Source organism: Quercus suber, unplaced genomic scaffold, assembly GCF_002906115.3.
Source record: "Quercus suber isolate HL8 unplaced genomic scaffold, Cork oak 2.0 scaffold_730, whole genome shotgun sequence".
Classification (NCBI taxonomy): Eukaryota; Viridiplantae; Streptophyta; class Magnoliopsida; order Fagales; family Fagaceae; genus Quercus; species Quercus suber.
The window spans coordinates 216,321-282,959 of NW_027070170.1; the positions used below are offsets into that span (position 1 = coordinate 216,321).

General features: G+C 34.2%; 4 protein-coding genes and 1 long non-coding RNA gene across 8 annotated transcripts; 1 reads left to right on the plus strand and 4 right to left on the minus strand.

Moving 5' to 3' along the window:
- Positions 1-7,741: 7,741 nt before the first annotated feature.
- LOC111987014 (extra-large guanine nucleotide-binding protein 1) lies at positions 7,742-14,198 on the minus strand. 2 transcript variants are annotated; one of them, XM_065766663.1, is made up of 9 exons: positions 14,140-14,169; positions 13,200-13,845; positions 12,972-13,109; positions 12,772-12,876; positions 12,517-12,690; positions 11,921-12,098; positions 10,472-10,713; positions 9,370-9,533; positions 7,742-8,592 (listed from the first exon to the last, which is right to left on the minus strand). In XM_065766663.1, exons 2-9 carry the CDS (start codon positions 13,614-13,616, stop codon positions 7,992-7,994), a joined length of 2,019 nt encoding a protein of 672 aa, XP_065622735.1. In that variant the 5' UTR covers positions 13,617-13,845; positions 14,140-14,169; the 3' UTR covers positions 7,742-7,991. The 2 variants fall into 2 exon arrangements, with proteins under 2 accessions (XP_065622735.1, XP_023874492.1); XM_024018724.2 differs by having other exon boundaries at positions 8,495-8,608; positions 13,200-14,198.
- A 16,275-nt stretch (positions 14,199-30,473) lies between these two features.
- On the minus strand, positions 30,474-34,778 carry LOC111987006 (putative late blight resistance protein homolog R1B-8). Its single transcript, XM_024018698.2, has one exon. The coding sequence runs from the start codon at positions 33,608-33,610 to the stop codon at positions 30,749-30,751; it is 2,862 nt and encodes a 953-aa protein (XP_023874466.1). The 5' UTR covers positions 33,611-34,778; the 3' UTR covers positions 30,474-30,748.
- A 4,536-nt stretch (positions 34,779-39,314) lies between these two features.
- LOC111986995 (extra-large guanine nucleotide-binding protein 1) lies at positions 39,315-42,528 on the minus strand. Of its 2 annotated transcripts, XM_065766664.1 has the most exons (6): positions 42,029-42,528; positions 41,780-41,917; positions 41,580-41,684; positions 41,315-41,488; positions 40,632-40,809; positions 39,315-39,863 (listed from the first exon to the last, which is right to left on the minus strand). In XM_065766664.1, exons 1-6 carry the CDS (start codon positions 42,443-42,445, stop codon positions 39,784-39,786), a joined length of 1,092 nt encoding a protein of 363 aa, XP_065622736.1. In that variant the 5' UTR covers positions 42,446-42,528; the 3' UTR covers positions 39,315-39,783. The 2 variants fall into 2 exon arrangements, with proteins under 2 accessions (XP_065622736.1, XP_065622738.1); XM_065766666.1 differs by lacking the exon at positions 41,315-41,488.
- A 3,363-nt stretch (positions 42,529-45,891) lies between these two features.
- LOC111986595 (UPF0481 protein At3g47200) lies at positions 45,892-48,123 on the minus strand. Its single transcript, XM_024018261.2, is given in 2 exon segments — positions 45,892-47,006; positions 47,009-48,123. Coding segments are annotated over 2 exon segments (1,761 nt in total). The 5' UTR covers positions 47,768-48,123; the 3' UTR covers positions 45,892-46,004.
- A 4,865-nt stretch (positions 48,124-52,988) lies between these two features.
- Positions 52,989-55,939, plus strand: LOC111986592 (uncharacterized). Of its 2 annotated transcripts, XR_010626252.1 has the most exons (4): positions 52,989-53,302; positions 53,814-53,913; positions 54,427-54,488; positions 55,740-55,939. It is a non-coding gene; the product is annotated as an uncharacterized LOC111986592 (long non-coding RNA). The 2 variants fall into 2 exon arrangements; XR_002880198.2 differs by lacking the exon at positions 53,814-53,913 and having other exon boundaries at positions 52,996-53,302.
- The last annotated feature ends 10,700 nt before the right edge of the window (positions 55,940-66,639 follow it).

The following is a 66,639-nucleotide window of genomic DNA, read 5'->3' on the forward strand; positions in this document are numbered from 1 at the left end:
AAAAAAGGCAAGATTTATGGTCATAAGTGCTAATGATCTTAGGTCAAATGATAGTATTTGTTAATTGTTACTTGTTAGTGTTAGTCCTTCCAACAAAGATGTTTAGGGATTTAATCTTTTATCTCTCACTTAAATTGCATTAAAAAAAAAGGCTTCACTACTTGGGATTAGTTTAAGGAAAAAAGTTTTGATTCCAAGTTTGGATCTATAAAAAAATCTGTCTCATACTTGACATGCTTAGGCCTAATCAAAGGCTACTGATACGGCTAGGCTTAATTAAAATGTGTTCTTTAACCGTTCTAATTTTTAAAATCATAGTTCTCCAAATGTAAGTATCGGAGCTTTGATGAGAGTTTTGGAAGATAGTGCCAAATTGTTGCCCAATTTTTCTCGATGACACATTGGGCCAGCCCTTCACCCAGTTTACTTTGCAAGTATGAAGTGTCACATTTTTAGTGGTGGCATCCACGTGATTGCACGAGAATGTTATCTTGATGGACAAATGGGAGAGGAAGAGAATATCCTTACCAAATAGCAAAAACCATTGGACAAAAAAAACAAGGATCTTATTGAAGGCTTAAAATGTTTGATATGGTTTGTGGACCAAATAGCATTCTTGTCTTTTTGAACTTTTTTGGGATGAATCTACACCGGGCAAGTTGAAAGAGAAAATAATAGCACCACGCGGTTTACAAGTACACCTCAAACTTTGGCAGTCTCCTTTGTGCGCTCAAAGACTGGGCTTCTATTATACCACGATGGCAATTAGGAAGACACACAACAAAAACACAAAAATAAAACATGAGAGAGAGAGAGAGAGAGAGAGAGAGAGAGGGAGAGTAATAACCTTTTTCATGTGAGAAAATATGTATAGAATGGGAGAGAGAATGTCATATTTATAGTAATAGAATGGAGATAAGAATAGTCAAAATAAAAGGAAGAGGAAGAGATAGATAAAAAGTGACATTAAGGTTGAGAGTAGTAGATAAATGAAAAGGTAAAAGGAAAGTTATGGTTGGAAGTAGCGGAGAGAAATGAGAAATAGATAGATGATACGGCCGTTGATGTGGCTCAACAGGAGTGTAGCAATAATAAGTGCTACGCTTCAACTTTTAGATATATATATAGATATAGATTATTAATACCTTACCAATCCAATAGCACATGTGACTGTCCATTTTAGAGATCAGTATCAGGAGTTGTAAAACTCCAGATATGCTAAATTTTAGCATCAAGCCACTAAAAAGATGTGTTATCTAGACTTCTAATTATAAAAAAATTTACAACTTAGTTATAGTACCATCCTAAATTTATGATGATACTATAGCAAGATTGTAAACTTATTTAATAGTTTTTTATTCTCTTTTTCTCTCTCTTTCTATCACTTTTTCATATCTCTTTTTCAGTTTCTGATTCTCTATCTCATTCAACCCCTCTCTCTCATCCCTCTATGTGTTTCACTCCCTCTCCATTGCCCCTTAGATCATACTATGGTTGCATGGATTAGGTGGTGCGGCAGCATAGGTCTAGTGGTTGGGCGGCGTGGGCAGGTGGTTGAGCGGCATGGGTCTGGTGGTTGCATAACGTGGGCAAGTGGTTACACGGCTTGGGCAAGCTCTCTTCCCTCTTCGTCTCCCTCTGATCTCTTTTCCCTTTCTTTCTCTCCCTCTCTACCTTTGAATTAAGCCTTCGTGGGTCTTATGGGTCAGTGGAGCTCATGGTTTTGATGTGGTAGATGTGGCAGATCAAGGTGGTGTCGTGGTGGTGGATCGGTGGATAGTGGTTGTGCTGTTATTGGTGGATTAGGATGGTGTCATGGAGGTGGATCGGTGGGTGATGATTGGAAAGTTTTGGGTTTGGGTGGTGGTTGTGTTGTTGATGGTGGATTAGTGACTGGTGATTGGAAAGTTTTGGGTGGATTGGTAGGTGGTTGTGTTGTTGATGGTTGGGTTGAGTTTCTGTGTTGGGGTTTTGGGTCTTCATGGTAGTGATGAAGGTGATGAGAGAGAGAGAGAGAGAGAGAGACATAAATATAATTTATTGTGTAGATATATTATTTTAAAAGGAACAATCTCACATTCTTCAGATATTTCTTTACCCTTCTTTTCCCTCTTCCTCTTCTTTATGGCTGATCGGAGGGGAAAGTACGGGTAAGGAGGGGAGTTGGGGGCCAAGGTTGGACGGCTACTTCAGGAGTGGACCCTCTAGCGTGTGACTCTAGTAGCTCAAGGAGACTGGTATTCTTCTTACGCTGGAACACCATAGCTTCTGGTATGTCCGCAGGTTCTTGGTTGCTACTGATTTCAGCGGAGGGTAGAGGCTTGGAAGTAGTGCCTAAAGATTCTGTAGGGTATGGTTAGTCGAATACTTCAAAATCTTCTTTTACCAAATCTACCACTTCAAATACCCTGACAACTTCTTCTTCTTGAATTGAGTCCGAGGAGATCACCTCTTCCTCAGTGGCATGCTGGTTGGGGAACTTAACTTGGTGTGTTCCTTCAAGAGGTGGACTAGTGAAGAATCCTGACACTGCAACGTTTATCTGGTGTAGCCAAGGATCTTTAGCTTTTATGACGTTCTTGGGAGATTTAAAGCTAGATGAAATGGGCTTGTACCTGAGGATAACGTGGGCAGCACGCAGTTGGCCATCCGTGTGAAGGAAGATCTTAGACCTAAGAATCCTATTGAGATCCTCCTTGTTAACTAAACTGAAGTTGGGAGCTTATGCTTATCTACAGAAACCAAAAGCAAAAGGATGATTAGACAAAGAGTAGAAAAATGTGTTCAATTCCTAGAAAGAAAAAGGATTACGAAATTGAGATTGTTGCTTTGGAAAGGGAAAATAATGGGGTACTTAATCCTAGAACACCCCACCTGGCTGACCATCCTGCATCAGATAGTGTAAGCCATCGTGCCATTCACTCGAGGTGATCAAGAAATCCTGGTCTAAGCCCTTGTTGGATTCAGGAAGGCACGAATTTAGTCTGACTGAGGAAACCCTAGTTTTGAGGTAATACCTGGCAAAGTTTATGGACAATTAAAAAATCCCTAGTTACTCTCCCCATAGGGATTCGCATTCCTCCTTCTATAAAGGCGATCATATGGATCACCACGACCCCTTCAGGCCTAAGAGCATGCCATTCCCCTAAAAGGCAATGTTGTATGCTAACCCTAGATGGTATATTGTACCTAGCTTTAAAGGATTCTCTATCTTCGAGCGTATCTACCAAACTAGCAAACCTACCTATCTAAGAAGTAAAAGAAACTATAAAAGAGTTGTAGGCCGAGGAAGGAACGGATCCTAAAGTTAGAATATGAACTAAATGGTACTTACAGAGAAGTATGTAAGGAGCACCTCAGATCGCTTCTTTGAGAGATTGAAGATTTGGGAAATGGAGGAAAGGAACCCCTCACATCCTTTATATAGGGAGAAGAGATAAGCGGGAAAGTTCCCGCTTGAAATCCCATGAGAAATCCATGTTGTAGGATCTTTATTGCGCCATAGAACGTGGGGTACAAAGCGTTGTGCGAAGCAATTAATGGTGCATCGCGAATGCCGAAACGTCAGGAGTATGTGTAGAGTAGGTGAAAAGATGTTACCGTGTGGGAATGTTCTTTAAGTGTGCAAGGCTTTGGGGAGGAAATCAAAACCCCACTTTCATCAGAAAAGCAAGAGTTGGTGTTTTGAGGGGCAATTGTAGGGATGGGAAGTTCAAGCAGGCATATTGGGCTATGGGCCATGCCTGAGGACGATAATATGCCCGAGGATGGTTAATAGGATTACTAGGCTTGGGTTAATGGGCCAAGGATAAAGGAGAAGAATGATAGGTCAGCTCTAATTTCCAAGGATCTAGGCCACCTCAGGAGAACTCCAAGGAAGGTAGCAAAAAAACTTAGTCAATTATGAAAGGTGAAATATCTAGGAAGAAGGCTGCCACCACCACATTAAATACACTGCACCTAATGAACTAGCCGCATTTATGGAGAAATGACACCTGAACAGTGGCAACTCAGCTCATAGCTACCACTAAACCTTCCCGGAGGTTTTGGTAGGACAAGCATCCAAAGGATTTTTTGCAAAATCAATAGGTGGAAGGCTAGGATGAAGGGCTAAAGGACTATATAAGGAAAGGATCACCATGAAAATTGGGTAGGTAATCTGTGGAGGAAAAAAGAAAGAAAAAGACATTGTATTCATACAAGCTTGAGTTAATATAAGAACATCCTATCCTCGGACTTGATTGAAGAGTGTAAATTCTCTTAATTTGTGTTTTCAACCTTGTTGGCAAGAATCTTATTAGCTATGGTCCATACTTAATTTGCTGAGACGTTTTCTTGTTAAACCCATTTTCTAACAAATATATTATTTTGACCTTGTTGGGCTTACATCCACCGTTCTTGGTAGGCCGAGGTTCAGTTCTAGTCCTTACAATTATAAACAAATGAATCCTACATAAATTATGTTTCATAACAAGCTTAATTAAAGATTTAATAACATACAATTTCAAAGTTTTTTTTTTTTAACCCAATGAATTCCATCTAAATTTAAACAAACACAATCTAAGAAAGATAAAATGAAATGAGTTTTTTTTTTTTTTTTTTTGGNCACATAATATTGGAGTCCCTTTCTCTTTCATTAAATAAGTGAACCAAAGGGATAAGTCATAAGTGGATTGATTTGATCCCACTAATTCTACTCTTATATATTTATTTACATAAAGGGGGGATTTTATCCCAACGGATTTTGAATGTGAACTCACATATAAAGAAGAATTGACGTGAATGCAAATCGGCCTAGAAGTCAATGGTTATCCTTTTTAGAAGTTTGTTTTTTCCCATAAAAATTAGTATTATTTTAGATTTTAAAATCCTATTAATATATTTTTAAAAAATACATTAAATTTTATCACTTCATCAATATTTAAATAATTTTTAAAATCCTATAACCATTGTAACTATCAATGATGCCATCAAAAATCTTGCAACTAAACTAACATTTTTTAATATTCCCAACATAAGGATTCACATCTCTCTCTTTTATTTTTTTTAAAAAAAATTCAATTATTTAATATAAAATAAGTAAAAAGTTTGGCTATAACCTTGCTTGTAGTCTAATGCTACAATTCCCACTAATAAAATTAACATGACTACATAATTTTAAAACTAATTGTTGAATTGCACGTTTTTTATGTTCTTAATGCACATTTCAAATTTCTTACCAATCGGATGTTATTTACTATACACTCTATAAACTTATTTTTTATGCATAGTTTTAGATGACAAAAATTTGAAATTTAAACATTTAATTGATGACATAACTATTGATATTTGATAATTTTACAAATATTAAGGATATAAGAAAATATAATTTATTAGTTGATTTGTCAAAATTTACATTTAAGAGTGGAGTTGTAGCCTTAGGCTACAACTAAGTTTATTGCCAAACTTTGACTTAAAGAAATTCATTAATGAAGTGGCAAAATGAAGTACCCTTTTAAAAAGAGTCGGTATTTTTAAATTATTTGTTAATGAATTATGAATCATTATTTTAGAAAAATTTTGACACTACTCTTACGAGAAGTATAAAAAATTGAAAAAAAAAATTAGTTGTTTTTTTTCTTTCTCATAAAATGTTTCTAAAAGTATTTTCTAAACAAAACATCATTACAAAATGGATGATGAATAATGCTTTAGAAAATTGGGAGTTATTTTAAGAATTATAGATCGAACCCTCCTAATCACCACATGTATAATTAAACAAAGCGCACCCACAGGTAAGGAATTTTTCTAACTTTGTACAAAAGAACGCACAGCCAGTTGTACACTCCCAAAGAATATCCTACATTATATACTGTGTGCTACCACGTAAATCCAAGGTGCGCCCACTCAACACGGCCGCACCTCGATTTTGAACACAAAACCAAAACAAAAGTGAATCATTTGCTTGCAACAAAAACCACAGCCTCGCTCTCTCTTTTCATTCTATATAAACCCACATGCCTTGCTTTACAAACTCATTCACTCAAAACACAAAAAAAAAGTTCCTACATACAAAGAAAGTTGTTCTCTGCGTGACTAAAGTCCTCGAAACTAGCATGGCTGCAGTGGTGGAAACGTGGATAGGGGAGCTGGCAAAGCTTAAAGAGAAGGTTAAGGTTAAGAGCCAGAAGCCATTATTTTCAAAAGCCAAAGAAGAAGCTGTAGAAGAAAAGGAAGGTGCTACTAAGGAAGCAAGAATGGTTCAAAGGGAAAACATGTTGTCAGAAACCACAGTTTGTTTGCTTATGGACAGGTTTACTCCTTGGTGAGGCTGATCATGAAAGTGAGGTATACCAAGGAGAGGTTGCTAGCAAAGGATGAGAAGAACCAAGATCGGAATTATATATTTTTAATTCATATGCTTTTTGTTTCATGGATTTTGAATGATCTTGTTTTGGCTTGTATGTACTGTAGTTTAGATTTTGTTCATAAGTTTCTTCTTGGGCCATGTAGAATGGATTACTTTTGATGAAATCATTGATTTTCTGGTACCCGTTTCTTCTTTTTCAATTTTGAGGATGTGTTCAAACCATTTTATCATTATTACGGAGGAAAAGATGAGAGAAAGAGAGTCGGTTAAAATGGTTTGATGTGCAAGTGTGCAAAGGGGAACAATTAATTCATTACTGAGGAAGAGTGAATTGATTCAAGTCGATGGAATAAAAAAATGTTAAAGAAAGACTTTAAATTAACAATAGTAGAATTGTAGAAGTAACAAAAGATGAAATTTCAATTAAGTAAGTTACCGTGTATATAACTTAGAATAGAATAAAATGATAGTAAAAGAATACATATGACCAGTCATGCACGATTAGTTTGATAAAGATTCATTATCAATTTCAAAATATGAGGATTAAGGCTTAGTAGTAGTGGCCGTTGTTGTAGCATTATTCAACAGAATGTTGTTGTTGTATTATTAAATAGAAAACTGCAAAGTTGATAGTTAAATTGGTCTATTTGTGCGAGCAAAAGTGATTTTTTGAAATTATTTTTGTTATTATAAATTTGATTAGATTGTATTAATGTAGAATAATTTTTTTACCTTTGAGCTTGGTGTTAATAAACCTCCTAGTATATGGAAGTGCCAATATGGATACAGGATAAGTGATACTATATGATACGGTCAAGAGTGATATATCAATTTTTTTATTTATTTTTTATTTATTTGTTGATAGGTCAGTGATATATCAATTCTTGAAAGATACTTTAACTAATTAATAACTAAATAAAAATAATTAAACGTATGAAATGTTAATTAGAAGAATTTTATAAACATATGGTCACTAATTTGAAATATCCATGCTTTCTAAACAGCCGGGGGAAAAGAATTTACTTAGGCAGAATGAAGATAGCATGATATTGGAAATGCTTAAGGCACTCGTTCTTCCTCATTGGATTTTCTTCTTTCTTTCACCCTTGTAACTTTAGTGACCATCTTTATTGTACTTGGCTATTCATCTATGGATATTCTATAAAATCATCCAGATGAGTGAATAAGTAAGTGGACAAATTCTTATTCAATTTTGTTCTTCATTAGCTATTCCCCCTTTTTCTTCTCTTGGTGATTTATGTGCGTAGATTGGAAGATTGTGAAAGGATACATAATCACAAACGTTGCCTCCATAATGCAAAAAATCATCACAAGCAACACATAGGCATAAATTTTTGAATATTCCTACAGATATTTGTGACCATTCTAAAATATCAAAGGGTCTGCATTAAGGACACATAAGAACAAATTCTTTTACTTCTTAAATCTGCAAGGTCCTACAAGACTTCAATTCTAACTTTTTGAAAAGAAAACAAAAATCTAGCTTTCACACATGTCAAGAATATCTAAACATTCATAAAAAAAAAAAAAAAAAAAAAATCTAAACAGACTCTCTATTCTGTTCTCCTATACATGTTTTGTGTGAGTACGTACAAAATTTTGCGCAAAGATGTTACTAGAATTACAAGTCATTTTCGAGCAAAAAACACGAGGAGCTTGCCTCACCGACAATAGAAGACAACTCGTTATTTAAGTAGGGTTCCTCTTCTAAGTCTTCTTCATCCCACATGATAATCTCCCTTGCATATCTAAGTGCTTCATCTACTGTGTCATTTTCCAACCCGATTACTGGTGAAACAAACAACTTGTTATCTGTAAGAGAACGGAAAAGTTCCTTGAACTTCATTCCTATATAGTGGGAAGCACGTTGAGCCAACGAGGGGTAAGTGCTGTTGTGACAATTCGAGCAGACAACAGGCTTGAAGTCACGAAACCATTCACAATGTGTGAGAGGGACCTGTTTGATCTTTTCCACAAGCAGGTCACACTTGTTGAGAATCAAAAGGAAGTTCTTGTTCTCAAATGTTGGATGAGTGACCATGCTTTCGAAGAGCTCTTTGCTTGCCAACATCTTGTTGGTTAAAACACCATTACGGTCAACAGAATATTCGTCATAGTCAGTCAAGGCAACACAAAACAGGACAATATCAGTGTCATCAAACATGTCCAACCACTTGCAGTGTTCTCCTAGGCTTCTGGGATGCACTCTAATTAGTTGGTACCTGAAATATTCATCACCTATAAAAATGAGGATAACATAGCACTTTGTAAGTAAATAAAGCACTGTGTATTCCACTATCAATGCAACTAAAACATACATAGTTTAGTGGGAAAATTAATTGATATTTTGTTTCCAAGAATATCCTCTAAGTTTCTGTTTAAGAAAAAAATAAAAACGAACTAAGACAAACGAAACTAAAATTGAACCAGGTTTTTTTGTGTTTCAACATTCGACCACTCACGAAGTTTAAGTATTTGACATCAAAACTAGAGCCTTTTATTTTCAAGAACTATGAGAATGCAGGGGCAAGGATAAGCTGAAATGAAGATCATGATATGGAAGGCTGAAGTTGCAGTTCCTTGTGTTTATCGTTTTATGAATCAAGTAGCATCAATACAAGTAAGAACAGAATTTTCATCTTATAGTTTCCTCTGTAATGGCAGAACAGATCACAAAGACTTGTGCCTGTTAGGTACAGCTTTTTCAAATAACCCCATTTTTAAAAGGCTGAAAATTAAACTGTACCAAACGGGCACAAAAAAAATATATCTTCCAATATTTAAGAAGTTTCAATCTTGACCATGTCTTAGATTCTATCGTTGATGACTAGTTCTTGGTTGAAGCTGACTGAAACTGCATTGCCCAAAACATTTTTAACAGAAATATGGTTAAAAACAGTCATGAGGAGATTTTTAACATAGTCAATCAATCTTGATAAGGATCAAGGCGTTTTTGTTCATACATGAAATAATCAATGAAAAAAAATGGGAGAACTGACCTCAGTGAACTATCATGCCGATAAGCAGGATCCAGTGAATCATCTTGTGTTGACTTGGGAAATGAAAATTTCATGCAAGTAGGACTATTGGATGAGGTAATCCCATCAGCATACAAGATGTCCATGTCAGAGGGTTCGTAATCTGTCCTAGAAATCTCAACAGCCTGCATTTGGAAGACATATTTAGAAAAAGATTAATTACAAAATTTTTTCATAGTAATCATAGTTGATACACTTGCCATATTCCCATCAAAATGCACACAATCTGAAGGGCATAGTCACTACTAAAATGACCACTAGAACACTGTTAATTGTATAAATCTAAGCTTCAGAAATGAACAAGAGTTTCTTTCATTAATTGGATTCACATAACCTCGATTTCTAATTCTAAATATGACTGGATCAATTCAGTCAAACTGGGTGACTTGTTCAAGTTTTATTTTTTGTAATAAGTAAAGAAATCTTTTCATTAGAAATAAAAAATACCTAGTACACCGCGGGTGTACTAAAAAAGAAGTACAATCAAAGCTTTCAAGTTTTTAACAAAAAAGCAGAACTAATGCTTTCAAGTTCAGCACTATATCCCCTCTAATTTTCATTTCAAACCAACAAGAAAACCCAAACCCCACACAGCATCCTCTCCCTTTCCCAAAAAATTCTGCTACAACTGCAGAACTTATGAAGTACAATACAATCCTTATTCCAAACACATGATTCATACCCAATATTAGGAACAAGGGATACAAGAAAACATTAATGACCCTTGAAACGATCAAGAATGGCTGACAAGAATTAGCGCCCCGCAAGATTACTGATGCAGCTGCTACATCTAAAAGCTGAAGGATGACGCCCTTTAAAGTAACAAAAGAATTTATACTGTTACAAGAGAATTTATACTGTTATTCTACTTATCATTGTGAAGCAAGCTATAATTGTGAAGATTGGTAAATTCAACAAGAAATCATCAAGAACTCATCATAGGGGATTTAAATAATTAAAAAAGAAGAAGAAGAAAAAAAAAAACACTTATTGGAGGTTTTATGTCTTAGAAATGAAAGAGAGAGAGAGAGAGAGAGAGAGAGAGCACAGAGAATAATCTCACCCGATCCAGGAAATAAGTAGCTACTCTAGGTAGCATTTGTAATTCATTCCTCCGGTTGTATGTGGCTTGAATGGCTGTGTCCTTCCACATCTCCTCAATAAAAGGTGCATATTCACAAGTAGCAGCTGGAAATATGGCTTCCGAATTATCTGACTGCAAAACTTGGAGGAGCCAATCTGAGAAAGCTCTCACTCTTACCCCAATGGAATAGATTGTTGTATCATCAATCTGAATTGTATCACCTGTTGAGAATAGAAAAATTTAGACTATACTCTAGATAAGCTAATTACTGATGTTAATATGTTCGTCCTGACTCCTGAAGGAAAATCTTAACAGTAATATGATAATGTAATTTGATCAACAAAAGGTACACCATAACTTCACATGACAGGAAAGCAAAGGATTTCGAACCAATAGGAACATCAAAAGTACTTGTAAAGAGCATGACGCTAAACCACCACAATAGAACTGGTCTTGAGCTGTTTAAATAATTAGCCATTTGGACAGATTATTTTGGAAAACCTCTAGTGATCAGTATTATACCCATAAAAATCACAACAAAGGCATTAGAAATTTGTCAGCTACATGCAGTAAAAGGTAATCTAAACACAAATTTTGCATTTGACATTTATTTCCCTTAAATTGTTCAAGACGTACGCAATTTCCTTCTGGTTATTAACTAGAGGGAAAGTACACATGCAACTAAGATACAGACCTCCCCGCTGCTGGATCCTAGACTATCACCAACGTGTTCAACTACTCCCCGATGGCCAAGTAATTAAGGATCACAGAGAAATTAAAATAGATAGCCATCTCAAGATATTCTTGAGTCCATCCTTGACATGTACTCTATGTACTTTCTCAAGGTGGAAGAATGAGAAAACAAAGAATAAGATTTTTTTTGGAATAATTGAAAAAGTCCAGGGATCAACCACTCGGCTTCTATAGTACAGGATGGTCAAGATGTGGTTCTGTTAAATTGGGGATTCAAAGAATCCAATTCATGTAGCTATGCAAATATTTCCCGCTAGTCATGTTGTTAAATGGAGAAATTGTAACAGAAAGAGTAGGGGAAAATAAATATCCCAAATAAAAATAATAATTAATAATAAACAAGTTGTTTCCTCTTTATTACTAGAAAAGCTCTGTGAGACACAACTCTAGAAGAACAGGTGGAAGGACTTAAATGCTTTTATGGTAACTGCTAGAATGATAGTTATGTGCCCAAATTTATAATTTCCAAACAACTTAAGCTTTTAGACAAGAGGTAGTTTATCATTGTATCATAGTAAGTAATCATGAGTTTGAGTCTTGTCTCCACTCTTTCTCCCATTCAAAAATTAAAAACTCCATGTATTGGACCCTGCTTAGGGGGAATTAAAAACTCCCATGTATTAGCATATAAGCTCTATAAAAAAGAAAATTAAGTAGAATCAACTCTTATCATACCTGAAGGTCCAGACCTATTGATAACACAACTTTTCCTTTTCTCAAGCAAACTTTCTTCTTCAAATTGTTCTCGTCCCTCAAGAAGTATGGCGAGATATCCAAATAACTTTCTTCGGATCGAAAACTTGATAGTTTGGCGCTCATCTTCAGAGAAAGGAATACCATACAGAATCTTGGCCTAATATAAGCAAAAACAGTGTTTACATTGTCACCAAAAATTAAAACACCATTTAACAATACAAATGAATGTCAAGGTTTAACTGTATCAAAACCACATTTTCACTATTGGGTTTTAACACCACTAGAGAAATTGTTAGTTATCATCATGTTTCCCCGCATTAGTTAATTGACTTTGATGGAATAGTATACACAAAAAGAACATGAATAAAACATAATAAGTTTTAATCTAGTTTATGGTAACATATAATCCTCAAATAGGGAGAAATAAATTACTGCCACAATACACTAATCTAACCTTTGCCATCACATTTCACAAGGATTTCAACATAATTATAAAATTGGTTGAGTATTAAGGGTAAAGAACTAAGCTATGAGATGTTCACCAAAGTTTAATTTACCGTATATGAATATTTTACCTGTTTATATATCGTACTTGTGCCAGATTTGTCATAACCAACTAAAAGAAATTTATGAATAGATTTCTGTGCAAGGTTGTCTCGGATTTCTCCATTCACTTCTTTCCCAGAAGGATTTTTAGAACCAGGAGGAACTGGCAGAGAAAAGACTGCACAAACCAGCTTTGTTCTAGTCTGTAAATAGAGTATATATGCACAATTATTTAAGTGTAATAAGATGAACTGGGTAAAACAAGCATGTGAATGTCAACTTACCTTATCCCATATTTTACCCTCTTCATTCTTCTGGCCCTCTTCCTGGTATCTCCCGTCTTCACTCATCCAAAAGTGAGGCCTTCCTTCACACGGCACCCCAGCCGACTGTAAACATTTATAAGAACAGCATTGATCTTACATTACATGTTTAAAAAGCGCAGTACAATCCAAAACAACCCAACTGAATTGAGCACACCAACCTTAAGCATCCAAAGCTCTTCTTTTGTTATCTCCCTGTAGTTTAACACTACATTTGTGTTTCCGTTGCTTGCATTTCTCTTGATGTGGCCCCCAACATCCAGTTGGCAGGTAATAATCTGGCAAGGCTTTTGTCCTTCCTGTCCATTCGAACCACAACAATTATTCTTTTATGGAGGAATAGAAAAAAGAAGATAATAAAATTGAACTAGTAGATTCTTGGTGCCCACCTTCCCCCAGAAACCAGATATTTTATCATACCAATAGTGTCCTGGTCCCAGTTTTTTGGGTGGATATTTGCAGTTTTGTAATTTGAAGAGCTCATCTTGACTAAGGGTCTCACCATTCACAAAAACAAGCTCTGGTGGCAGCTGATTCACTTCACATAGCATCTCATTATTCATTATAAATTTAACTTCCGAATCAGTTAGCAACCGCTTGAGCAACCTAGAACACTTCCCCAACTTCCCTCGCCTAGCCTCACGAATCCTAAAACCAACGCAGGTAACACATTTCCTTCCTTCTGGCATTGACCCCATTGCTCTCAGCACACAATCATAACAATAACTAGCTCCACAAACAATGCAAACCTCCTTCTTCATGAACCGGTTTTCCTTGAGGCATCGATGGCATACCCCTTTCTGCATATTTCTCTCAATATTCACTCCTCGAACAGTCGATTCGAGGTCACAATAATACACAAAACGTCGGATATACGATAACTATTTATTTTTAGGGCAAAACATACAGTACTTAAAATTTTCACATCTGTTCAATTTAATAGCCCAAACAAACGGCGTTAAAACTTTTTTTTTTCCTTCCTTCTTCCTTCTTTTCCCTGTACTGCAACTGGAAGAGAACCCACTGGCTTAAAATCTCCAGAAAAGAAGAAAGAATTACAGATCAGAAACAAAGAAAGAATTACAGATCAGAAAAGAAGAAAGAATCATAGATCAGAAAAAAGAAGGAAACAGACATCGAGAGAGAGAGAGAGAGAAAGAATCATAGATCAGAAAAGAAGAAAGAATCATACATCAGAATCATAGATCAGAAACGAAGAAAGACTCATAGATCAGAAAAGAAGAAGGAAACAGATACACATACATACACACACCGACAGAGAGAGAAAGAATCACAGATCAGAAAAGAAGAAAGGAAGCAGCTACACACCGAGATAGATATGAGGGGGGGAATGTGCAGAATAACCATGGTTACGAGGAGTATTTGGTTAGTTAGGTAACGCGTGAAACTATAAAAGAAATTAGGCATCTCAAGTTTTAAAAAATCGAGATCTATTTACATAAATCTCGAGTTTTAAAAACTCGAGTTCTATGCAAAAATTTTTTTAGTTTTATTGCCTCTATAGTGGTGTTTTTAAGTCTTATAGTGACGTTTTAAAGCCCTATAGCGGCGTTTTATTGCAAAATTTTTTCATAAGTGTTCAATACCAGGTTCAGTGAGCCCTATAGTGGCGTTTTTATGCCCTATACTGACGTTTTAAAGCCCTATAGTGGCGTTTTTCTGCTAATTTTTTATAACTCCATTTTTAAGCCCTATAGTGACGTTTTTAAGGCCTATAGCGGCATTTTCGGAACTCGAGTTTTTAAAACTCGATTTTCACTTGGATTTTTTTTACAACTCAACCTTCAAAAACTTGATTTTTATCTTGAAACTCGAGTTTTAGACACTCGAAATGCTAGTTTTCAAAATTCTTTTGCAACGTGACAACTAATTAAATTTTTTAATATTTATTGTTATTTAGAAAAAAAATTCTAGATATGAGATATTCTTTTCTTTTTCTTTTTTTTAACACCGTTCGCTCGCTCGAGTTGTAAAATTGGTCAGACGTCAAAATTTTATTTTAAGTACCTTATTTTTAGATATATTTTAAATGGGTTGGGTTCAAGTTACACCTGGTGTAACTCTAAGCAATGTTACACCACTCAATATTTTTTAATTGAATGCGAATATTGACAAATTCACCGTTAGATTACATTATCTTTATATATTCTTCATGTTTGCAAAATTTTGAGATGATCAAAGATTAATAGTCATGTCATCAATCAATTGTTAAATTTCAAATTTTTGTAGTTTAAGATAATACATAAAAAATGAGCTTATAGATCAAATGGTAAATAGCATCCGATTGATATGAAAATTGGCATGCATGTTAAGAACATATAAAACATATAATTCAACGGTTGGATTTTCTAAATATTAATTTAATAACAAGTTATTGAGTGGTATAACATTACTTAGAGTTACACCAGGTGTAACTTGAACCTAACTCATTTTAAATATATTTGAATATAATTATGCTTACTTTATTACGAGACAAACAACCAGCATATAATTAAAATAATTTTTAACTTGTGTTATGCACAATAATTTACTTATTTGTAAGGTAGAGTAAAATAATTTTATAAAAAATTTAAAAAATTACACTATTACATAATTTACTCTTGTATGAATTCAGTTTATATTACAATTTGATAAATAAGCCATTGCTTGAACATGCAATTGTTTATAAAAAATTTGTTAGATAGTTTTAAATACTGCAAAAAAATAACTTAAAAATTCAAATATTAAAACTTTCAAAAGACTAAAAAATATTAAAAAATTAAATGATTCACGGTTTCAAAATTATTGAAACAAAACAAAATTTATATGACTAAACAATAGAGAAATATAAGAGAAAGATGGGTTACATTCAAAAAAATAATTTCAATTATTCCAAGCTTTTTTATCTTGTAAAAAATGGCTAAAGAGAGTTTGTTGGCTCATGTACAAAAATTACATTTTAAAAAATACATGAAAAATCATAATTTTTTTTTTTAACAAAGTAGAAGAGAAGAAAATAACATAAGAAAATGTCATACCTTTACTTGGCTTTAAAAAAAAAAATTGGGGTTTACTTTACTTTTATAGTGTTCATGATATATTTTTCTCTAAACAAAAACAATGCTGAGTACTTCGACTTTTTTTTTTATTTGGGTGTGTGTTCATATCTATAAAACTATTTGTTGATTTGAGTGAAATCTCTATGGCAATTTGCTTATCCTATATTTTACTATTAAAATCTTGAACTAAGTACAAATTCTTAGACTTCTTCTCCAATATTTTGATTAACAAAATTATTAAAACAAATAGTGCAAACAAATATATATATATATATATATATATATATATAAGGCCGATATAAAAAGGAAAAAAAAATCCCACACTCACATCACATGCAAAAGAGGTGGGTTGTTTATGGCAGGTTAAGCTTACAATCCACACCAATTGCTCGTGAAAGAATGAGCTGATTCGTTTTTTTCAATTTTTCTATTGATTAGAGAAGGCTTCATGGAGTAAAAGGTTTATATTAATGTTTCACTCATTGTTAAGTTTGTATTAAACAAAATAATTTTGTTTAAAGAAAATGATAGTGAGAAGTTTGAGTTTAAGTTGAATTTGTTAAGAGATAAAGTTTCACTTCTTATTAAGTTTGGACTAAACAAAAATAATTTTATTTAAATATAGTGTTGACGTGAAAAATTGTAAGAACTTTTAAATAAAATGATAATTTTATTTAATTATTGTACTGACGTGGAAAATTGTAAGAGTTTTAGAGACTTCAGTTATATATATATATATATATATATATATAAAAGCAGAAATCTCATGTGGAAAACTTAAGATTTTGCCACACATATATATATATATAATATATAAAAGCAGAAACCTTATGCAGGAAAACTTAAGATTCTGCCATGTAGCACACTTTATGAAGATAATTGAAATACTCTTAAACTACATTATAGATAAGAAAAATTTAAAAATAGAGACTCTTTATTTCCTTTGGTTTAGTGTTTCAAGACCACTCTTTGTTATATTTTTATTCCATGTTTTGAAAATACTATTTGTTTCATTTGGTTCAATATTTCAAGACTTTTCCTCTCTTACACACACAAAAGACTCTTTGCATTTCTATTCACCATTTTCACTTCTACTCCTTTATATACGCATGCCTACAGCCCTTCATGCCATCTCATCTCATATACACTCAAGAGAAAAAACAATATCATTTACCTTCAACCTTTCAATGACATTTACATAACTCCAACATTGTCGTAGTAGTTGATTCTAACCCGTATGAGTAGGCTATGACCAAGAAAGGAGGCTTGCATTTTCTATTCAGTGATGGTAGCTTATGGTTTTGATGTTAAAATCAGACATTGTGGATTTTGTGAAGGTTGTGATTTTCTTTGAGTCTTCGGGTGTTTGGGATTTTGGTTAGGGAAAGTTATAAATGTATTTTGTTTTAGAACTAAAGAAAAAGAAAAAGAAAAAGAAACATTCTAATTGATTATTGAAGAAGTTATCTATTTTTTATTTGTGTTAGAACTCATAATTTGTAGGTTTCTTTATAGGTTTTTTTTAATGATATTTTGTGCGGTATGAGTCATAGTAATAAAAAAAAATCGATGATGATTTCAAAGTTTTTTTTTTTTTTTTTTTGAAAAATTTTGATAAATGGACATGTTTTTAACCAATTTCTCTTTGTTTAATCACGTTTTCTTTATGTTGATACTTACAAATGATTTCCTTAATTTCACTGAGATAATGAATTGGATGATTATGATTGAGATTTCTATATTTGGTTGCGAGAATAGAGAGATTGAGGAAGTGTTTGGGAGGTTGCTTAAATTTATGTAATTTTAAAATATAAAAGTATTTTATGCTTTAAATTCTTATTTATAGATTTCAAAATCATTTAATCAATTTAAAAAATAAAATATACTTTTAATGGTAAATATTATAATATGTTATAGTCTTATAGTGTTATACAATTTTTTAAAATAAAATATGAATTAAGAAAATCAAGTTTCAAAGTATTCAACAATATTGTGGACAAGCATAAATATCATACAATAAAATAAGTATTATGTGTAGGTCTTAATATACATAAAAATGATTTCAAATGAAATTATAAAGTAGTTAGCGCACCGTGCGGGACATCATCTAGTTAAAAAAGTGCACAATTACAAGTTTTGAAATTTTCATATTATTTTATACGGTATTAGTTACATACTAACGAATCGGCCGATTGAATCGAAAACCAGACCTAGAACCAAACTAGTAATAACAAGTAAAAAAACCAGTCAAAATCGGTGAAAACCAGTCATGAACCTGAAAAAATCGAAAACCGAACACTTTTTTTATTCTTTCATCGTTCCAGTTTTTTAAAATCATGATATTGATTCACAAGATATATATGTGTGTATCTATGTATGTATCTATGTATGACCCATTTATCATTGTACTAATGAATTTTCAAACATCAACTTCAACATAGCTAGGATTGTCATATGTGCCAATAATCTACTGACACCTCCTTTGTGAGTGTTTGGATAGCGTTTTGCATCCACGTTTTGCGCGTTTGGCTGAAAATTACCTGGGTTCCACGTTACTGTTCACGAACCCCACAAAAAGATGAAAAACGCAGATGAATTATTTTGTACTGTTCACGTTATTATTCAGCTGAAGCTACAGTACTTTCAGCCTAAAAAATCAGGTAGCTTATAAATTATTTTACTACAGTATTTTCAGCAATAAGTTTTTAGTTTTTAGCAAAATAAGTAGTGTTCAAATAGACCATTTTGTCTTTCATATAGACACATCTAGGATTGTAACTGTCAAATGTCATATGTCATGACAGGTGATAGATATATATATATATATATTGTGTGTACCCAAAATATGGTTGTTGGGCTCAACCTTTACTTGGGCTCACAATCTATTTGTATTGTGAGCTTTGGTTTTCCTACTATGGGTGGTCCTATACTCAGAGAGCCAAGTACACTCCTATTTCCTCAAATCCTTCTCTTTACCTCAGAGAATCGCTCCCTTTCTCTTTTAGAATGATTGCTCTTTTCTCTCAATGTTCTCTCCAGAATTGCCAACCCCTGTTCCTCATTCTCTTCTCCTATTTATAGGCTAAGATAAGTGGAGGTATTATGATTACCCCCTTTACTAGTGCGAATGGGGGTCCAATTCCATCATCCTAAAGTGGATGTTCCGTCGAGAAAGGTGGTAATGACATTGCAACTGATTCCCACCTCCAGAAGCTTGCTCAGCAGCGACATTCTCAAAGGCACTACTGGGCAGCCGAGTATAGGGCGTCTCCGAGCAATGACGCTTCTGACTAAGTTAGAGATGATCGGGAGAGGTTTTCTTGGGGTACTTAAGCTAGCGTGGTCTTATTTTAGCTCTTGGGCCCAAATTGGGCCCTGGCGTGTCTGGGTAGAGGCTAAAGGTCCAAGAATGGGGATAGGGTCACATAATGTGCCGCGAGGCTTGGGCTCGAGGCCTGTGAGGCCTGGGGCCCAGCCCCGTACAACAGCCCCCCCTTGATTCGTGCCCGGCTACCAAGAACGAATCAAGGATAATCTGAACAGCGATAGTGATCCACCGAGAACCCTAATTGTTGGTTGTTAAGCAAATAGGATGTCCATCAATGCTTTCTTAAAAGAAGCGTTGTGCCAGGCTATCACATTCATCAACAATTATAACCTGCCGGTTCGTAAACCATTTGACGGTTCATGAACCGAGCCCACGCGTGTGGGGGTAACCTAAAGGGATCAAAAGAGTTTTCCCGCCTCTTCCTCATTAAATGCTTTTATCCCTATAAATACCTCCTCTTGACTTCCCACACTACTTTTTATATCCTCTCTTCTTTAGTTTTCTCTCTGCTGAGCACATTTCTTGAGCGTATTTTTCCTGTGCGTAAACTCTCCAGCCCAGATCATCATTTCCTAGAGCCTTCAATAAGTCTTCTTTACTCTTTCCTCTCCTTTCTATTTTCCTTCACTCTTAGATTTTTAAGAATGGGTTACTTTTACCTCCTTGCTCCTGGAGTGCCTTTGGCTGCTTTTAGGGCAGCTTATGGCGTTCCTGAGGATGTTGATATCGCCTACTGTCACAAAGGCGATATCACCCTCCAGAGGCGTGTTGGTTCACATGTAGCATTTTCCCCTTTGATGGCTATTCTAGAGGGTGGGGTTAGGTTTCCCGTGGACCCTCTCATTATAGGTACCCTTAGATTTTATGGCCTATGCCCCGACCAACTACCCCCCTATTTTTACCAAGTGGTGAGTTACGTTAGTAGACTAAACCAAATATTTGGGCTATAACTAACCATCATGACATCAATTTTATGTATAGCTTGTGCGGCAACATTAAATCCGATTACTATTTAAAAACTAGGGATATGTGGGTACGGCTTCTATCATACCTACCTGCTTCCAACAGAAACTCAGTGGGAGAATTCATTCGGGTGAGCGGCAATTGGCTTGCCGATGAACTCCCCTGCCCGCTTTCACCGCGTGATGTTGGTTGGTACCAAGTACTTTTACTTGTTTTAAATCCGACATTTTTGCTCGGTTTACTCAAATATGTACTGACCAGTTCTTTTATTGATTTTTTTGCAGAAGGAAGAAGATTTAAACCAGATCTTAGAGTCGTGCACATGAGGGATCTCAATTTTGTACTTAGGTTAGAGATCTTTGTGCACGAGGACGGGCAGCTCCGAGCATCCCATCTAATACTCGGCTACGACCTCGTGTACTCCACCTAGCAGTCATTCAGCCAAGCTTTACTAGTGGACAGCCCACTTCTGTCATACATTGACATCCGACATGCCAACTTTCTTCGGCCCTCCTTAACAGTTGGTGAAGCTTGGGACCTTGGCCCCAAATGCACTACCACGGAGGATCTTGCACCGGTGAGAGACAAATCAGCTGAATGCGTGTCTCAAAGCCGTAAGGTCCACGTACCTGTCAAAGGGCCTGAAGCTCAAGTCCGAATAGGCGAGCTAGAAGCAATTGAGGCCGATCAAGATGTAGAGATGGTGACCAAGCGAAAAATGACCGTTGACTGGTTCCTGCCCAGCACTCGTCCTACGGCCCAACCTCAACAGCCTCAAGGCAAGGACCGTACTCCTCCTCCTCCCGCCGCCAGCCGTCCCATTATACTTGTTACATTATACTTGTCATTTTATTACTTGCTTTACCTTAAGGGTCTAATGTGTTTTGTGCAAGTGTTTCAGGTTACAGGTATATATGTTCCAAGTTCATCACAGCTTCTAGATTTAGGTGTGAGTAAGTTTTGCCACTATTCTCAAACTCATGTTTAAGTCTAGATTCTGTTTTAGGATGTTTTGTCACGGAATAGCAAAAGGGGGAGATTGTTAAGTTATGATTTTTCTCATAACATTTGTATTGGCTTATTCCATGATTAAAAGTGTTGTAATTACATAAATTTATTTCCTTGTTGTAAAGACGCAATTTGGGTCCCTAGCCCAAGTAATGGATGAAATTAGGCCCAAAAGGCCCAATATAATGAATTTGTAGAGAGTGGGTTGGAAAACTGGGCTTTAATGAGTTAGACAACAAGTGAAATGGATTTAGGTGACAAGAAAAGGAAGATAAACTGATTTAAACTTAAAAAAATCGTCCTTGGCAAAGTCCAAGGAAATCAGTTCTTATATATTTCTCCAATCTATGCAAATGGTTCGTCATAGATTGGAGATTTGTGCATTAAGGAAAAAGGCTACTACAAGATCAAGTCCAATTAGATATTGGAGCAAAGGTTTAACTGTAGGTTGGTATTTCATGATAGGCCAGGGTAATTGGTAAGATTCCTTATATTTGTAACTACTTAATTGTTGATTAGTGGATTCTTGGGAATGGTGACCTTAAAATCACCTAGTAGGGTTTTTGTCTTGCGATAGGTTTTCCCCGTTTGTCAACAAATCGCTGTGTCAATTTATTTTCCGTTGCATTTAGTTTAATTGGTGATTTGTTGATGCCTTCAGATTTACATGCAATTGAACCTAATTAATCAACTTGGGTAATTAAATTAATTAACCAGGTTCAAGCTATCTTAACCCAACATAAAGAAAGGATTCAGATCTAAAGCATTTAATAACAACTAACATAGATCTAAGGTTACATCATGAATACCCTAAATCTATATGATCAAACATGTGAATCAAACAATCATTGTATTTTAATCATGGAACAAAGACTTAAAAGAAAAATCATACCAGAGATTGATATTCACATGTTAACATGAAAAGCATAGTTAGATACACATGCTAATAAAAGAATAAACATTCAAACATGCATGTTAATAAAAAAAAAGTAAATGCAATACTTGCATCAATTACATGAACGAATTCTACGAGGGAAATTTCTTTAGAGTCAAAGAGAGTGAATCTCTCTAAGTCCTAAAGAATTATCACTTAACAAAATAGAAAATCTTAAAAATTAAGCTAGGGTTGCCTTAGAAGTCAGCAGAGACGAATTGGGTTAGATATTATCCCTAAGAATTGGGTTAGATATTGTCCCTAAAAAATTGAATTTGATGATTTTTGACCTGAGCAAAACGTATCTAGGCCAACTTTTTAATCCGTGCCAATCGGCACTTCTCAACTACTTATTGACACTCCTGAGTGCTTCATCCAATTTTGCCTATTTGTACATTTTAGACTCTTTTTTGGGCATTTTTTTGAACCAGGAATTGTACTTGGACATGTTTTGGACTGTATACCTGATAAAATCCATTTTAATTTGATAATTAAATCCTAAAAAATTATTATCTCAGTGATATTTACCCTAAAAACTTAATTATCAATCCAAGTTCAACATTATTAGATTATTCATTTTATTCCCATGCAACCAAACTAATTTTAATCAAAATCAACAAATGATCACATAAATTTATTTAATTAATTTTAATTGTCAACCAATCCAAAATTAATGTCAATTAAATATGCGTGATCAGCTTTACCCAAGTGAATGCATGTAGACCGTGAAAACTTGATCTTGTAATATCTTTCAATCTGACGGTTTGCTTTGGAAACCGAGCATATCATCGCAATTTTTAAAATCTCAAGATCATTTTTATGATATGTGATTAATGACTTAATGCATGAAATGCAATCATGATTTTTGGGTACTTAGAATGATTATTTTAGTCATCACCTAAGGTTAAATTATGGGTACAAAATTGAGTATCTACACAGATGGACTTGGCTGTAGCAAGTAGAGCCCTTTTGATTCCTCACCTAGACCAATCATGTTCCAATGAACAAGGTCCTAGATGAAACAAAAGGATCCAAGAAAAATGAGACAACAAAAGGTGACTTTGGTTAACTAAGTAACAAAAATGAGATTGAAACAAGAAGATGGAACACACAAAACACCATATAAAGTCAAGGTTTCTGATATTTGAACAGTTCCTATATGAGCAACTAGAGCCATTTCTCCATTTGGCAAATATACAAAGGTGTTTGTAGTGGATGTGATGGTGGTTAAAAGGGACACTAAGTGAACCATGTGGTATGTAGCACCAATGTCTATGATCCAATCTGAGGATTTGTAGGCTTTTCTATCAATTATATGTGCAGAGAAAATGTAATGAGACATATCTGGAGGGTACCGTTCATCAAAAAAAAAATCTGGAGGGTATCGAAAGGTGTTACTAGAAAATTTGCTAGGATATTGAGCCTATGAAGTAGAGGCACCTAAGGCAATGAGAGGACTCATGATAGTAGCAGCTTGATAACCAACAGAGGTATCTTTATAGGACTGAGAAGTGAGAAAATATAACAGATGTTCACACTGTGATTGTGAAATTGGGCATTGAGGAACACCAAACTGTGGCTGTGGCATACTGAGATGAGGTTTTGATCCATTGAAATGGGGCTGTGCACCACTAAATTGTGATTGTGGGCTACTAAATTGTGGTGAGTAACTCATCATATAAGTCGAGTTGGGAGAAGTAGCTTGAGAACTAAAATTCCCAAAACATCCACTGGTAGACACAGGATTCCCAAAAGTTACATTAGTAGAAACTTGATTAGCTAATGGTTTTCCTTTTGGTTTGTAACAAGATGGATAACCATGTAGCTTGTAGCATTTGTCAGCAATATGACCCACAATTCCACGTATGTACAAATAGGTCTTTCTTTCTTAGAATTTCCCCCTTTTCCACCTTGATGAGCATGATTTCCTCCTTGATAATTCTGATTTCCACCATCACCTTGATAACCCTTAGGATGATTAGGATTATTGACATACAAGGCTGTTGGCTCAACAATCATTCCAGTATTTTGGCCAATTTTCATTCTTTTCTTTTCTTGCAAAATCAAAGAATATATTTTACTAATAGAGGGAAGGGGCTCAATCAACAAAATCTGAGTTTTAACACTTCCATAACTTTCATTTAGTCCCATAAGAAAATGGAAAACATGATCCTTTTGTTGAGCATCTAACTGAGTTGTTGAGAGCCACAAGTGCAACCACAAGTACAAGAAGGAAAAGACTAATAATTCACAAATTCATCCCAAAGAATCTTGAATTTTGTGAAGTAAGAACTTACAGAGAGTTGGCTTTGTGAAAAACGAGCAATTTCTTTTGGAAGCTCAAACGGTCTTGGTACATTCCCTTGTGCAAACCTACCTCTCATGTCAATCTAAAGATCCCTGGCTGTGTTGATGTATATCACACTTGTTAGGTTCTAAATGTTTAGAACAATTGGCAAATCATGAACACAAACTTGTTTAGATATAGATCTTAGAGTCTATAGGTTTTATTAGACAATGCTCAAGGTGATTCAAGTCAAGATTCAAGAACATACAAGCTGCAGGAAGAAGACTTCATATTCTGCCTGGTTTGATCGATCGAAGAACAGGCTCGATCAATCGAAAATCGTATCTGCAGAATTTTAAATCGGCCCAAACAGTAGCTTAAGCCCATTAAGGATTAGGGTTTCAAATCTACTTCTCCCACTATATAAAGGAAACCCTAAGCCACGTTTTTGAGACTAAAGAGAGAGAGATTGGAGTGCCTCTTGTGCCTCTTTTGGTTTTAGGGTTTTGTACCCAAACCTCTCTAAAGTCTTGGTTGCTTGAGGGTTGCTCATGTTGCTTATATTGCTATTTTGTGTAAATCTCTTGTAAAATCTAGAGGAGTTTTTCTTTACACAAAACTTAGGGTTTTCAAGGAGGAGATCTTATCTACACCTTGATGATCAACTCAGTTACTGCCATTGAAGCTTAATGAAACACAAGCAGGTGTGCTTGAAGGAGTTCGTGGATTCGAAGCTTGCACGTGGTCGTGTTAGTTAGTTCTACTGGTGGGTAGCAATAAGAAGTCGAGCGTGGGGGCTTGTAAGTCTTATTGTATGAACTACGATTCTTTCATATAGTGGATTCAAGTTTACCTTGAGGGTAGTTAGGTCAAATCCTCCCTAGGTTTTTACCGGTGTGGTTTCCTGGGTCATCATATCATTATGTTATTTACTTTTCCGCTGCTTTATACTTGATATGATTATTTGATTATGATAACCTAGATTTGCAAAATTTGACTAAGTTAATCACTTGGCTAATTAACTAGGTTAACCCGGTTGTGTTAAGGAGTCTAAAAACTTAACAACACTAGCTGCAATTTCCTTGCTCAACGAATTGGTTAGCCAAGAAAAAATTGTTGTATTGGATCTATTCCAGGCATTGAACAAAGGAGAGGAAGGATCTGGCATAGGGATTTAACCATTAACAAATCCGAACTTGTTTCTTTCACTCAATGAAAGAAACACAACCCTAGACCAACTTGGATAATTCTCAGTACCAAGCAGAGGCTGAGAAACAATAACAGTTCCTGGATTATCAACAAGTGGGAGAAAATAAGGGCTTGAGGGATTTGAGTTTTCATCATTCATTTTAGAAGATGAAGTAATGGTTTGTGAAGGAACTCTATGGCTAGAGGTGTTTGAGGAAGGAATTGGAATTCCGGAGTTTGCATTTGCGTTGGAAGCCATTGATGAGCTTTAGAGCTCTGATACCATAACAAAAACAGAGAGAGCGCCTTCTAAGTTCTAACTGAATTGGAATCTTATTGATCAAAACAGAAAAATGGGAAAGCTTAAGAGGATAATTACAAAGCTCTGTTATATAGACTAATCCTATTACAGCGGGAAAGTAAAGCTAAAACTAACCGACAGAAATTCTAATACACCAATAATATAACTACACATGTTCTAATTACAGAGTAATACAAGCACCGTGACATTACTAATTCTAGACGACATCATTTTTAACCTTTTCTTTCTTTCTTCTAATCGTTTCTTCCTGCTGTGTATTTTCTTTTTGAAGCTATACACCAGAGGAAATAGTAAGATTTTACAAGTTTACAACAAACTCCCTCCATATCTAGAAATATAAAATTTTTTCCGTTGGAAACCTAAAGGCTTTTCGTTTGACACTTAGCACCTCGGTCGAGCCAAGTGTAGACAAAGAGCCACAAAGACACTCGCCTGATACTTTCTCAAGCGAACTTCAGAAAAAGAACCACAGAGCCTTGCTTGACGTTTGCTTAATACTCGCTTAAGCAAATGAATGCAAATTTTTTTTCTCACTTTCATAATTGGATTCTTGTTCAATCCAACTTCTAATATTTCAGCCTGCTTATATTTAACAAATATACACCATAAGCAGTTTTTAGTTCTTAAGCCAGAACTAAGATGAGAAATGGCCCTAGTAAACAACAATGGGAAAACAACTTAAATTGAGCAAAGCTTGAGAGCCTAAGTATAAGGTCATCTATAAAGGTTCGTGATTACATGCCCTAACATCCTCGGAAAAGTGATCATCACTTTCAAATATATAGTAAGGTGGGGCAAATTATATAAACTATGTCAGGACACAACTATTGACTTACGTTCAACAACTCTTCTGCATTAGATATTTGATTTTTCTCCTGTCTGCAGTGAGTGAGTGTGTGTTAAGATGTTTCCTGTGGACAGATTGTGTACTTCTTTATGGAAATTCAAATTCCATTCTTATTTCATCTCCTAATACAACAATGACGTAGCTCAGTTTTCAATTCACAAATTATAATCTTCTTGAAATCATACAACGTAATTAACTGCTTGGTACACAAATTGTTTAACCAGGAGCAGATAGAAAAAAGCCTGGTGAGTTACAATTGTACATTTTCATGCTTGGTTCACATATTCTGAAATGATTGCATTGAAATATAGAACAGCAAAAGAAAAAAGATTATTAAGCATTGGGAAAAGGAAAAAAAAAAAAAAAAAGAACTAAGAAAATAGTGCAATAATATTGGATGAATCTCATGTGTAGTCAATTTCGTCATTTACCATCAGATTCCCCCTATCTAGTTTTCTTCCAAAAATAGGAAAAAACTTTTTGGTAGGCCAGGAGAGAAAACACTCAGGCCCCACCATCTTTTTTCTCTATCCCCCTCCGAAGCAAACACCCTCCAAAATGTTTTCCCTTTTTTTTTTATCATTTTTTTCCATCCTCTCTAAAATTCACTTTATAAAACACACCATTAAAGGAAAAAAAGAGGAATAATGCTCAGGACACAATTTTGTGCCACAGCTCATTACGTGGCGAGTTGTGACATAAAATTGTGCGTAAAGTTGTGTCCTGAGCAATACTAAAAAAAGAGAACAAGAAATAAAGATTGCTAAAATGATGTAAGCTTATCCTTTTAAACAATTTGCATTTTTAAGTCTTTGATCATTAGTTTTTCTTGCGGCCTGCCATTTGCCTTCTATAAATAATATTTTATTATTAACGTTAGTGGGTGCCAACCATTCCCACTAATACTACATTTGTCACTTAAAAAATAAAATTATTTTTTTTATTTTAGTGTATGTAATGTGTGTGATAATATTTTCCCTTTATTTGAAATACAAATACAAATTAAGTATACGAAGAAGCATTAGGCAAGAGCCTCAAAGCAAACCCGGCCCGAACCCGACCCGTTGTCATTCCTAAAAGCAATACTAAGAAAAGAGAAAAAGAAATAAAGATTGCTAAAATGATGTAAGCTTATCCTTTTAAACAATTTGCATTTTTAAGTCTTTGATCATTAGTTTTTCTTGCGGCCCGCCACTTGCCTTGTTTAAATAATATTTTATTGTTAACGTTAGTGGGTGCCAACCATCCCCACTAATACTACATTTGTCACGGCAACACTAGCAGCTCCACAACTGAGTTATGGGCTCTCCTTGATGGCCTTGAAATCGCAATAGAGCTTGGTCTAAACAACCTCATTGTTGAGATGGACGCCTTAAGCATTGTTCTGCTCATGAATAATAATAAGGCAAATCTTTTAATGGAACTTTTGCTATCTGATTGCAGGAAGCTGCTAGAGGCCATTCCCAACAAGAGGCTGGTGCACACATACCGTGAGGCTAATCAGTGTGCAGACATGCTGGCAAGATTTGGGGGGAGCTCCATTTCTAATTTTGTTGTTTTTTTGTATCCACCGCCTGTGGTGGCTAATCTCCTCCTTGCTAATAAGGAGGCTTCTTTTTGTAATAGAATTGTTCCTGTGTAGTTTTTAATATTAAGTTCTGGCTTACCAAAAAAAAAAATTTTTATTTATTTATTTTAATGTATGTAATGTGTGTGATAATATTTTCCCTTTATTAGAAATACAAATTAAGTGTATGAAGCAGCATTAGAGCATTCATAGCAGCTATTGCAAAAATTATGTCATTTTGTTACACTAAAAGCCTACTTTATTATTTTACTACATCATTTTACAATATCTCATTTATCAGATGTTCTATATTTTTACCACTTCATTTAAATATTATTTTTTAATTCTTTTTAATTCTTATTTTATTCTTTCTTTATTATTTGTTCCTAACGGTAATTTTTGTTCCTAAACAGTCATATTTTCAAATATTCTTATTCTAACGGTAACATTTTCAAACAATCCTCTTAATTTAATTGTCATATTTTCAAATATTCTTATTCTAACGGTAACATTTTCAAACAATCCTCTTAATTCAATTGTCATATTTTTAAAAAATGATATTTTCTTAAGCATTAAAAAAAAAAAAAAAAAAAAAAAAAAAAAAAAAAAAAAAAAAAAAAAGCAGGCACATCCTGCTTAAGAAGTTTACAACAAACTCCCTCCTTATCTAGGAATAGAAAATTTTTTCTATTGGAAATCTAAAGGCTTTTCGTTTGACACTTGCTTAACACCTTGGTAGAGCCAACTTTAGACAGAGAGCCACAAAGACACTCGCTTGATATCTCGGCTAAGCCAACTTTAGAAAAAGAACCACAAAGCCCTGCTTGAAGTTTGCTTGATACTCGCTTATGCAAATTAATGCAAAATTGTTTTATCACTTTCATAATTGGATTCTTGTTCAACCCAACTTCTAATATTACAACCTGCTTATATATAACAAATATACACCATAAGCAGATTTTTAGTTCTTAAGCCAAAACTAAGATGAGAAGTGGCCCTAGTAAACAACAATGGGAAAACAATTTAAATTGACCAAAGCTTGATAAGTTAAATATAAGGTCATCTATAAAGGTTCGTGATTACATCCCCTATTATATTTCGGCATGCATGTGAAAGTGAAACATGCCCTAACATCCTCGGAAAAGTGATCATCACCTTCAAATATATAGTAAGGTGGGGAAAATTATATAAACTATGTCAGGACACAACTATTGACTTACGTTCAACAACTCTTCTGCATGAGATATTTGATTTTTCTCCTGTCTGCAGTGAGTGAGTGTGTGTTAAGATGTTTCTCGTGGACAGATTGTGTACTTCTTTATGGAAGTTCAAATTCCATTCCTTTTTCATCTCCTATTACAACAATGACGTAGCTCAATTTTCAATTCCCAAATTATAATCTTCTTGAAATCATACAACGTAATTAACTGCTTGGTACACAAATTGTTTAACCAGGAGCAGATAGAAAAAAGCCTGGTGAGTTACAATTGTACATTTTCATGCTTGGTTCACATATTCTGAAATGATTGCATTGAAATATGGAACAACATAAGAAAAAAGATTATTAAGCATTGGGAAAAGAAAAAAAAAGAAAAAAAAATCTAAGAAAATAGTGCAATAATATCTATCAATAAAAATGACATTATGGCATGGTAACTTGATTGATTCCACCATTTGACTAAAATTTTATTCTAAACTCATGTGATAAACCGATAATAACTTGTTTTGAGTACAATCACAAGCAGAATTCACTGTAAAAAAAAAGAAAAAAGAAAGGACAAATCCGTCAATGCCTTGGATTGCCTTTCCTTGATATCTTTGAAGAATAATCTTGAAGACAAAACTAACATCAAGATATTATATTCAATGTTCATTTTTTCAGAACAGAATAAGGATGTCTAGTCATTGAACTTAAATTTAGAATATCAATTTAAAAATTTGCATGAGGAGAGATTGTTGAGTGTATATGTATATATGTGTGTGTGTGATGGGAAGTTCCGCTAAGAGTATTGTGGTTTAGTAATACTATTCACTCTCATGCAGAGAATCTGCATTCAAATCCCTCTTGTAAAAAAAAAAATCTTTAAAAAAATGGGTGGAAGTCTTATATACAGAAATTTTTTTTTTAAGAAATTAATATAATATAATTGAACCCAAACACGCACTGTTAAATGGATTTATCATCACAAATATAATAAATTATCACAATACTTTCTTCCAAACCAAAATGGATTTATCACCATACATATAATAAATTATTGGAAAGGCTTTTGAAAAAAAAAAAAAAAGCAATGAAGGCTTAAAAGCTAGGATTATTAGTTAATTACAGAATTCGAAAAAAAAATGTAAATAACAAGTACAGATATCATACCATCAAGACCCAAACAAACAGAGGACCAAAACATAGCACAGCAGAAGAAGCCATCAACTTTTTCTCAGTTAGTAGTTGGGTACAGAGGTGGATAGACATAGAGCTTACATCCATCCCTCATCTGCAATCGTTTAAGCATCATTGCCAATTTTGGAGAGGGATGTAAAACTTCCACATCCTGCAAAGCAGTTAAGCGCCATAGTTTGTTGAGGGGCATCTCAGAAAACTCGCATCGCTCGATGACCAAACGTTGAAGGCTTGGCATTGCACCTTTCCCCATAGTCCATTCTGAAACATCTATGTTTGCCATTTTAAAGACTTCGAGTTGATGAAAACTATTTTCATCGCAATTCACAGTCATCTTACTGTCTCCTTCATTGATAGTTCCTACTAGTTTGAGTACTCGAAGGTTGGTAAGGCTACTCAACACCCTCATGACGCCTGAAGATAAGCTTGTGCATACTATGGTTATCTTCGTGAGGGTTAACTCGACTGAAATTGGTCTTGAAAACTCACTAAGTCTATAAGTTTTCAAAGTTTGTAGATGACGCAAGGGAAGGAGGCTTGACAAAAGCCCTGACTTTGTTGAATCCGTCAATCCTAAAGAATACAATCCTAATTTTCTAACACTTGGAAATTTGTCCTTGGCAAAGAGACTTTCAATGACTTGATTTATAACTATACCAGTAAGGACCTGAAGATTGGGTAAACCCACTCTATTATCAGTTCTAGGTAGGCATGTAGACCCATTTAGATACAAATGCCTCAATTTTTGTAACTTCCATATCCCCTTGGGCAAGAATTTTGATTTTATTGTAGAATTTCTCATGTCCAACATCTCTAGATTCCAAAGGTTGCATATGGAATCTGGAATCACATGAAGCCTACAAGATTGAATGCTCAAGTACCTCAAAAGGATCAGGTTTTCAATCTCATTGGGGATTAAGCAACAAATGCCCATATTCATGAGCTCTACCACCCGAACCAACTTGTTACTTTTGCATAGCCGTTTCAAGTAGCTTTTATCAAGAGGAATCTCTAGCGTGTCAACCCCCCCGAAGGTTATTAAAGAACGACAATTTGAAGGCTCACAAGGGTTGGAAGAAATGTCTAGATAATTGGCATAATGGATGGAAATTCTACGAGATTTGCACATGGGTGAAAGTTTAACATCCGAGTGAACCTCAAGAAACTTCTCTTCAGCGCTCTCTGATATACAAAGGTCCCGAAGAAGATCATGTATACGACATGTTTTGACACCTCCATCTAACCTTTTTGTTGCCACTTGAATCAAGCTTCGATCAATGAGTTCCTCCAAGTAGTCTTCAGCAACATCCTCCATATTTCTGTTTCTAGTTTGTTGTATGAATCCCTCAGCTATCCAAAGTCGGATTAGTTGCCTCATAGGTATCTCAAAGTCTTCAGGGTAGATACCAAGATATAGAAAACATGGTTTCAAACGTCGAGGTAAGTAGTCGTAGCTTAGAGCCAATATGTCTCTACAAGATGATGTATCTTGACCCAGATACCAATTGACATGGCCAATCAATTTTGACCATGTTCGATGAGATTTCTCCTTATTCGCCAAAAGACCCCCCAATACCACAATAGCAAGTGGTAGACCATGACAACTTTTCACAATTTGTCTCCCTAGAGTTTCAAGTTCTGGAGGACATGTAGCTCCTCGGAACACCTTCTTAGTGAAGAGTTCCCAACTTTTATCTTCCTTAAGAAATGGAACTTCATAAGGGGGAATATGAGTACTATCAAGACTACTTGCATGTACTGCCACTTCTTTTATTCGGCTAGTGATCAATATTCTACTTCCATTCAAGTTATCAAGAAATGCTGAACTTACCTCATTCCATACTTCAGTTTTCCAAATGTCGTCCATGACAAGGAGGTATCTCTTATTTTTCAAGCATTCGAGCAGCAAACTTTTTAATTCATTGTCAGACATATCTTGCAATCGTACACCATTCTTGCGGTAAAAATCTTGCACGTAGCCTGACAATAACTTTTTCAAGTCATGGTCTAGTATGCATTCCAAGAACCCAAGCCATGCCTTTCTGAATTCTTCATCATTCATTTCATTGATACTGACTTCCAACTTCACTTTCATTGTCCCTTTCAATTTATCATTTGAACGATACATAGCTTCCAAATCGTGGACTAATTCCTCTTTTAATTCGGCTCTCAACACCACTCTTGGCACTGGTATCAAATCCTTCAACATTTCAAGCAACAGATCTCTGATTCTATATTCTTGAGATACATAAACCCACCCAAGGAAGTCAAAGTAATTCTTGACATGATTGTTGTTGTAGATCTTCCTAGCAAGAGTGGTCTTACCTAAGCCACCCATGCCAATGATTGAAACAACATCACGTTGTGAACTCCCTTCAGTAAGCCGCTTCACCAATAGCCCTGTGTCATGATCGAAGCCCACCACTTGATCTTCCTCTACATATCTCCTGCGTCTGCGCAGTATCTCCTCCACTTCTGCATCTCCTCCAGACGATTCAGCTATTTCTATGCCGTACTTGCTCCTATTTTCATAAATTTCCTTGATGATATTCTTGATGCTCTCTATCTTGCTTGCAACCTCGTGAAATGCGATTGCTCGGTCACAGGAATGGATTAACTTCCTCAGCTTGCTTCTTCTTCTTCTGTGCTTTGTCACAGTTGTGATGAATGTATCAATAACATCCTCAGCCTCATAGGCTACGTCCCTGATTTGGCTCACTACCTCCTTCACCAACTTGTCATGTCGCTTCCCTTCAGTATTTTGGAGGAAGACGTTGATCAGAGACAGCTCGTTCTTAAGCAATTTGACTTGATCCTCTACTCCACCTAGCAATTTTGATTCTTGGGTGAGCAACTGAGTCAGGTTCTGCAACAAGAAACTCACAACACTGTCTGCCATGTCTGCTTATTTTCTACAAGTACAGATTTTTTTTTTCTCAAGGGAAAGGGTTGTGGGGAAGGGAAGGTTGATTTTTCCTCATCTAAGTATTTGAAGAGTGATGAAAAAAATTCTTAGCTGGAACATGGCTTGTATTTCAAAGCCACAACGAATTCATGTCTCCTTTTCCATGCATTTTCGAAGAAGCGTGGCCCTGATTTCGTATCTTAATTAGGGGTCCCCCTAAGCTATTCAATACTGGTCTGGTGGGAAAGCTACTGGTCTGGTGGGAAAGTAAACGCGTGGAGACAACTTTGGATACTCCAGAATTTAAGCAGAAAAAGTAGAGGATCATCACCTTCCATCAAATTGTTAAGTGTGGCAAATTATAAAGGCCAAAGAACAAAAGTCAGGACACAATTATTGACTGCTATTCATCACTCTACATCATACGGTAAGTGAAGCAGATTAGTGAAATTATATAGGCCAAAGAACTAAATTCAAGACACAATTATTGATTTATTTTTAAACAGAGAAATGACATGGCTCAATTATCAATTCCCTATTCATACTTCATAGTCTATTTTGTTTTAAAAAAAAAAATTGTTTCGGAATCATACAAATTGTTATCCAGCAGTAGATAGAAGGAAGCCTTAAGAGTCACAGTTGTACATTTTCATGCCTGGTTAACCATTTGCTCCAAAAAAAAGAAAAAAAAAAGAAAGAAAACCACAACCTCTTTCTCTTTAACATTCTATATAAACCTAACTGCCTTGCTTCACAGAATCATTCACCATGAAAAGAAAAAGAAAAACCTATTACATAAATAAATTTAAAAAATTGATCTCTACGTACGAGATTGAGTACTAGCTAGAATGGCTGCAGTGGATAGGGGACTTTTTTTTTTTCGAAGAACAAAAAAAGGAATTCATGTGTGCAGTTACTGTCTCATGTCCCAAGGTACCACCACCCCGAAAGTAGAGCTCAGAGACCCCGAAAAGCGTTATTTTCTACAATTGCGGATTTTTTTTTCCTCAAGGGAGAGGGTTGTGGGGAAGGGAAGGTTGATTTTTCCTCATCTAAAGTCTTTGAACAGTGACGACAAAAATTCTTAGCTGGAAAGTTTATGTAACATGGAATATGGCTTGTATTTGTATTTCAAAGCCACAAGTAAATTCATGTCTCCTTTTCCATGCATTTTCGAAGAAGCGCGGTCCCTGTCTTGCCTTTAGAGTTGGTGGGTCCCACTCTGCAATGGAAGAAGCAAGTTGTTATTAATTTGACTCACCCACCTTTCTTCTCCTATTATTGGATAAACTGAAGTGCTCGTATTACTAACTGATAAATTATTGTAACTTACACATCTAGTAATGAATAATTAAAAAAGAAAAAAGAAATTAAGGGTTCGTTTAGATAGCACTTATTGTTGCTGAAAGTTGATAAAAACTGATTGTTGCTGAAAACACTGTAGCAAAATAATTTTTAAATGTGTGAATAGTATTGTGGGACCCATTTTTAATATTAAATATTACGTAAACAGTGCATGAACAGTGTATAAACAGTGCGTAAACAGTGCAGCACAGTGCATGAACAGTAAATTTTGTCTCCAAAGTCAGCAAGTGCAGCCAAAAAAAAAAAAAAAAGAGGAAACGCAAAGCTGGAAACACACCGCGAGGAAACGCGCTATCCAAACTGGGTCTAAGGCAGACACAAATTCCTGGTTAGTTCCTGACCCTGAGAAAATAAACGCGTGGAGACTACTTTTGGATTTTGCGAAACTTAGAATTCAAGTAGAAAAAGTAGAGGATCATCACCTTCCATCAAATTTTTAAGTGGGGCAAACTATATAGGCCGAAGAACAAAAGACTGGACACAATTATGGACTGATTTTTATCGCCTTACATCACATGGTAAGTGAAGCAAATTAGTGAAATTATATAGGCCAAAGAACCAAATTCAAGACACAATTATTGATTGATTTTTAAACAGAGAAATGACATGGCTCAATTATCAATTCCCTATTCATAGTATTTTGTTTTTTTTTTTTTTTAAACAATTCGCTTTGGAATCATAAAAATTATTTATCCAGCAGTAGATAGAAGGAAGCCTTAAGAGTCGGCCCCGTTTGGTACGCCATTTCAAACAACATTTTTTAGTTTTTAAACAGCATTTCACGCATTTCAACACACTTTTTCACCCACACGTATTTCAAAAAACAATAAACAACAATTTTCAAACTACTCTACCAAACACCCCCGTACATTTTCATGCCTGGTTTACATATAAAAAACAAGCGAACCATTTGCTCCAAAAAAAGACAAAAAAAAAAAAAAGAAAGAAAAGAAAACCACAACCTCTTTCTCTTTAACATTCTATATAAACCCAACTGCCTTGCTTCACAGAATCATCCACCATAAAAAGAAAAAGAAAAACCTATTACATAAACAAATTAAAAAATTGATCTCTGCGTAGGAGATTGAGTACTAGCTAGCTAGAATGGCTGCAGTGGTAGAAACGTGGATAGGGGATTTTTTTTTTAAGAACAAAAAAAAGAACTTACATGTTCTCTCACGTCCCAAGGAACAGTTGGGTAAGGCCAAGGGTACCACTAGCCTGAAAGCGGAGCTCAGAGACCCTCCGAAAAGCCTTAAGAGAAGGTTAAAGATTAAGACTTAAGACCCGGAAGCCACTCTTTTCAAAAGCCAAAGAAGTTGAAGAAGAAAAGGAAGCTGTTACCAAGGGGAGCAGAATGGTTCAGAGAGAAAAAAAAAATGCTAACATGTCAGAAACCACGGTCTGTTTGCTTATGGACCTGTTTGTACGCTGGTGAAGCTGATAATTAAGTGTGGTATATCAATGAGAGCTGCTAGCAAAGGAAGAGAAGAAACAAGATTTGGAATTAAATATTAATCCACAAGCTTTTTGTTTCGTGGAATTTGAATGATCTTGTTTTGGTTTGTTTGTACTCATGGTGTAGATTTTGTTCACAAGTTTCTGCTTTGGCAATGTAGAATGTATTACTTTTTATGAAATCATTGATTTTCTGGTACCCGAGAATTTGATGATGAAACTAACAATTTCTCTAGTGGTCTTCAAAACACTGATACTGAAAACATGGTTTTGATACAGTTAAACCTTGACATTCGCTTGTGTTGTTAAATGTGTTTTAATTTTTGGTGACGCTGGAAACACTGTTTTTGATTATATTAGGCCAAGATTGTGTATGGTATTCCTTTCTCTGAAGATGAGCGCCAAACTATAAAGTTTTTAATCCAAAGAAATTTATTTGGATATCTCGGAGTTCTTCTTGAGGGACGAGAACGATTTGAAGAAGAAAGTTTGTTTGAGAAGCGGAAAAGATTGTTGTCGATAAGTCTGGCCTTTAGGTATGATGAAAGTTGATTCTACTTAGGGTCTGTTTAGATACCGCTTATTGTTGAAAACTAAAAATACTATAGCAAAATAATTTTTAAATGTGTGAATAGTGCTGTGGGACTCATTTTTAATGAAAGTTTTGTTGAAAAAAGAGGTTTGTGGGTCCCGTGAACAATGCACGGGACCCACTGCCAAACGCTGGATGTAGCTGAAAAAAAATTCAGCTATATCCAAACGTTCACTTAATTTTCTTTTTTATAGAGCTTATATGCTAATTTTGTTTTTTCAATTGATATATAAGAATTATGTTAAGGGTATGTTGAAAATGCATAAAAGTTAGTTTTCATTTTTCAATATGCATAGATAGTATTTTATAGTATGCAACAATAACTGAATGCTCGTGTGCCCACACACACAACTTGAACAATTTTTTCTTATCTTTGTAAAGTTCTCTAAAAATGTAACACAAGATCCTTGCATTTAGTTACTGAACAGTTGGAGTCAGGTTTTGGGTGATGATGGTGGCAGGGATGATCGGAAAACATTTATATCATTACTTTGTCCTTCATTATGTTCTAGTCTCCAGAGTCTCTACTATGGTCTCTTCTGTGAGATTCTATTCTTTTTTTTTTTTTCTACAACACAATCAATATCTACAATTATTTTATGAATCTTGTGACTTTGCTGCTGGAGTTTCATTTTTGTCTACTGTGACTAATAAATTATCACTTATCCCAAAAGCTTAAACTATTATAGAGGGTGAATTTAATCACTTAAAATAGATCCATTTTGAGGTCAAGTTTCAGGAAGAATGGAGGGTTCCTGCCCAGTTGTGGTCTGGCATGTTGATGATCCCGAAGCAAATTGGAGATTATTTTAATAATCCTCTCATGTATGGATCCAATCTTCCCCTAAGCAGGTTCGAATGCATGGGAGTATTTAATTTTTGAATGGGAGGAAGAGTGGAGACAAGATTTGAACCCACAATCACCTACTCTAATATAATGATGAACTACCTCTTGTCTAAAAGCTTAGGTGTTTGAAGTAAATTTGGGCACATAACCATCATTCTAACAGTGACCATAAAAGCATTTAAGTCCTTCCACATGTTCTTCTAGAGTTTGTCTCACAGAGCTTTTCTAGTTATAAAGAGGAAACAACTTGTTTATTATTAATTATTATTTTTATTTGTGATATTTGTTTTCCCTAATGTTTTTCTTACAATATCTCCATTTAACAACCTGACTAGTGAGAAATATTTGCATAGCAACATGAATTGGATTCTTTGAATCCCCAATTTAACAGAACCACATCTGACCATCCTGTACTATAGAAGCGAAGTGGTTGATCACTGGACTTTTCTAATTATTCAAAAAGAATAAATCCTTTTTTTCCCCTTGTTCCAACTTGAGAAAGTACAGAGTACATGCCAAGGATGGACTCAAGAATATCTTGAGATAGCTATTTAATTTAATTTCTCTTGGCCATTGGGGAGTAGTTGAACACTTTAGTGATAGTCTAGGATCCAGCAATGGAGAAGTTTGTATCTTAGTAGCATATGTACTTTCCCTCTAGTTAATAACCAGAGGGAAATTGAATACGTCCTGAAAAATTTAAGGGAAATAAAGGTCAAATGCAAAATTTGTGTTTAGAGTACCTTTTACTGCTAAAATTTGAAATTGTAGACTCAAATGACTGCATGTAGCTGACAAATTTCTAATGCCTTTGTTGTGATTTTTATGTGTATAATACTGATCACTAGAAGTTTTCCAAAATAATCTCTCCAAATGGCTAGTTAGTTAAACAGCTCAGGACCAGTTCTATTGTAGCAGATTAGTGCCATGCTCTTTACAAGTACTTTTTATGCTTCCTCTTGGTTCGAAATCCTTTGCTTTCTTGTCATGTGAAGTTGTGGTGTACCTTTTGTTGATCAAATTACATTATTGTATTACCATTAAGATTTACCTTTAGGATGAACGTATTAACATCAGAAATTAGCTTATCTAGATTATAGCCTAAATTTTTATATTCACAACAGGTGATACAATTCAGATTGACAATACAACAATCTATTCGGTTGGGGAAAGAGTGAGAGCTTTCTCAGATTGGCTCCTCCAAGTTTTGCTGTCAGATAATTTGGAAGCTGTATTTCCAGATGCTACTGGTGAATATGCACCATTTATTGAGGAGATGTGGAAGGACACAGCCATTCAAGCAACATACAACCGGAGGAATGAATTACAAATGCTACCCAGAGTAGCTACTTATTTCCTAGATCGGGTGAGATTATTCTCAGTGTTCTCTCTCTCTCTCTCTCTCTCTCNTTTTGAATAATTAGAAAAGTCCAGTGATCAACCACTTCGCTTCTATAGTACAGGATGGTCAGATGTGGTTCTGTTAAATTGGGGATTCAAAGAATCCAATTCATGTTGCTATGCAAATATTTCTCACTAGTCAGGTTGTTAAATGGAGATATTGTAAGAAAAACATTAGGGAAAACAAATATCACAAATAAAAATAATAATTAATAATAAACAAGTTGTTTCCTCTTTATAACTAGAAAAGCTCTGTGAGACAAACTCTAGAAGAACATGTGGAAGGACTTAAATGCTTTTATGGTCACTGTTAGAATGATGGTTATGTGCCCAAATTTACTTCAAACACCTAAGCTTTTAGACAAGAGGTAGTTCATCATTATATTAGAGTAGGTGATTGTGGGTTCAAATCTTGTCTCCACTCTTCCTCCCATTCAAAAATTAAATACTCCCATGCATTCGAACCTGCTTAGGGGAAGATTGGATCCATACATGAGAGGATTATTAAAATAATCTCCAATTTGCTTCGGGATCATCAACATGCCAGACCACAACTGGGCAGGAACCCTCCATTCTTCCTGAAACTTGACCTCAAAATGGATCTATTTTAAGTGATTAAATTCACCCTCTATAATAGTTTAAGCTTTTGGGATAAGTGATAATTTATTAGTCACAGTAGACAAAAATGAAACTCCAGCAGCAAAGTCACAAGATTCATAAAATAATTGTAGATATTGATTGTGTTGTAGAAAAAAAAAAAAAAAGAATAGAATCTCACAGAAGGGACCATAGTAGAGACTCTGGAGACTAGAACATAATGAAGGACAAAGTAATGATATAAATGTTTTCCGGTCATCCCTGCCACCATCATCACCCAAAACCTGACTCGAACTGTTCAGTAACTAAATGCAAGAACTTTACAAAGATAAGAAAAAATTGTTCAAGTTGTGTGTGTGGGCACACGAGCATTCAGTTATTGTTGCATACTATAAAATACTATCTATGCATATTGAAAAATGAAATCTAACTTTTATGCATTTTCAACATACCCTTAACATAATTCTTATATATCAATTGAAAAAACAAAATTAGCATATAAGCTCTATAAAAAAGAAAATTAAGTGAACGTTTGGATACAACTGAATTTTTTTTCAGCTACGTCCAGCGTCTGACAATGGGTCCCGTGCATTGTTCACGAGACCCACAAACCTCTTTTTTCAACAAAACTTTCATTAAAAATGAGTCCCACAGCACTATTCACACATTTAAAAATTATTTTGCTACAATGTTTTTAGTTTTCAGCAATAAGCGGTATCCAAACAGACCCTAAGTAGAATAAACTTTCATCATACCTGAAGGCCCAGACTTATCGACGACAAATCTTTTCCGCTTCTCAAACAAACTTTCTTCTTCAAATCGTTCTCGTCCCTCAAGAAGAACTCCGAGATATCCAAATAAATTTCTTTGGATTAAAAACTTGATAGTTTGGCGCTCATCTTCAGAGAAAGGAATACCATACACAATCTTGGCCTAATATAATCAAAAACAGTGTTTCCAGCGTCACCAAAAATTAAAATACATTTAACAACACAAGCGAATGTCAAGGTTTAACTGTATCAAAACCATGTTTTCAGTATCAGTGTTTTGAAGACCACTAGAGAAATTGTTAGTTTCATCATGTTTTCCCGCATTATTTAATTGACTTTGATGGAAAATTATTCATAAAAAGAATATGAATAAAACATAATATAGCAGGAAATAAGGGAGAAAATAGAGTTACTTGAAATAAGTTTTAATACTAGTTTATTGTAACATATAATCCTCTGACAAAGAGAAATAAATTACTGCCACAATACACTAATCTAACCTTTGCCATCACATTTCACAAGGATTTCAACATAATTATAAAATTGGTTGAGTATTGAGGGTAAAGAACTAAGCTATGAGATGTTCATCAAAGTTTGATTTATCACACATGAAAACTAATTATAGAACAAGATTAAGATGAAGTTAGTTCCTTCCATTAATATTTTACCTGTTTATATATCGTACTTGTGCCAGATTTGTCATAACCAACTAAAAGAAATTTATGAATAGATTTCTGTGCAAGGTTGTCTCGGATTTCTCCATTCACTTCCTTCTGAGAAGGATTCTCAGAACGAGGAGGAACTGGCAGAGACAAGACTGCACAAACCAGCTTTGTTCTAGTCTGTAAAGAGAGTATTGGCACAAGTATTTAAGTGTAATAAGATGAACTGTGTAAAACAAGCATGCAAATGTGCATCAGTATGCAAACTTACCTTGTCCCATATTTTACCCTTTTCATTCTTCTGCCCCTCTTCCTGGTATGTCCCGTCTTCATTCACCCAAAAGTGAGGCTTTCCTTCACTCCGCAACCCAGCCGACTGTAAACATTTATAAGAACAGCATTGATCTTACATTACATGTTTAAAAAGCGCAGTACAATCCAGAACAACCCAACTGAATTGAGCACACCAACCTTTAGCATCCAAAGCTCTTCTTTAGTTATCTCCCTGTTGTTTATCAATACATTTGTGTTTCCGTTGCTAGCATTTCTCTTGACGTGGCCCCCAACATCCAGATGGCTGGTAATAATCTGGGAAGGCTTTTGTCCTTCCTGTTCATTCAAACCACAACAACTATACCATTATGGCGGAATAGAAAAGGCTATAATAATTAAAAGAAAAAGAAGATAATAAAATTGAACTAGCAGATTCTTGGTGCGCACCTTTCCCCAGAAACCGGATCCTTTATCATACCAATAGTGTCCTGGTCTCAGTTTTTTGGGTGGATATTTGCAGTTTTGTAATTCGAAGAGCTCATCTTGACTAAGGGTCTCACCATTCACAAAAACAAGCTCTGGTGGCAGCTGATTCACTTCACATAGCATCTCATTATTCATTATAAATTTAACTTCCGAATCAGTTAGCAACCGCTTGAGCAACCTAGAACACTTCCCCAACTTCCCTCGCCTAGCCTCACGAATCCTAAAACCAACGCAGGTAAGACATTTCCTTCCTTCTGGCATTGACCCCATTGCTCTCGGCACACAATGATAACAATAACTAGCTCCACAGACAATGCAAACCTCCTTCTCCATGAACCGGTTTCCCTTGAGGCATCGATGGCATACCCCTTTCTGCATATTTCTCTCAATATTCACTCCTCGAACAGTCGATTCGAGGTCACAATAATACACAAAACGTCGGATATACGATAACTATTTATTTTTAGATATATTTTAAATATTTTTGGACATAATTATGATTACTTTATTACGCGACAACTGACAACTAGCGTGTATATATATATATATATATATTAAATTAGTCACTAATTCGTGCTTGCAAAGTAACTTACTTATTATTTGCGTAGTATACTAAAATAATTTTATAAAAAATTTAAAAAATTATACTATTGCATGATTTATTCTTGTATGACTTCAATTTATGTTATAATTTTTACAAAAAATTTGTCATTTCAAATACTAAAAAAAAAAAAAACTCAAAAATTAAGATATTAAAACTTTCAAAATACCAAAAAATATTAAAAAATCAAATGATTCACTACTTAAAAATTATTGAAACAAAACAAAATATATATGACTAAACAATAAAGAAGTATAAGAGAAAGATGGGTTACATTCGAAAGAATAATTTCAATTATCTTGTAAAAAATAGCTAAAGAGAGTTTGGCAGTTCATGTACAAAAATTACTTTTAAAAAAAATACATGAAAAATTAAAAAAAAAAAATATATATATATAAAAGTAGGACATGAGTACGGCGGGGATACACACACACACACACACACACACACACACACACATATATATATATATATTAATTATTAAATATATTTATATTTTTTTAATATATTGTTAAGCATTTATTTTTAATATAATGTTAAACATATATCAATTTAAGAGTAATAATAAATAATAAAGTGAATTCATAACTATTGAATAATGCTTAGAAATTAAAATACAAGATTAAAGCTAAAATAAAATAAAAGATAAGCATTCAAAAGTAGGCCAAAGAGGGATATCAAGCAATAGAGAGACAAAAAGAGAGAAAGAGAGGGATCGAGTGACAAAGAACTTATCATTGACCTTTGCCCTTGCCATCTTGGCCTAACTACTAAGAACCACTTTTTGGAATAAGAAATGTTCATAATTTTACAAGAATAACGGACTTGATATTTTTGTAAAACTTGACATCAATATACCACAATTGTATAATACGAATGCCTACACATTCTCATTTTATTTTTGGCACAACTACAAGTGTCTAATTTATATAGGAGTATCATTGTATCTTTATTAGAGTATCCGTAGCAGATGTTGCAAAAAAAAATGTCATTTTAATACACCAAAAACCTACTTTATTATTTTACCACATCATTTTACAATATCTCATTTATCAGATGTTCTATCATTCTATTTTATACATTAAAATAATATTTACTATTCATTAAAATAATATATTATCTCCTCCCTCTCATCACCATCAACAACATCAACCACAACAACGGCACATCCACCACTGCCGCAACAACAGCTACCAACAACCACTGACCGATAGCCACCACCAGCACAAACACAACAAACCACCAAGACCCATCACCATAAACCCAGCAAAACACCAAGACCCACCACCATTCACCACCATTCACATAGAAAAATACTGAGAACCACCCCAAAAACCTATACCAAACCAACCGAACCACCACCATAGCAGTGCCAAATATCACATGATTCATAACAAACCACCAAACTCACAATCAACCATCGCCGAGTATCGCAACAAACCAAAAAACTCTGAATATCAACCAAAACCCATTGATCCAAACCACGATCAACCACTGATCCAAACCACAAAACGCACAAAATCAACCAAAACCCACTGACCCAAACCTCAATCCATCAGACCTAAACCTCAATCCTACAACCATCAAACCACCACCACGCAAAGTACCAGCCAAACAAATAGCTAGCTACCATCGATTCTCAAACCAGAACCCAGCCACTCAGCAACCCGAAACTCAAACCCAAAACCCCCTTCTCAAGACCAAACCCATCAACTCAGCAACCCGAAACTCAACTCAGCAACGACACATCCACCACTGCCGCAACAATAGCCACCAACAACCACTGTCGCAACCCACCTCGCCGCGACCTACCACACCACCATACCCATAACCCACACCGTCACTTGACAGACACCAGAGCCCATGCCAGAATATACCCACATCGGAACCCATCCTTCACTAGAGAGAAGGCGATTAGATAGAGAGGGAGGAGAGACAATAGGATCCGGAGAAGTGGAGATGGAGTGACTGAGTGGGATGAGAGAGAAAGATGAATAATAAAAAAATAATTAATTACAAATGCCATTTGAGTCTGTATCGTGGCAAAATGCAACGGTATTGTAGCATGTTGCAAAAATTTGGCACATTTGATAAAACTTCGTTTTTGTGTTTGGTGTGCCAAATGTGCTAAATATTTGGCATTTAGCACATTTGGCACATCTGTTGTGGATGCTCTTATACAATAAGAATGCCTACTTGATATGACACCATTGTTCTCACTTAACAATAGGAATGCCATTTTCTCCATAAGTCTACATTTTATACACATAGGCTAAAAAATAATTTTCATCTCAATTCTCAATAGAATTCACCTGAATCAAAATTATCATCATTTATTTTGTGAGTCCCAAAAAGTATTTCTCATGTCAATATATATATATATATATATACACACATATGTGTGTGTGTGTAACAAGTTCTCCAATTTATATATATAACAAGAATATATTTAATCACATCATATATACTGTAAACATTATATCATCTCAAATTGTTGTTCTTTAGAATAATAATTGAAGAATAAATCATCTTCAAAATATCAATTAAATAATCACATATCACACAAAATAGAATTTACCATAAAATTAGAGAACAGTTAAAAGGTATTACCTCAATGATGTTTTAAAATCATCTCATAACATGATAAATAATTTACCGTCAATTCATGAATTTTTAGACGGCGGAGTTGAGGTGTGGACCATGTCATTATCTTGAGACGATATACACTATTTACAAGATTTCCAGTGTAGTTGACTAAAAACATTGTGCGTGCTGTCCTGAGATACAACAACCCAACCACTTTGCTGATTATCCTTACAAGCCTATATCGCTTGTAAGATAGGAAGCTACCAGTTATATCAAAGACTCACGGACAACCTTTTCATTTGACAAACTTTATTACATGAGCTGTGTAAAAACACCTGGCTAAGTGTGAAAGAAATTTTGTTACTAACGGTTTGAGTAAATTTATGCTCATTGAATTGAGCAACTAAAGGGAGAAACTGTCAAATGACAGATTTTAAAATTTAATAAGAAGTTAATAGGCATATATAAGTGAAAAAACATGAACTAATTAATAAGCCAACGTCTAATTAAAAAGACTATTTAATAAAAATATATTATTTTTTGTAAAAAAATATTCCAACACTAGGCCTGCTTACAAGGGCGGTGGCTCTGTCTAACTTGGAAGGATCTACTTCATTTTATAATGTCAACAAGTGTTAAGAGTTCACAAGCTATGTTTAGGTTTTGAAAGAAACCGATTTGGATTACTTGAGAACACAGACCATTACTATCTTGTACATGAAAATTCTATTAGTCTATGGTTGAAAGAACCTACAGAGAGATAACAGAACACACTGTTTGAATGAGAGTGAGTATGAGAAATACAGTAGCTGCGCTAACAGAAATGACAGCCCATGGAGTACTGAAGTAATCTTCATTCAAGGTTGCCTTCCATTTGTGCCAAGGGACACTGCAGTACGCATTCAATTCTCCAAGAAGGTTAGCAAAATAGAAATTTGCAGTAGAGGTAACAGTCCCAAAGACAAGGTTGTTAATGAGAGTCACTACCATTTGGCTATTTGGTAGCCAATTTTCAATAATTCCACACTGAACAAGTAATTCCACATCGTTGGGAGTGTCAATGAGGCGATCAAGGGCAATGAAATAGTCACTGATGTAATCAACTCTCATGTGACATTGCTCAAAGGCAATAAGGTTTCGAAAAAAAGCCTCTGTTTTATCATGTATTCGAATATTTGAAATTTCCAATATCCCATTTTTGAATTTTATGTTAAATAAGTTTTTAGGTGATCCCACTTTAAACCTGACTCCTGCTTGATGTAGCTGTGTTGCATTAGGTGCACTAAGGGTTATAAGTTTCCCTTTGGGTGGGGGTTCCTGTGGTATGTGACAAATTCGTACAAAATGAAGAAAATGTTCTATTTTGGAAGAACATAATTTTGTCCAAAGTTGTTCTATTTCCCCCAAGAATGCCACCTTTTTTAAGACATTATGGGTAAGCCTAATAAGGGAAAGTCTCTCATCTTGTTCAGGAGGCACAGTTATTCTGGCCTTGACAAAAAAATCCTCCAAAATGAAGAAAGGAAGCTGATTTTCAAGCAACAATATGTCATACCATATATCACTTATCAGCCATGGTTTACTAAATATACGGTCAGAGTCATTATTTAAGTTGTAATGGAACTTAAACAGTACCTCAATGACAAAGGCTGCATCCACTAGAATCATTTCCAAAAACTCATCGCTGCCAAGTTTGATAGTTTCTTCATAAGAATTCCGAATTCTTGCTTCCCTCTCCCTCAAGAGTTTATGGGTGGGGGTTCCTGTGGTATGTGACAAATTCGTACAAAATGAAGAAAATGTTCTATTTTGGAAGAACATAATTTTGTCCAAAGTTGTTCTATTTCCCCCAAGAATGCCACCTTTTTTAAGACATTATGGGTAAGCCTAATAAGGGAAAGTCTCTCATCTTGTTCAGGAGGCACAGTTATTCTGGCCTTGACAAAAAAATCCTCCAAAATGAAGAAAGGAAGCTGATTTTCAAGCAACAATATGTCATACCATATATCACTTATCAGCCATGGTTTACTAAATATACGGTCAGAGTCATTATTTAAGTTGTAATGGAACTTAAACAGTACCTCAATGACAAAGGCTGCATCCACTAGAATCATTTCCAAAAACTCATCGCTGCCAAGTTTGATAGTTTCTTCATAAGAATTCCGAATTCTTGCTTCCCTCTCCCTCAAGAGTTTAACATAGTCCTCCAAGCTCACCTTGGTATATAGAAGAAAGTCCTCTAGATATCTCAGTTTGTGCTCTTCCATGGCTTGCAAGTCTGTACTGCCATGGTGCAGAGGGCCGATGGAGACTATATGAGGTGTGTAGGCTTCGTTATTCCATTTGCGTAGTCGCTTAGGAATCCTGTAGATACAACTCTGAGAGGATAAACGGGACAAGCTGTCCAACTTCTCTCTCAAAGAAGTTACCAAATTGGCTGGCTCTTCTTCCTTAAGTGAGACACCTTTGCTTGCTTCCATTTGATCACTTGCAGCATCAACAATATCAATCATTTTGAATGAAACTATACATATAAGGTGAATTTCAATTATAAAATAAATTGTTAACTTGTCACCTTTAAATGAACTTTCCTAGTGTTGTTTTAGTGCATATTGTAGATGATTGCGGTAATGTAATGGAGACAAAAAGAGAGAGAATAGAAGGTATGAGAGTTTACATGGCTTGGCATTGTGGCCCATGCAGGAAATATGAGAAAAATCATAATTGGAGAAATGAATAAGAGAAAATGTTGTTGATGTAGGATTACTCAATAAATAATTTATCCTCATAATTATGGTCAAGAGGTTTGGTACCATGTATGTCTTAAATTTGAATATAATGATGTCAACATAAGATTACTTGCTAAACAGCCTAAACCGCTCAACTGATAATCTGATATGGGAGTAACTATAGTTTAACTCAGATTATTTCCACGCATGAATACGGTGGAATAAACCTGAGACTTCCGAGTTTAAGTCATGCCTCGTACCAATGAACCCCACCACTTAGGTACCTTAAGGAGTGATCCTCACACTATTTAAGTAAAAAGAAATGTAATATTTTGAATTATGTCACTGATTCCAATTTCAGCACTAGCAACAAAATAATAATACACTATAATATTTGGGAAATTTTAGGCTTTTGCCATTTTTTTATTATTATAAAAATCTAACAATAGATTTTTGTTTTGAAACTATTCAAAACTCAATTTTCTTAAAATCAAATTTCAATATAAAATTCGATTGGATTAAAATTGAGTTATAACAAATGAAACTTAAAAAAAAAAAAAAAAAATTGTGAAACTCAAGTTCAAGGAGCTCGAGTTCTATAAACTCGAGTTAATCTTTTAAGTTTGACCGCCTATTCAAGATTGTCTAAAAATCGAGTTTTAGATTGAAAACGGGGACTAAATAGTTTCAAGACAGTTGTTACTAGTTTTTTTTTTTTAAAAAAAAGGGAAAAGCCCATTTTCTCCCTAATATTTGGCCCAAAATGTATGGAAACTGAGCATTATACACTGGAAAGTCACCGACAAAGGTTTTAATCATTAACAACACTTCAAAACAAACACACACACACACACACACAAAATAAGGGGGAGTGCAGGAAAAAGCACAAAATTGGTTTAAAGAACAAAGAGATCACTTAATCTTTTGAGTTTGACCGCCTATACGCGATTCTCTAAAAATCGAGTTTTAGATTGGAAACAGGGACTAAATAGTTTCAAAACAGTTATTACTAGTTAAAAAATAATAATAATAAGAGAAGCCCATTTTCTCCTTAATATTTGGCCCAAAATGTATGGAAACTGAACATTATACACTGGAAAGTCACCGACAAAGGTTTTAATCATTAACAACACTTCAAAACACACACACACACACACAAAATAAGGGGGAGTGTAGGAAAAAGCACAAAATTGGTTTAAAGAACAAAGAGATCAGGCTACGTACATTAATTATGGAGTTGATGATCTGCTATTCCTGATGCCCCACCCAATAATAGGTAACATGCAAATGCAACCAGCACAGGTTTCGCGATAATACCAGTAGATCTGAGAAGAAAGAGACAGAGAGAGAGAGAGTGAAGGAGGTACGTATCTACTTTTTATTTGACTTGATTAGAGGTCTGTCTCACTTGACTAAAAAAGTGTGAGAGAGAAGACCCACCAAATAAAACGCGTGGACAGCATAAAGAAAGGAAAACTAGAGAGAGAGACAGAAATGGCCCATTTCAAATGGGGATAAAAACGGGTGGAACAAATAAAATAAAAGCGAAAAAAAAAAAAAACAATTAGAATACGAAACAAATGTTGGTTTTGGTTGGGGCAGTGTATTGTAAGTATTTCAAATGGGGATAAAAACGGGTGGAACAAATAAAATAAAAGCGAAAAAAAAAAAAAACAATTAGAATACGAAACAAATGTTGGTTTTGGTTGGGGCAGTGTATTGTAAGTATGGTTTGGATTAAAAAAAAAAAAATTATATCAATTGGTCCAATTATTACTAAAACAAAATTTTTATTAATTTTCCTTACTTTATATATCAATGAAAATACCTATTACTAATTTATTACATTTAATTATATATATTAACAATGGTGGAACCAAGAATTTTTTTTTTGGAGCTCGAGCTAAATATAATATGATTCTTAATTAAAAAAAAATTATAACTCAACATCGTTGTGCTCTACGTCCTTTAATGGTGCTAAAATTGATTTTGAAATCCTTTTTTTATTTACATAGTAAAACTATCACTAAAAAATTTATTGTTTAATCTTGACTTCTATATTAAGTAGTAACATATAAATCTTAAACAAATTTTCTCTTAAAATATACAACAATTGTGAATAATTTTCTCATAAATTTCCCACACTTTAATAAATTAAACTTGTAATTTATAATCTGGTTATATTTTTTTTAAAAAGAAAATGTAAATAATAAAGTGAATAAACTATATAACATGTATTGTTTAAAAAAAAAAAAAACTAAACAATCTATAAAATAACTAAATATAAAATAAAATAGTAGAAGTTAACTATATAGTAGAAGTTGATTAAAAAAAAAAAAGTAGAAGTTGGGTTTTGCTATGTCTTCCGAATGGTCTCATCAAAGTTATATTTTATCAATTTTCTAAGCCAGTAGTGCAAACCAACTGTTTGCCACTAGCTAAGAACAGGAACTTAGATATTATAGCCAACCAACTACAATCAAAATGCATTCTCAATACTGACTGCACATTAGCATAAAGAGAGAGAGAGAGAGAGAGAGAGAGAGAGAGCTGAACAGATGACAACGGCCAGGGGCAGATTTGCACAGAATCGAGGCTGGTTTGAGCAACACAACGACAAAGAATCAAGCCACACTACGAGACTATATCAATTTTGTACAATTTCAGCATGCCTTTAGTTTCAGAGGTGTAAGGAGGATATTTTTTGAGTGAAATACTGAGACACACACACATATTTATATAGAAATAATAATAATAATAATTCCGAAACAGTTCTCCAATATTAATTCTCTTGGACTATTAAAGGTTTGTTTGGGTAAATTGTTTGAAAATGTGTGTTTTTTAAAAATAGCATTTTAAAAATGTTCGTTCGGAAAACAAAATTTTGAAAACCACAATAAGACGTTTGGTAAAACTTGTGTATGGTATTAGTTTAAAATTGTGTTTCGGTTCAAATTACCAAAAAGGACTTAAAGAATTAATTTTGATATTGATGTTATTCTATCATTTTTTAAGTAGCTCTTGATGATGATAATAATAATAATAATAACAATAACAATATTCACTAATCCCCAGATTCTCCACTAGCCTTTCTTTAAAATAAAGGTAAATATTATTAAAAGCAAAAACTAAATTAAAATAACCCCCAACCACTTTCCCTTCCCAGTGCTAATATCAACCTCAAATAAAGAAAGTGAAAAGGAGAGAGCAGAGATAAGAGAGAGAGAGAGAGAAACAGAGATTTCTTTCACATGGGCATGCAAACTTCTTCTTGTAAACATGGATGGAGAGCAAGTGGACATGCAAGTTGTTCCTAGAAGTAGTGCCTTCTTGTTTCCATTTACGATAGTGATACAGCTGAGCTCGTTCTTGTTCTGACAACATTCTCCATCGCTGTTGCAAATTCCGCTGAGGTCTTGAGCAGTGCTGTCGCTGGAAAGTTAGGGAGGTGAGTTTATTTGTTGGCTGATGATTTGTCATTTAGCAAATGCTTGAGAGTGTTTTAGGTATTCAAACCTTAAAAAGTATAACGAATTTTCATTTTAAGTGGTGTTTTTCAAAAAGTTAGTTGATACTTCAGTTTCAAAACGTGATATGTGGCATTTGAAAGAACGCAGTTTCTAGTAAAATCACAATACCAAACACACACATATTTGCATTTTTGATAAAAATTTGCGTTAAGAGTTTTAGAACAGCCTATCCAAACGAGCTCTAAGTTTCGATTACATATAACGGATATCATCCTCACAGCAAGGAGACAAGAGGAGTCTCAGGATGTGAGGAACCCACTTGCCGTGAAATGCCGTGAGTGCACTAGACATTATTTATGGTAAGATTGGTCTTGATAATTCAATAGTTATAACATGAATGAGAGATTTGAATTCTAGATGTTTTTATTGGAAATATCATGAGGTGCCAATTAATTAAGGTATAAGGATTTTATACTATTATGCGAGATGGTGTTAGATTTGTAAAATAATGAGCTAATCCACCATCACCATGTGTCCAAGGCTCAATAGAATATTAAAAAATAAAAATAAAAAGATAAAAGCTATGTATAAGTGAGAAGACATGTAGCCATTAGTTATTGTTCGTGTGTCCAAGATAGTGGATAAAGGTAATGCCAAAATTAGTCAAGGACTATACAGCTCAATAACTGTAACACCCCGACCCCAAATTAATAGTTAAACTATGTGTTTAAATAGTTAATTATTATTTTAAGTCACTTACTTTCTAAAATTAATATAAGGGTATTTAATAAATATATTGTTTTATAATGCCATTGAATAAGAATTGAAAAGATTTTAAATACTTGAAATGACTATTTGTATTATAAATATATACTTAGTATGTGCAAAACTATATTAAGTGGTTAAGTTATGAGATATATATATATATATATATAGTTGTTGGTGTTTTAACTATGTATGATACATGAGATGTTATCGTAGAATTTCACCCACATGCAACCAATTGAAATTTAACACATGTAGAGCTAAAGTGTCTTGCATGTTGACTCATGATATCCTCTTAAACCCAAAGTTTCATGCATGTTGACAAAACCCAAAGACCTCTTGGTCGGCCATGCAATGAAAAAAAAAAAACTCCACCAAAGCTCTTCTTTGACTTTCAATGCAACTAGAATTTCCAAGAAGCTCTCTTCCTCTCATTTTCCACGGGTCCATGCAAATCAGAAATTTGCACCTCACTTTACTCTCTTTTCTCTTAAGGAAAGAGCTAGAAGCTCTCTTGAGTCCAAGGGTTTATATACTTATGATTATTTTAATTACTCTAAGTGCATAAAGTCTTGCTATTGTAATATTATAGACACATATATGCTCTTTTAATGTGATGGATATAACTTTATAAAGGTAAGGATATGTGTGTGTATATATATATATATATATATATATGTATGTATATGCAAAGTGATATTATTTGTAGAAAAGTGTGAGTGTGAATGCAAGAAATTATTTTTGTAGAAAAGTGAGTGTAAATGCAAGAAAGTTGAAAAGTGGGGAAAAAGGGGGTGTGATTTTTCTTCCCTAGCATCCCACGTATCCCACCCCAATTGTCCACTCTCCTTATCTGATTTTGCTGCCCCAAAAGTCTTCTCCCATATCTAATCTTCTTGGCTGCACCAGACAAGAAAGTCCAGCTCCTTGACTTCTTTCTCTATTTCTCTTTCTTTGCTCTTCTTTCTCTCTTCTTCCTTTGCTCTTACACGGCAGCCTTCCCCCTCTCACCAAAACAAAATATCCCTCTCTAAAAAAGAAATTAAAGGGTTAACACTAAAATTTCAGCTTCAAATTGTTGGGGGTAAGTAATCAAAACTTCATTTGTTTATTTCTACTTCTTTAACCTCTATCCTGATTTTATAGGCTGAATTATGATTCTGTTTTAGTGATTTGAAGGTTTGATAATATTATGTTTTATTGAATGTTTAATAACATATTTTAGTATGTTTATTATAGGTATAAAAATACCCAAATGAAATTAAGGCCTACTGCTATTTATTGATGACTTTGTAAGAATATGTACTGAAGCTGTCTCTGTGACAGATTTGATGTTTACAACAAGAAAAATATGTATTAAATCATATTCTGTGAATTTGGATGCTAGGGTTATTTTCTATGAAATCTAAGACATATACAGTTGTTATGGAATTGGTCTCACAGCATTTGGATGAACATAAAAATAATGGTTTAATTTGTAGTTTGCATAAAATTCTGTCAGGACAGATCCGAGTGTGCTGTATTGTATGATTTTTAGTAAATTATGGTTTTATGGTTTGACTAAGAAATTTTTATGGTATATACTGGACATACAGGGGAGTTTCTTTGTAAAATTTCATGAGGTTTGGATGAGATTTGATGGCCCGTTTGTATTTTACAAATGGGGCATATGCGGCTGGAATAGAATGGTGAACAGTAAGGGACATGCCTAACTTTGAGAATTTAATTCTATAGCTAGGGTGAATGTTTTGAGCTATAATTTAATATGCTTATCTCTTGGTATGTCTCGATCATAGATTAATTTTGTGTAACTTGTTTTGAGGTTTAGTACTCAAATGAAGGGTTCTAAACCATGTGACGGTTGTATTTATGAAGCTGTTTTATCTGACGTGTTGTATGTTACTATATGAATGTGTATGGTTATACGACCATGCTTAAAGGATTCTATGTTATGCATGCATTATTGCCCTAATCTCAAAGCATCTTTTGAAATGAAGTTGGCTTTTCTGAAGATATGAGATTAATGTGAGAATGTTGGTTTCTTTATGATTTAGTACATCATGTTGTATGATGAATGTATTTTATGTTTGTGGGAACCTCTTTGAGGTGAGGATAGGATTTCCTTGATTATAAGAGATAGGTTTTGAGGTGAACGTGTAAGATATGATAAGGATTAATGGATAGTAATAAGCTTTGATTTTGGTTTAGGTGTTACTAGCCGTCAGGTCTAAGCTCCTTCGACTGTAGGCTCTTGATTCCTCTGCTTTCAGGTAAGGGATAAGTTATATGGGCATTTGGTAAGTCATGAGGTTATTTTAAAATATATTATGAATTAAAAGGTTTTTTATTAGAGATATGACATATAATCATTATTCTGACAAAGGTATGTTCGTGAACTTTCGAAAACTTATGTATATGATTTAAGCATATTGATGCTATTACTGATTCGACGAACATGATATTTAAAGAAAAGAATGGAAATGCTTTTATTATGAAATGTTATGTAAAATAAGAAATTTCAGTATGATGTAATGTATGAAATGTTTTCGGGTTATGTCCTCTAGTGATTTGAACTCGGCTAGTAGAGGTTAATTACTGGCTTTCCATGGAAAAATGTTATCTGTTTGGCTATTTAAAGTAGAGGAAATGGGGTTGCCCGTAACTCTAGGCCATTTAAAGTAGAGGAAATGGGGTTGCTCGTAACTCTAATCTGAATAAGGCCTTCTCCCCAATGTGTATGGACGGCGGGGAGGAACAAAACCTTGAGGGGATGTGCCAGCAGGCCTCCCAAAGAGGACAGTATCATGCACACGGGGGCACCCAAATGTGATGAGGCCTTCTCTGTACAGACTTATCAGATATGGACTAACCAATATGTTATGAACAACTATGTTATGTTATTAATCATGAGAGAATTATTTTGTTTAAATGCATTGTAAAAAGTAAAAGCTCTCATGAAAATAAGAAGTTTCTAATGAAAAGAAAGCTATTCATTAAAGATAAAAGTTTTTGAAGTTCTGTTATGCTATAGAGATAAAGTTTCTGAAGAAAGTATAAATTCATGTTAAGAAGTTATCAGATATTTGTTTTTCTTTATGAAACAATAAGTTTTATATTATGAAGGTTATAATATTTTATAAGAAGAAGGTTATGAAGGAAAGTTTTATTATTCTTTAAGACGCTTCCAGTTTAAGACAAAGTTACCAATTATCTGATTTTAAGTTAAAATGATTATTTTGTAATGAAAATATATATGGTGATTTTGTAAGAAATGAAAGAAATTCAATCCGAAGGGTTTCAATAATATTATTCTGATAAGAAAAAGGAGAACAATTATTTTCCTACGAGGAGCATATAAGTTATTATTATAAATAGTATAAAAAACCATACATGAAAAGAGGTTCCTATCTGAATAATTGTAAAATGAAATGAATTGATTTACATGCATCCTTATTAAATTCTCATATATCTTACCTTTACTGAGCTGTGTAGCTCACCCCTTCCACTCTTTCAATTAGCAGGTTTATTTTGGAGTAAAGGGAGCCTTAGTCGAGTTTCGGAAGGAGCTAGTTTAGTTTTATATGTATATATCCTAAAGTAGAATTTGATGTTTAATTTTGCAGTATTGTGAATTTTAGGATCTAATGAAAGTTGTACCTTAAGGTATTAAGAGATGTATTATGTGAAAGTATGAAATTTGAAAAACTGGTGGATTATGTTATTCTTTGAGTTCAGTATAGATGCTCTGAATGTCAAGAGAAAAATTATACCATTTAAGTAAAGAAACAAAGATGATAGGAAAGAGGGAAGTTTTTGTAAAAGTTTTTGTAAGAGTTAAGTTGGTTCTTGTTAATATCAGGTTTAAAGTTGATATTAGCATGCCGGTCATGGTCATAAATCCGGGTATCGGGTTTGGGGCGTGACAATAACAAATTTCAACCATGTGTTACAAGTTTTGGACATATTATAACAGAGAGCTAGTCTGTCAAAGCGGCACTACTGCATACAATTCAAGCACAAGCATGACTATCAAAGAAGCACCAAATGCATGTTGTCCAATTTTGTCAAAACTCTACCTAAGGCAACATCTTACCTAATAGGAAAATGACACATGTCTACCTCCACCACTAGTAAGTAAAAGATGCTATAGCAACCCTAACAAATATTTAGAACCCTAAACCCTGCCTTTTATAGTTAAATTATTTTCAAACTAAACTAATGATATTAATCTAAGTGTAAATGTTTTAATCAATTTCCTTAAAACAAAAGCTATACTAAGCAATGCATATCAAAATAAAATCACAATGGAAATAGAAGAAAAGCAAGCAAACCAAACCAAATCAAACCAAACACAAAGAAGCTTTTAGGAAGAGGAAAACTCGTAACACCGAGCGAAAAAAGCTCTCTCCTGACCACCCATTGGAGATCTCTACTAGACAAGATACTTGCAGTACACAAGGACACTTGAGCCCTCCAAGCTCTAGCTAGCGACCCACTGCTTTGAATCCCTTCTCTTTCTAGCTTACCAAAGAACCTCCATTGAAGCACCAATTGAAACACCACTAAATGAATAGGAATATAATATCTTAGCGAAAGATTGAAAGAGATGGAAAAGAGATGATGGAGTGTTTTTTTGCTCAAATCAAAAGCTTTTTCTTATAATCAAAATGGTAGAGAGCAAATCATAGAGATGGTGCAACTCAAGACCTTGTTGCGAGATGATCGCAACTTGCCTAGTTAGTACTCTAATCTTGACATCTTGCCACATGTGTCTCACGGACTAGCCAGGTCACCTGAGGTCACGAGATCACTGTGAATGCAGCTTTTTAAAGTAGAAGATAAGGTTAAAGTACATTTACCCCAAATTACAATTAATTCCTGGGAAGATATATTAAAAAGATAAATAAAATACATACAAATTTGTCACTGAATAAAGCCAACAAACATAGACTTTTCAATCTTCTCCTTTGGCTATTCTGTAAAAAAAAAAAGAATAAAAGAAAAAAAAGAAAAAAGAAAAAAACTATACAGACTCTAAACTTATGTGTGAGTTGGAAACCTAAGACGAACAAAGGACTCACGCTTAAACTCTAAAGTCTGAAACTAAACTTAAACTTAAAACCAAATACCTGAAACAGTTGCACAAGATAAGTTTTTTTTTTTTTTTTGGCTAGGTAATTGCAGGGGATAGAACCCCCGAGCTCGTAGATACACATGGTACCAGGTACCACCAGGCTATAAGGCCCAGTGGTGCACAAGATAGGTTAGACCCTATAGTTTAAAGCAAGTATATATAAATAGGTAGGAAATAAGAAACAAGTACAACGCGATTAAGTAAGTATGAATGATATGCATGAATGCAACTTGACCAAACAACCAACAACCACAGAAACTATGGCTACAATGATCAAAACTATGAGTAATGACCATCCATACATGCAAGCAAATAATACATTAAGCAAAAGATAAATGCATGTCCAACAAACACTATCGCTATGCAATGGACGCAAAGAATGCACAAATACCAATAAGATATTAAAATAAAACCAAAGCACCATAAAATTTTACGTGACCTATACATGGTCATACCATACAGTATTAAAAGACAAAATAACTTAAATAAAGTAGCAAAGTTATATAAAGCATAACAACTGTAAAAATAAGTAATAGATAAAAAAAGATGTTTGATATTAAAGCCTTCTTCTTTATTACCTTGTTAGATTTTATTGTTGCTTTCATCCTTCTACTTGTTTTTCTCTTTTAGATATGATCAAGCTTTAGTTTAAGAGTTGATTAATCTTCACCCTGAGTACACCTTGATGCACTTAGTTTTGTTTTTTTAATAAATTTTTTGGTACTTATCAAAAAATAAAAATCTTATTATGATAGTGTTTGGGATTTGAGAAAAAGTTAGTTTATTTTACTCTTAACTTATTTTTGCTCCTATAGTGGATCCCATTGCATTGTTAAGTGGGTCTCATTGCTTCAAAAGTTAATTTTTAGCATTTTTTCTACATATTTTTAGTAAAAAATTTTCAATTTCAACAAAATAAGCAAATCTCAAATGGATACTTGCCAAAAAAAAAAAAAAAGTAGTTTGTTTGTGGTGTAATAAACGTTAAAGATCTTAAATGACAATGCAAAAGAAGGGAGCTTGGCTGGAATGGCTTGTTTGTGGTATACTAAGAGCGATATTTACCTTTTTAATTTAAAAAAGTTATATGGGTAAATGAGTGTAGGAGCTGTTTGGTCATTTGGATCACCATGAATTCTTGGAAGAAATCCAAGGGGACAAAGAGGGGACAAGACTTGAGAGGAAACAAAGAATGGAGTTGGTAAGAGAACTCAGAAGACTTAAAACAATGGGAGTAGATAATAGATGCCCTGTTCGGAGAAAAGAGAGAAGTGGATTTGTTTGGTTTTGTACAGTGAGAATGAGGGGATTTGTTTGGTTTTGATATTTGCCATTAATCTATTATGTCTGAAGAAAAGGGTGCACTATTAGCTATTGCCGTGGGTGGATAGGATTGCATTTGAAATTCGTATTTGGATTACTATGGAGTTGTTGTTGCATTCGTATTTGAATTATGGTTATCTAGATAAAGTTATATTTGAATTGGAGTTTCAAAGAAGTTGAGTCCCTTTAGGATTATCTGTTAATATTTGGATAGTCATAGGATTATCTATTGTTATCTTTTTGTTATTTGAATTCCTAGGACTTGTATTTAACGTGGAAAGCAATGAATAAAACAGCAGAGAATTATTATCTCAGTTTCCCTCTCTATTTTCTTATTTAGGAGACCGGTCATCTCGAATACGATTAAACAACTACCTATTTCTTTAGAGATTAAACACAGTCATAACATAATCACTCTCTCTGTGGCAAGGAAGAGAGTAGGATAGCTAAAAAAGTTAAATGCAACTATGGCATCCTTCAAGATAGTCTCCAGGTTATCGACTTCAATAGTCTTTTCACTTTTTTTTTTTTTTTTTTTTTTTTTTTTTTTTTTTTTTTTTTTTTTTTTTTTTTTTTTTTTGTTTTTTGTTTTTTGTTTTTCTTTCTTCAATGAAAGAAACCAGGATGATCCAATTCACAGCCTGCATTGTTCAATGCACATAGACCTAACCTTTGTAATTAGTTTGTAAGGTATTGTTGCCGCAAACTTTGGCCTTTTTGTGTATCTTATGTTTACTTTTCTTGATAATCAAATGCTATTGATTGTGTATGGAATCTGTCTCAATTTGCATAATTCTGATGCAATTTAAATTAGAGCTTGAAGAACTCTTTCTGTCAATGTGTTTGGATAATCTTTTTGTTGATTTGATTTCAGGTGGCTAGATTGCAAATTTTAAGCTAAAATTGGGAGAATGATTTGGATATTGATTTTGTGACTATACTGATAATGAACTTTTGGTTTTGCTTTTAGAATCTACTTGGTCGAACTATTTCAATGTAATTTTTCTTGTGAATGAATTATTGATCCTCATTTTAAATGATATAGAGAAAATTAGCTTTTGAAAGGAGGATGTTATACAATCATAATATTGTTCTTTATAAATATTCGCTAATGGTGACTTTTACGTGCATTGTATTTATAAAATGCTCAATTTGCAAATAATAACTTTAAAACTATATCGTGAACATTTTTGCACCTGACATTTTAAAATTTAATCTGAAAATAATATCAAAATATGATGTTGTTATCTAATTGTGCCTTGTTTACACAAAACTAGTTTGAAGAAGAAATAATTATTACAAAAGGAAATCAATTAAAGAAAACACAGAAGAAGCAAATTATACATATATAATTTTTTTTGGGCCCCTAGCCCCCTCTGCTCCGCTCTTGTACTACACGTTATTCTTTGTTTTGAGGCCTTTTTTACTTTGTGGTTAAGGTCATTTGATGTATTATTCATTGTGATAGTTGCTTTAATTTTAACTTATTTTGAAAACTGTTGCATGCTATATCCTTCACAGAGAGGTCCGAAGGGCACTTCAGCTACGCATAGAGGAACATGCAAGGTACATGCAGAAGATCTTGGCTGAACAATAGAAAGCTGGCATTGCCTTAATTGCTCCACCAACATCGTCATCACTGACTAATCCATGCCAAGATTCTGAATTGCGGCCTTCTCCATCAGCTGGTGCATCACCTACACATCCTGCTGTATCTAAAGATTAAAATGGATTCATCTTCACCTCTTTCATCCAAGTATAAAGCTACTGATAGTAGTGATTCCAAGCAACAAGTATGCTTAAAAGGACCAACATGTGGAAGAGAAACAAGAATCCCGTTCAGATAAGGTAGTGGCTAAAAATGAGGCTTAATATTGGACTACTTCAGTTATGCTACTTGTTATCTCCAACATAATTTGCATCATCTCCACAATGACCCAACTATCATAAATCCATCAATCCCATGTACTGTTTTGGCTGAACTGAAACAAGAGATTCCAGATACCAATCATAAAGAAATTTCATTGGTATCTCTTGATTCTCTTCAAAAGAAACATTTTAGTGTTTTGAATAAAAGAGATTCACATGCCTTTCAGCTGAACTTTGAATTCTGTTGTGATTTTAGCCTTATGTTTTTGCTTTCGTTTGGGTTTCTGTTGGTAATTTTGAAGGATTTGATACTAAGGGATATTTTTGTCATTTTAATACTTTTGGTGATATTGTGACTATTTTAGAGCTTTTAAAGTGGTTTATTTTTGGATGTTCCGGTCTTACGGTCACTTTACTCACCACAAATACCCAGAACCTGAAACTTGTCTTTAGGTTACAAAGCCATAATGCAATGGACAAAATTTAGAGAGAAATCTTTCAAATTTTTTATATATATTTTTTTATTGATTGTGAATTTTGATAAATTTACTATTAGATTATATTTTCTTATTATATACTCCATGGTTGCAAAATTTTAAAAATATCGAAGATAATAGCTATGTCACTAATCAAATGTTTAAATTTCAATTTTTTGTAGTCTTAAATTATGCATAAAAAATATGTTTATGAATTGAATAGTGAATAACATTAATTTGAACAAAATTTGATATATTTATTAAGAACATAAGAACATATAATCCAATTGTTAGATCTTTTCAAAATATGTAGCCATGTTAATAGTTTAGTGAAACTTTGTCCTAATGCAAATCATTATTCTCTCTCTTACTAATGAGACTTTCTCTAATTAGAGTATACTCTTACCAATGATAATGTACATAATTTCTTTATAATTTATTATTTGTTATGAATGTTTTAGCCATTGGAAATAGTTAAATTTGTCTTAAAAATAAAAAGGTATTCAAGAAAAATGAATATAACGAGTTAAGATTGTATTTGGATACTAGAATTTGGATGTCAAATAAATAGACTTAGAATTCATTGATTCCAAGCATGATTTTAAAAACCGGTATGGTCAAAGAACCGGTTTGTGCCTTGGTTCTTAGTTCAACCCAGTTTTTACTGGTTTTGAGGGATTTTACTGAACCGAATTGGTGCCTAGTTTTCAGTTGAACCGGCAGGTCCAGTCCAGCTTTTAAAACAGTTTCCAAGTCAATAAATTTTAAAATTCTTCATTTGAACCTATTTTGTAGGAAGGAGAATTTGAATTCTAAAAGTCTAAAATTTATTATTTTGAAGCTCTAAAAGTTATAAACTTTGAATTTGAAACCCATTTTCTTCTAAAATAACCAAACAACTATCATGACCTCCAAAATGATGCTTGAAATCTTTAAATGACCATACAAAACTAACTCTAAAACATCAAAAATAAACTAAATAACCCTAAAATTTCCTAAATAATAATTTAATAAAAAAAAAAATCTACAAACATTTCTAATAGATTAGCCAAACCCAAATTGCTTACATTATACATGCTTGGTGAATAATTTATACAAAATAATAGAACGAGTATTATAACACGAAGATATTTTTCGATTTATTACGAGAAAGAGAAATGTAAGAAAAAAGTGGGAAAAAGAAGACTTTGTCCGAATCAACAAAAAAACGAGTTGTTTACGTTCTATTCACACGTTTAAGACTGCAAAAGAGTTTAATATTTCAGCCACCTTCGCTCTCCTCTCCCTCCTTCTCCTTGGTTCCAAACATTTGTAAGCTATCTTTCATTTAGTGCTGCCGTGCTGGAACCTGGAAATCTCAAGTGCAATCCTGATCATGATGATTCAAGTAAGTTTATTCAGCTACTTGTTTATCTCATCATTGGGCTTCAATGCGTAGAGTTCAGTTTGATGAATAGCGCGATTCGGTGCTTGGACAGTGAGCATGAAGCTCTTCTCAAGTTTGGAGAAGGCTTTAGCAGTGGTACGGACTACTTTTCTTCATGGAAGGCCGAAGAAGATTGTTGAAAATGTAGTGGAGTGGGATGTGACAACGTAACAGGTCATGTGACCAAACTTTGAGCTCCACAGTCGAGATCCATTCAACATATTGCCAGGTGAGATAGGCTCATCTTTGCTTAACCTACCATATCTGCGACACCTAGACTTGAGTCAAAATATGTCAGCTATAGTATTCAATTCCAGAGTTTATTGGTTCTCTTCATCATATAGAATATCTCAACCTATCTAATGCCAATTTTCATGGAACCGTTCCTAGTAATCTTGGAAACCTCTCACACTCGAAGTCTCTGGATTTGAGTGGAAATGGATATTTCTTCTTTAAGAGCTGAAAAACCTCAATTGGGTTTATGGTCTTTCTCTTTTGAAGTTCTTGATCTGAGTGGTGTTGATCTTAGCAATGCAAAGGATTGGCTCGAATCAATAAATATATATGCTAAGTTCTCTAGTAGAGTTACGTTTATTTTATCGTATGCTTCACAAGCTTCCTCAATATGTGCATCATGTGAATTTACCTCCTTAAAATCCTCGATCTCTGGATAATAATTTCAATTCTAACATACCAGATTGGTTGTTTAAAATTGGCCATAGTGTGGTTTACCTTAATCTTTCAAGATGTCAGTCACAAGGTCTGATCACAGATGCTTTGGGAACATGACTTCTCTCACCTCTCTTGATCTATCGAGGAATGATCTCGAAGGTCCAATACCACTAACTTTAGGCTTGTTTGAAAAAAGAATGTCAGCTTAACACATCTTCATCACTGAGAGAGTTGTATCTTTCCGACAATCAATTGAACGGTCCTTAGATCAAAGTCTTGTACAACTCTCTCAACTGGTTGCCTTCGATGTGGCTAGGAATTACTTGGAGGGTAACATCACGGAAGCTCACTTAAATTTCAGTAGTCTCCGGGTGTTTGATCTTTCTTCAACCAGTTGGTGTTGAATGTGAGTTCAAGCTGGATTCCACCCTTTCAACGTGAAACCATAGGGTTGAGGTTTTGCCTAGTAGGCTCAAAGTTTCCACAGTGGCTTCGATCAACAAAGCAATTATTCTTCCATTGATATCTCTGATGGCAAAATTACAGATGTCGTGCCAGATTGGTTTTGGAACCTTTCTTCGAGGATCAAGAATATGAATCTGTCGTTCAATGATCAAAGGAAATTTGCCAGATTTTCCTTGCAAATCCATCTTTCACTACTGGATTTGAGCTCCAATTCCTTTTTGAGTCGCCTGCCTCGCTTCTCTGCCAGCTTAGGAATATTGGCTCTAGCAGAAAATTCATTTTTTGGACCAATTTCGCACTTATGCGGAATATTGTCTGCAAATAATTCTCTAAGCTATTTAGATCTGTTTTCAAATAATTTATTGGGAGAAATTCCAGACTGTTTGGAATATGGGAAAATTTTTGGTCATTCTAAATTTAGCTAATAACAATCTTTTTGGACAAATTCCTAACTCAATTGGCCACTTAATAAATCTGAAGACCCTGCGATTGGACAACAACAATCTTTCTGGAGAAGTGACTTTATCGTTGAAGAATTGCATTGCCTTGAGAGTTCTAGGCTTGCCAACAAGAAGTTATCGGGTAACGTATTGGAATTGATTAGTGAAAATTTACAATACTTGATGATTCTTGAATTGCGATCTAATACATTCAGTGGACATATTCCCTTGCAGATGTACCAACTAAAAATTTTGAAAATTTTAGATCTTGCTTTAAATAATTTATCTGGAACTATTCCAAGATGTGTCTTTGATGGCATGACTTCCTTTGAGGAAACTCTTTCCTTAATCTATTATCCTTACACAACCTATTCTGAAGGTATCAAACTCACAGTCGAATCTAAGGAGATAGTATTCAACCATGTTCTTAAACTTTTAAAATTACTTGACCTGTCTTCCAATAACTTATTCGGGAGAAATTCCTAAGGAAGTTATGATCCTTTTTGGATTGCAAATTTTGAATTTGTCAAGAAATCATCTGATCGGACCAATCCCAAAACATTGATGAAATGATTAATTTGGAGTCTCTTGATTTATCAAGGAATCGCCTTTCGTGCAGCATGCCACCTAGCATGGCAAGTCTAATCTTCCTCAATCACTTGGACGTGTCACATAACAACTTGTCAGGAGAAATTCCACATTCTACGCAACTCCAATCATTTAATTACTCATCCTTCATGGGAATCCTCAACTTTGTGGGTCTCCGCTGTCAAAGATATGCTCGAGGGATGAATTATTCGAAGATTCACACACTGTAGCAATGAAATGTTGGATGAAGAAAATCAAGGCATTCAGAAAGAAGGGCATGATGCCTTCAAAATACCTTCATTTTATTTAAGCAGGGGACTTGGATTTATTACAGGATTTTGGGGATAATGGGGCTCTTTAATACTGAACAGATCTTGGAGACATACTTATTTCCGCTTCCTGGGCAACATGACTGACAAAATTTATGTGACAGTAGTAGTTGGTGCCGCCAAATTTATATAAAAGCTTATGTGGCTTTTTTTGACACCTAAGTGCTGACATGGCCACTTAAACTTAGACACATTAGCATTTGATCTAATTTTTAATATTAAATATGCCAAATGTACAAACTGTTTGCCATATAAATATTTTCCGTTAGTGACTTAACGGCAGGGACCAAATTAACTATAAATTTACAATAGTAGAGACCAAATTGATTGTGATCCCAAAATGATGTTTTCGCCTAAAACAATATGGTATCCTTACCCCCCACCTGCTTCAGCATATACCTTCAAGTCTCAAAGAGTCACAAAGAGAGAGAGAATAAATTAATATCCCTTATTTCAGCTTTAGGAATTTTTTTAAACCAAGAAATGTTTTTATTGATCTACTATGATTGTCTTTGCTTGAAGAGTCATTGTAAATAAGCAAAATATTTCTCTCTATGTTAGAGAAACTATGGGGCCTATTTGGTAAGAGAATTTAAATATAGTTTTTTTTTTTGTTTTGTGAACCATAAAATGGTGGTCTCATACTTGAATCTATTTTTTGACTCATGTTTTCTAAATATAGTTTTTAGAAAATGTATCCTATTTTCCTTATTATTCAAAACAAGATTTTGAAAACGGTTGATAGGATGTTTTCAAGATACATAATATGTTTTTAACATAGTTACAAAAACTGTACCAGAGGTTGACTCGGCTGAAGAATTGGTTCAACTGGTTCATTGGTTTCAACCAGTGGTTCATTGTGTTGAATTGTATGTTTATTAATTAATTAAATGATATATTTTATATTTATAAAAAGCAACTAAAATAAATAAAAATAAAATACTCCAAATAGGTAAATTAATAAATTATAACAATAAAAAATTAGCATCAGATGACATAAAGTTGGAAAGTATAAAAAAAAAAAAAAAAAAAAACACATCATTCACATAAATAATCCAATAGGCAAGTTATATAGTCCAAAAGTCTTGAAACAACATATCTCATAGAAATTCAAAATAAGTTTTCAACTTAATCCAAATACAACTAATGATCAAAATCAAGTAGGTTTATGTTGTGATATTGGTCGATTGTGTTCTATGCAGACCAATCAGTATTTTTTGGTTTATCTGCGGGTTAAAAAGATTAACCCGTGCAATTCGTCAGTTTACCAAGTTTGATAATGGGTCATTGCATATTCAGTATTTTACACCAAATCATTCCCAATACTTTGGTTCACAGTTTAACCAGTGGTTTTGGTGCTTTTTATAACTAAGCTTTTTAATTACATAGTTGTAAATAAATTGAAAATAGTGGACTTCACAATATTTGTCTAAACTCTTTTATCTCTTAAATTAAATTAAAGGCTTATCTTTATTACAAAAAAAAAAAAAAAAAAAAAAAAGTCTCACACTTCAAAAGTACTTGAGCTCTATTCTCTTATCATTATCCAAAAAAAAAAAAAAAGAGTAATCTACGGTTTTTACATGTACCTTTTTGTAATTTTTTTATTAAAAAATCTTAAAAAAAAAAAAAAAAAACAGTTTTTCAAACATCATTTTTCTTGTTTCAGTATTTTGAAAATTGTTCTAAATGTGGAAGC

What these genes read in the sequence shown, in the direction of transcription:
- LOC111987014 (XM_065766663.1), bottom strand. Translation starts at nt 13,616, where the DNA reads ATGCAGAAAGGGGTATGCCATCGATGCCTCAAGGAAAACCGGTTCATG. An exon ending in CAAGTACGATATATAAACAG is followed by an intron (nt 12,099 to 12,516) that starts GTAAAATATTCA and finishes TGCTTATATTAG; the next exon opens with GCCAAGATTCTGTATGGTAT. An exon ending in CAATAGGTCTGGACCTTCAG is followed by an intron (nt 10,714 to 11,920) that starts GTATGATAAGAG and finishes TATTCTCAACAG; the next exon opens with GTGATACAATTCAGATTGAT.
- LOC111987006 (XM_024018698.2), bottom strand. Translation starts at nt 33,610, where the DNA reads ATGGCAGACAGTGTTGTGAGTTTCTTGTTGCAGAACCTGACTCAGTTG.
- LOC111986995 (XM_065766664.1), bottom strand. Translation starts at nt 42,445, where the DNA reads ATGCAGAAAGGGGTATGCCATCGATGCCTCAAGGGAAACCGGTTCATG. An exon ending in AAGAGCTTTGGATGCTAAAG is followed by an intron (nt 41,685 to 41,779) that starts GTTGGTGTGCTC and finishes AAATGTTTACAG; the next exon opens with TCGGCTGGGTTGCGGAGTGA. An exon ending in CAAGTACGATATATAAACAG is followed by an intron (nt 40,810 to 41,314) that starts GTAAAATATTAA and finishes TGATTATATTAG; the next exon opens with GCCAAGATTGTGTATGGTAT.